Source organism: Cherax quadricarinatus, chromosome 22, assembly GCF_038502225.1.
Source record: "Cherax quadricarinatus isolate ZL_2023a chromosome 22, ASM3850222v1, whole genome shotgun sequence".
NCBI classification, from domain to species: domain Eukaryota; kingdom Metazoa; phylum Arthropoda; class Malacostraca; order Decapoda; family Parastacidae; genus Cherax; species Cherax quadricarinatus.
The window spans coordinates 36,994,336-37,066,424 of NC_091313.1; the positions used below are offsets into that span (position 1 = coordinate 36,994,336).

Genomic DNA, 72,089 nt, shown 5'->3' on the forward strand with positions numbered 1-72,089 from the left:
CCTCTGAGTTTCTTTCTCAATGAACATCCGATCCTCATAAGAACAGCGGCGTGACTTAGCTGATATAGGATGGCAATCCGCGGTAAGATTTGCAAACAGCTTTGGTGGGAGGCAGTTCACCTCCATATGTTAAGGTGACACTACCATGCAGCTTCTTAAAGTCCTGACCAAGGATAACATCAGAGCACAGTTGTGGCAGAATAGCTAAATGTACATCTTGATAATCCTTTCCATTAACTCTGAGATTTACCTTACAAAACCCTAAGGTCTGAATAGAGAGAGATGTTGATGCTATGGAAACGGTACCTGATGAGTGATGTACAGTCAAGGAGTGGCGTTTAACTAAGTCAAGGTTGATGAAACTCTCTGAGCTGCCACTATCAATAAGACCATCTACTTCCGTTCCTTTGATGAATACTTTCACAACTGCCTTTGACAGTGAATTTGGAGTAGCCGCAGAAGTCACTGTTGCTAGTGTCGCATGATCACTGGAATGTGTGGCAGCACTAGCTCTTGTTGATGCATTAGCACGACATACTTTAGCAAAGTGACCTTTCTTGTGGCATTTATGGCACATTGCTTCACGAGCAGGACACTTTGGACGTGGATGTCTTGAAAAACCACAAAAGAAACACACCGTACCTGCTGCTGCTCTCACTGAGGCAGGTTCCACAGTAACTTCATTACAAGAGTCTTGGTCAGGAATTGCAGCACTTACCACTCGAGAAGGCTGAGTGGTACTGTATACTTCAGAATTCTTCTGGGCTGAATCTAGAGCTCTTGCCTGGTCAAAGGCAGCGGCTAAGTCGAGAGTTTTATTCTCCAATAAACGCTGCCTTATTGTTGGTGATTGCAGGCCACTGATAAAAGCATCCCTGATGGACTCTTCACAATACTGAGCAGCTGTCACTGCTTGGAAGTGACAGTCCTTACCTAAAATTTTCAGTGCTTGAAGGTATTCCTCTAAGGATTCATCAATCTGCTGGCGGCGAGTTGCAAGGCGATAGTGTGCAAAGATATCATTTGTAGGTTTAATATACTGAGACTTCAGGGTTTTGATAGCATCTTCGTAGGTATTACACTCAGAAATAGCCTCATATATCTTAGGTGACACAAAATTGATGAGCAGACTTAGTTTATCTAGATCTTCTTTAGGAAGGACTCCCAAGAAGTTTTCGAAAGTCTTAAACCAGTGCTTCCATTCCTGAGCAGCCGTTGATAAGCTGGGGTCACAGTCTAGCCTCTCAGGTTTCAGTAAACGCTCCATGTTGTGATGCAGTCTAGCGCAGGATCACCACCAGGTAGCCCAGGATTCTATGTTCAATAAATTGTTGTGATAGAAACACAGGCCTTATCTCTAGGCTTTATTGAACATAGAATCTTCATAGTACTTCTGCAACAACAAAATATAATGACTAGTACATCTAATAACGGCTTCTACAGGGATGGTGATGTCTTGCATATGTCAAGAGAAAAGTTATAACTACAGGCCACATATTTAAACTCACCATGTAATCTGCATCACTAATATAGGGATAGAAGAGAAGAGAATCACACACCATGTGTTGGCGCCCATGACACACGCCAAACTGTTGTTGTTGTTAAGGGCTCCGAGAGGTGATGCAGTATTATCCTGCTGCTGCTCCCCACAGGAGCAGTATCACTACAGGACCTACGCAGATGACAGCAAAAAAATGAGTGAGATACTAAAGTCCCAATACGACTCAGTGTTCAGTGAGCTGTTAACCAGACTATGGGTTGACAATCTAAATGAATTCTTTATGTCCGAAACCCAAAATTTGGTCATCTCAAAAATCTCTGATATTATCCTAACCCCACAAAACTTTGAAAAGGCAATAAATGACATGCCCATGCACTCTGCCCTAGGCCCAGACTCATGGAACTCCGTGTTCATCAAGAACTGCAAGAAGCCCATGTCTCGTGCCTTCAGCATTCTATGGAGAGGAAGCATGGACACATGGGTCATCCCACACTCGCTAAAAACAACAGTCATAGTCCCACTCTACAAAGGTTGCAGTAAAGCAATTGCAAAGAAATACAGACCGATAGCACTAACATCCCATATCATTTAAATCTTTGAAAGAGTTCTGTGAATCCAGATCGCCAACAACCTAGATACCCATTAATTACACAACCCAGGGCAACATGGGTTTAGAACAGCTTACTTCTGCCTGTCCCAGCTACTGGACCACTGTGACAAGGTCCTGGATGGTATAGAGGATAAACAAAATGCAGATGTAGTATACACAGACTTTATGAAAGCCTTCAGCAAGTGCGACCACGGTGTAATAGAGCACAAAATGCACGATAAAGGAATATCAGGAAAGGTTGGTAAATGGATCTATAACTTCCTAACAAGTAGAACACAGAGTAAAATCTGAGGAAGATACAGTGAAAATTTTTGTTCACTAAGGCACAGTACTCGCTCCCATCCTATTCCCCATCCTTATATCTCACATAGCCACATCTCAAAACATCGTCGTAAGCTTCTCTCTTTTATGTGCGGGTTGTTTGTGTACTGTGTCTTCCTTTGCAGATGACACCCGAACTGCCATGACAGTGTCATCCATCGAAGACACCACAAGACTCCAAGTGAACATCAACCAAATCTTCAAATGGGCCACTCAAAACAATATGAAGTTCAATGGAGAAATTTCAACTACTCAGATATGGAAAACTTGGGGAAATTAAAACTGAAACAGAGTTTACAACAGTAATGTGAAGGACCTGAGAGTGATAATGTCAGAGGATATCACCTTCAAAGTCCACAACAATGTATCTACCACATCTGCTAGAAAAATAATAGGACGGATAAGAACCTTCAAAAATAAGGACCAAAGCCCATGATGATTCTCTTCAAATGGCTTGTTCTCTCTAGGCTGGAATACTGCTGTACACTATCTGCCCCCTTCAAAGCAGGCGAAGCTGCTGACCTGGAGAGTGTACAAAGAACTTTCACGGCATGCATAAGTATCATAAAGCACCTAAATTACTGGGAACGATTGAAGTTTCTTGATTTGTATTCCCTGGAATGCAGGCAAGGAAGATACATGATAATATACACTTGGAAAATCCTAGAGGGATTGGTACCAAACTTGCACATGAAAATTACTCCCTATGAAAGCAAGATTCGGCAGGAGATGCAACATTCTCTCAATGAAAAGCAGAGGTGCAACGAGTACACTGAAGTGTACCAACTTCTGATCTAGCCAGTATCATAGTACTCAGCCTTCCGTCAATACTGGTCCTACATGGACGCGATGTTCGAGTCGCTTGCAATCTTCACGTCGAACATGAAAGCCTTTCTGTTTTCCAGATCACAAATCAGCAAGTCAGGCTTACGCGTTCCAAGTACCATTGGTATCTGCGGCTCTTTAGCCACAACATGTTTCTTTACCACACAGTCTGCGGTGATGGCATCCACAACGTTATCATGTTGTTGGACCCGTTATCATGTCCTCAGACCTGCAGGTGTTCCAGAAACTCATGTTGATCACAACCTTCACAGGTCGTATTTACTGGTCTTCATCCTCTTGCTCGCCTTGTTTTTGTTGGCATCAAGTTATGTTTTATCTTCAAGGCATCTATATACATGGCCCCCTTCATGAGGCTCGTTCCATTCGTCATCCATCTATGAACATGTGGGACAAAATGATGTTCTTTCAGTCCCAAGTGCAGCCATCTTCCTTCCAGTACCATCTTTGCACACTTGGACTTATCCTTGTTATACAACTTCTGCTATACAACATTTCTTCCTTGGTTTCCTTCTCTTTCCTTTTTAGTAACATAAGTAACCATAATTAGTGCCATTTCATCCAATACATTCCACTCAACAATCAATATTTGCACCAATAACTCACTACAGTTGTGACCAGGTGTGGAAGTGTGAATTGCTCATTACTCTAAAATTTGTTCATGATTGTAGCCATGTATAAACGTAAGTAACTATTCTTACAGTATTCATTACCTTTGTAACTTGTGAGTTCATTACCTTGTACCTAGTTCAGCCATCAAAACTTTGGGGCTCAGTCCCTGGACCCATTATGTACCTCTGTAATCTGTAAATACCTTTGTAACTTGTCATGATTGTGACTAGACCTACCTGGAGTTCATTACCTTTGTAAATTGTGAGTTCATTACCTTTGTAAATTGTGAATTCATTACCTCTGTAACTTGCTCAGCTATCAAAACTTTGAGGCACAGTCACTGGACCCATTATGTACCTCTGTAATCTTTTGACTACCGCCCACAGGATGGATATGGGGTGCATAATAAACATATTAAACTATTAAACTAACTAACATTCCAGACAGAGGCAACACATTCATTGTTAAAGCCAAAGTCCCCAAAACAATCCCTCATTTTCTCCCCGCATAAAGTAACAAAGTGTAACATGTTCTGTGGTTTCTGAGATGTGTTCGCGTATGCACATGTATTCAATGTATCAAGTAGGTGCTGTGTTAGTGCATGTACTGTTGGAACACATAAATTGTGGGAGATCTCAATTCCAAACTGCCCCTCCCTACCCCCAATTTACTTGTTCTCAGCCTCCTGGCAAGGAACATTTTGCATCCTTTGAAAACCACAATCATCAGCAACTTCAGACATTAATCTATCCACTAAAGCTCTGTAGGACGCCACCTTCCGGTGACTCTTGATTGCTTCCACCGATCTCTTGGTATGGACTTGCACCAACATCAGGTTCATCCCAACAGGGACACCTTGACCGATATTCCTGGCCTCTCTCAGGATCTTCACCTCAGCCATAGCCAACACATACTCCTCCTCCTTAGACCATCTGATCTTTACATGGGCAACCGCCCCCTCCACATCCCTATGATATTCATTGGGATGCTTACTTCTCTTATGGATGGACAACCCACTCTTGGTTCTGCAAATCATACCACACTCAAGACATTGAAAAGGAGCTCCATTACTGACAGCCGCCATCACTAGACAAGGACCACTCAACAAACGTGGGGTCAGGCCACGCACAGAACTAGAGTGAGTCTCGCTCACTCATATAAAACCCGCAAAAGCTAAATTCAAAAAATAAGGCTCTGTGTGCGGCAGGTTGTGCAGCTTTAGCCGCAGACTGACTGATCACCAAAGCTCTCAGCCAACACCTGCATTACCGACTCCCATCTGGAATATATCCGGAGGTACTGCACGAGGATCTTAATCACTCGAACTGAGGGAATAGAAAGTGGTGCACCAAATGCTATTAACCGAGAACAAGTGACTTCAGGTCATTAAGAGAGTTTGACTAATACCCACTTTCTGCCAAGTGATTGAATTTTATTTTCTTTCCTCTAAGCATATTTCTTCCAGTTTTTCTGTTTCTTGTTTTCCTGCTATGGACTTGTCTTCCTCTCTTTCCTTCTTCTTTATGTATTTGCACTTGCATATAGTATAAAGTTTTGCCTTACTGACAGACAGCAATACGTCTCTAATAAGGACACAACCTCTACAACAAGACCCATGGTCACTGGAATTCCACAGGGGAGCACTTTTGGCCCTCTGCTTTTCCTCTTACACATCAACGCTCTTCCAATTATTATAATCATGGGGAAGCACTAAACCCATAGGATTATACAGCGCCTGTGGGGGAGGATGGAAGGTATTCAGGCTTAATTCAGGGAACTGGAGCACAGATCCAATTCCCTAGATCAAGAACCCCTCACCAGCGTCAAGGAACCTCCCTTGAGGGGGAACGATCTTCCAAATGTATCACAACAACTCAGACCTGTTCTCTTTACCGATGACTTTTGTGATTTCCCATCTAAAGCCAGCATCACTCAACAACATTGTTAATGCACAAATAACCCGCACAAAGGATAGAGGAGGTTACGACGACGTTTCGATTTGACTTGGACCATTTACAGTCACAGTATGACTGTAAATGGCCCAAGTCGGACTAAAACATCGTCGTAAGCTCCTCTATCCTATGTGCGGGTTATTTGTGTATTGTTCCAGTCATGGTATTGTGCTGTGTTGTTAACATTGTTAATAAACTGCTCTTAAAAATATCAACCTGGATGACTACCAATAAACTCACACTTAACATTGACAAAACCTTCTACAATATGTCTGAGAGCAGACCAAGTAATGTCCAAAACGTTATGATTAAGACTATTCCTATTGCTAAACATTATAAGGGAAAATTTCTGGGTCTGTTCCTTGACAGTGACTTGAAATTTAACACCCACATCCAACACATTACATAAAAAGTGTTCGAACAGTTGGCATCCACTCCATGAAATGTTATTATGTGCAAGACAGGAATACAATACCGACAAGATGAAAGTTAAGACACTTGTGCAACATCTGGTTATCTTTATTGTAGACGTTTCGCCATCCAGTGACTTTATCAATACAGATTCTAGGACATAATTAGAAAACAGAAGACCTATATACAAAAGATAAGGTAATCAGTCCCTCAATCTTGGTTCAGAGGACATCTACAAGACCTTCTTCATGGCTACTACTACTAACCCATCAATTTGGGTAGGACCTACTTCCACTGGGGAATCCTGCCTACCAGTGACTATGCCCTCGTCTGCTACACGTCCCTATTCACTGACACCTATATAAGCGCCAGTCTCCTTGCCAGTGCTTCAGAGTCTCTACAACTACGGTGCTCTCAACACTCCAAGGCTGAGGGACTGATTACCTCATCATTTTTATATAATTCTTCTGTTTTCTAATTATGTCCTAAAATCTATATTGATAAAGCCACTGGATGGTGAAATGTCTACAGTAAAGATAACCAGATGTTGCACAAGTGTCTTAACTTTCAAATGTTATTATGTACCACAAACAGCACTACTTACATAGGTGAATGGTTCAGAGAACCGACAAGTTTTCTCATTAAAGATACCCAAGTGTTGCACATGTGTCTAATTTATCAATTTGTCGGTTCTCTGAACCATTCATCTATATTCCTGTCTGACACAGCAACATCTTGAGATCTTAATACAGGGAATTCTTCACTTGCCTAACCCTTGGGCATAACCTACTTTCACACTGGACAAATGTGATACCACCTATGACTGCTGCACCTCTCCTGCCTACAGTATATAAGCTACTTCTTCGCACATATGCTGTATTCTTTTCAAGATTGGTGGACCGACCACATCGACTCAAGGCTGAGGGACTGATTACCTCAAACTACTCCTGTTCTTCACTATTCTCCTTTGTATGAACTGAAGAAGCCACTGTGTGGCGAAACGATTTCTCATTAAAGATGGTATAAACCTTGGTAATAAATACCAACAAGTTGGTTTAGAAAGACACCTAAGGAAACACAATGACATATTTATTAGAAAACGTTTCGGTCCTGGGACCTTGATCACTTCTAACATACAGAGGTAGAAAGACATTATATATAGGTAGAGAGTGAGGTGTGAGTGATGCATGGCGACCTGAAGAATGCCATGTTGGGATGAGGACGGGTAAACGATGAGATCATGTGACTCCTGTGTTGTTGGGTTGGTGGTGCTTAGCCTGCCTAAGTATCGTGTAATGCTAATGTTTTTGAAATTTTGTGGTTTCCAGTGTTACGTTCTATTCTGGTGGTGACGGCGATTAGTGAAGCTTCTAGGCACTGTCGGCATCTGAGGTCTGGTTCGGTGAGAATGAGTTGTGCCTCGTTCCAGTTCATCAAATGCCCCTTGGAGTCTCTGTGGAGGATACAGACGTACCTTAAATTGTCTCTGTTACAGGCACTTCGATGCCTGTTCAGGCGGACCGCCTGAACAAGCATCCAAGAATCCACGGAATGGTGTAGCTGTCTACACTTGTAATTCTTAAATTATTGTTATATCCATTTAAGAGACCATTTATATAAGAAATCAATAAGGTATTGTCTATTAGTCTTAAGACAAGCTTAAGTTTGCCAGAATTGCTCTACATACGAAGGTCTTTCTGCATGCACACCTAAATGTCACCCACCTCTGTAGAAACACTGTATTATGAGGAACTAAATAAATAAATAAATGAAAATAATAAAAACATAGCTTGGAGATTAGGAAGTGCAGGGATATTATAAGTATTATCCAGGTGGCTGAAGAAAGGTTGCTGAGGTGGTTCAGACATTTAGAAAGAATGAAACAGAATAGGATGACCTGGAAGGTGTATAAATCTACTGTGGAGGGAAGGTGGGGAAGAGACTGTCTTAGAAAAGGTTGAGGAGAGAGGGTAATTGAGATTTTGTGTGTGAGGGGCTTAAACATCCAGCAAGCATGCCTGAGTGTGTTAGATAGGAGAGAGAGTGGAGGCATGTGGTTTTTATGGCTTGACATGCTGTTGGAGTGTGAGCAAGGTAATATTTATGAAGGGATTCAAGGAAACTGGTTAGCCGGACTTGAATCCTGGAGGTGAGAAGTGCAGTGCCTGCACTCTGAAGAAGGGGTGGGAATATTTTCAGTTTTGAACTGTAGTATCAGTATGTCTCTAGCAAAACAGTTATGAAGTGAGTGGTGATTCACCTTGTCTTTCCAAGACCCAGCTGCTGACAAGTCCACTCCCAAATATTTGAATACATTCACTTCCTCCATACTCCCAACTTCCAATCTGATATCCAGTCTTTCATAACCTAAATTTTTTGTTATCCTCATCACCTTGCTCTTTCCTATGTTCATGTTTTATTTCCATCTTTTATATACCCTTCCAAACTCTTTCACCAACCTCTGCAACTTCTCTTCAGAATCTTCCAAAAGCATAGTGTCATCAGCAAAAAAGCAACTGTGACAACTCCCACTTTGTCAGATTCTTTATCTTTCAATCCCTCAATCCCACACCTCTTGCCAACAACCAAGCATTTTCATTTCTGTTACAACCCCATCTATGAATATACTGACCCACCATGGTGACATCACACATCCCTGTCCAAGGCCTACTTTTACTAGGAAATAATCTCCCTCTCTCTTACACAGAGTAGATCCTCATATTACACGGTAGTTACGTTCCTGAAAATGCCATGTTAGATAAATCCGTGTTATATAAACTGAAGAACTTACAGGAAAAATAAGGTTATGTTCCTGAAAAAAAAAAGGTAAACAACTTTTTTTAGACATCCATATCTTACAAAACTAAAAATGATGATGCTGTTTTTGTTAAGATTATAAATGCAACACAAATAAAATTATTTACCTTAAATTGTGGTTGCTGATGTATGTCAGTGATTGTGAAGAGAGCAGAGATGCATGGTGTGACCCAACTGGGCTGAGGTGGATGGTTATTGGTTGTCAGCAGAAGTGGATGGTTGACATTCTAGTACTAAAGTCAATGATGTGCATAAATTCTGTAATGGATCTCTGGCTTCTTTTATCCTGCAGAACATTGTACATTATTCCAGAAGCTTGGTGCTGACTGGTTGGAGTCAGAGTCCATTGATGCAACTAGTTCTTTCATCACTTTTCTTGTGTAGTTACACTAGAATGACTTAATAACTCCCCAATCCAGTGGTTGTATTAAAGATGTATTTGGAGGTAAAAATACAACTTTTACATGTGGGGTCACATCCAGTGAAGCCTCTGGATGAATACGAGAACTATCAAGGATGAAGAGAGCCTTGAATGCAAAGTTCTTGCTGTGCAGGTAAAACTTGACTTCAGGAATAAAGTGATGCTTAAACCAGTCAATAAGTATTTACTCTGTCATCCATGCTGACTGGTTTGACCTCCAAATTACTGGTAAGGAGTCTTTATCTACACCTTTCAGATTGCGAGGATTCTTAGTGGTAAATAACCATGGGCTTACATATGAAATCACCTGACACATTACTGCAAAGGAGTAAAGTGAAGCAATCCTTTGCTGCCTCAAAGCCCGGTGCAGCCCTGCAGAGACAGTGGTCTCACCCACAGCCAGGCGGCGGCCTAAGCTAGGGAAATATCCCACAAGCGATGATCCAAATTTTTTCCCCTTCTCACAAACCGAACTGTGCTAACTTAATTTTACGAAGTGTTGTACAAAATTATGCAGCAATTTTTTTCAATAGTGTAATAACTAAAACATGCCAAATAAATCTGTGTAATAGGAGGGTCTGCTGTACTTCAACCTGAGCCTCACTATCCTTGTAAAAACTAAACTGTTTTCAGTATCTTACCACCTATTCCATATATGTGCAACATCTGCAACATTGCTTGTCTATCCATCCTATCATATGCCTTTTCCAAATCCATAAATGCAACGAAAATCTCTATACCCTTATCTAAATACCGTTCACCTATATGCTTCACTGTAACCCCCCCTCCCCTTGTTACCTTTCCTTAAGCTTCCTTGTTCATCTGCAATCCTGCTCTCCATCTTACTCTTAATTCTTTTAATAATTCTACTATACACTTTACCAGGTATACTCAACAGGCTTATTCCCCTATAATTTTTACACTCTCTTTTGTCCAGTTTGCCTTTATACAAATGGATTATGCATGCTCTCTGCCAATGTCTAGGTACCTTCCCCTCTTCCATACATTTATTATTATTATAGTTATGGAAGGCGGGGTAGGAGTTATCCTTGAAAAGGTTGGAAGGAAGGGGTAAGGGAGGTTTTGTGGGCGAGGGGCTTGGACTTACAGCAGGCATGCATGAGCATGTTCGATAGGAGTGAATGGAGACGAATGGTATTTGGGACCTGACGATCTGTTGCAGTGTGAGCAGGGTAATATTTAGTGAAGGGATTAAGGGAAACCGGTTATTTTTATATAGCCGGACTTGAGTCCTGGAAATGTGAAGTACAATGCCTGCACTCTAAAGGAGGGGTTCAGGATATTGGCATTTTAGAGGGATATGTTGTGTATCTTGATACGTATATGCTTCTTAACTGTTGTGTTCTGAGCACCTCTGCAAAAACATTATGTGTGAGTGTGGTGAAAGAGTTGAATGATGATGAAAGTATTTTCTTTTTTGGGGATTTTCTTTCTTTTTGGGTCACCCTGCCTCGGTGGGAGACGGCCGACTTGTTAAAAAAAAAAAATAGTTATGAAAATTTGTTAAAGCCATTATAGTCCTAAAGAACCCGGAGAATGGAAAGCAATCAGATTTGTTCCAAGGAATGGGAGGTTACTGGCCATTCCTTGGATCAAGAGCCCTTCACCAAGATCCAGACACCATCCTTAAAAGGATTACTTTACAATAGCCCTTGCAGCCCATAATAAACAGATCCATCTCATATACAACTATTCCACCTGCAAGGGCGAGCAATGGGCAGTGAATTATAAGACAGCATAAATTTTCATATACTTTTTCCTTAAATTTTGCGCTGAGCATTTTTAATTCTCTAAACACATTGTATTATTTGGGCATCTGGGAATGAATTTGACCATCTGTTTATAATATATATATTTAAAGATGTAATTACAATATTAATAAATCTAAAAATTGTAAATGTGTGCATGTAAAGTTCTCACCAAAATTTGTAGCAATAAATAAGTTCCTCATATTACTTAAGATAATACAAATAATAGACCATCTGTTCCCTAAAATATCTTATTACTGGCAGACATGTGAGAGGCAATAAAGTTATCTCCACATAATAATGACCCACGTGCCCTATTCTAGTATATAATATTGAATGCAGTGGCCACTTCTTGACCTCCACCTAACACACTAACCTTCTCCCTGCTATATGTACAAGCGTGTCTTTTGTTTCCTAAATTCACTTGAGACAGTTCACTACATGTGAATGAAATGTCATGTACCTATATAAATAAAGAATATGATTTCTTGAGTCATTTTTATCACTACTTGTCAACAGTAAAACAACTTCACATGAAGTACTGTACAAATATTACCTATATACAGAAATAAGGACAGGCTATCTCACTCTTATCACAGTTAGTAAAAATCAAATTGAAACTGTTTAAAAATTTTAAAGGAATGAAGAAAAGATCTCTTTCATTAAGTTACAATATGATCACATTGTTTTTTAAATTATAAACTCGTAATTGATAATTTTATGCATTTAGTGAAGAGATTAGAATAAAAGCTTTTAAATACCAACTACATTATTAAGCCATTGAGCATGTTTTTCACCAAGAGTTTTTTGGTATGAACTGGTCTGCAGACATCTGTTTATAAGGTCTCTCTCACCAAGGAGAACAGCACTCCATGCACTGTTGACTGTTTCAACACACGATCTTTTCATGGCAGGAGAGGGAGGGGAACAGGTTCGTTGGGGTGAAGAACAAAGATCTCTCAGACGAGTCAACAAGAATCTCCGATGACAGAAGAGTGCCTCGTGATCTCTGTATTCTTCAATCAGGTCACGGTTAAACTCCAACTCCTTTTCATACAGCCTTTCCAAACTATCTACACATGGAACGATTTCCATAATCTCAACCTTTGCTTCAGTCACAAAAGAGACAATTGAGTCAAGTAGATACTGGAGGTAGTGGAGGCCACTGTGCTCACTTACATGAATACTAATCCAGCTATGGCTTGTTTCATATTCTGATCTGCAGACATCTGCAAATCCAACAAGGCTGCCAAATTGCTGTAGTACCCATAATCTGTGATTCCATGAGTGATAGTTGTTTTGATGTTTATCAGCTGTCCATGCACAGATATTTAGTTCAGAAAAAAGAAACTGTTTAACATACACTGAGTTCCCAAGATCAACATTACCATTACGGTTGTCCTCATTGAAATCATGGGTTCCATTTGCTTGTCGAGGCAAATCTTTCATTAAAATATTGCTAAACATCCATTTTCGATGCTGAAACACCTGCATGCACTTTGGTTTTCTAGACAGTATGAGTTTTGTAAGATGCAGATCAGCATCCACCCCAAGATGACCCTGGCGGAGAAACATCTTCCGTACATTCCAGAATGTTGCAACCTCTGGAGCAATAAGCAAACAGAACTGTGTCCAACGGAGAAACAAAGCAACATCTGAAAAAAATACATAAAATTTTCAATCTTATTTTAAAGAGTAGAAATAACAGTAAAAATAAGAAGAAAATAAAGTAAGACAGTACCTACAGATGTGGTCGACCACTGCTTACTGACACCAATGGGAATTGGACAAAAGGTTCATAAACAAAAAATACATTGAGCAAATTGCATTTTCTCATGGAAGCCCACAAGATATTTACTGAAATGATAATATCCCACACCTTAGTTACTGCTATTGATTATGAATGTTCTTAGATAACTGAAAAAAAAATCTGAATATGGTACATCCCTAGACAGGTCCTGAACTGCAGAATGTGTAAAGGACAGCAGAATGACCAGAGACCCAGCAGACGATATTGTTTTTATGATTGCTGAAGAGTTGACTCAAGAAGCAGTTAATTAATACATGTACAAACAATAGGATGCATGGCATCAAAGCTCAAAAAAGCTTGCAATGCACTCTGAAAGTCAAAGACTACAACAAAAGATAAAGGAGGAAGAGAAGCAGTGTGGATGATAACTGAAAGGAATCTGTTTAACTCGCCAAAATCTGGAATGCATTCCTGTATCTCACAATCTGGAAAAACAATTGCATATCCTACACCATCAAAAGATGTAGAACTATCAGTGTACAAAGCAAGAGCAAACGAGTGAAGGAATGCATGCCCATAAATGACATATGAGACTTTGAAAAGGAAAGGAAGGAGGGATGTACTCAAACTACAGTGGACCCTCACTTAACGATATTAATCCGTTCCTGAGAGCTCAACGTTAGGCAAAATTATCGTTAGCCGAATTAATTTTCCCCATAAGAAATAATGGAAATCAAATTAATCCGTTCCTGACACCCCAAAATATGAAAAAAAAAAAAATTTTACCACATGAAATATTAATTTTAATACACACAAACTGAAGAAGACATGTACAATTACATGACACTTACCTTTATTGAAGATCTGGTGATGATTGATGGGATGGGAGGAGGGGAGAGTGTGGATGGTATTAATGTTTAGAAGGGGAATCCCCTTCCATTAGGACTTGAGGTGTCAAGTCCTTTTCCGGGGTTACTTCCCTTCTTCTTTTAATGCCACTAGGACCAGCTTGAGAGTCACTGGACCTCTGTCACACAGCATATCTGTCCATAGAGGCCTGTACCTCCCGTTCCTTTATGACATTCCTAAAGTGTTTCACAACATTGTCAGTGTAATAGTCACCAGCACGCCTTGCAATAGCTGTGTGAGGGTGATTTTCATCAAAAAGGGTTTGCACTTTAAGCCACATTGCACACATTTCCTTAATCTCTGAAGTAGGCAACTTCCTCAATTTCTCTATCCCCTCCTCCGGAGCAGTTTCCTCAGGTCTGGCCTCTTGCTGTTGAAGATGATCTTGCAGCTCATCAGTGGTTAGTTCTTCATTGTCCTCCTCCACCAACTCTTCCACATCCTCCCCACTAACCTCCAACCCCAAGGACTTCCCAATGCCACAAGTGATTCCAAAACTGGCATAGGCTTCTCAGGGTTAGCCTCAAATCCTTCAAAATCCCTTTTGTCTACACATTCTGGCTACAGCTTCTTCCAAGCAGAGTTCAAGGTCCTCTTAGTCACTTCCTCCCAAGCCTTACCTATAATGTTTACACAATTGAGGATGCTAAAGTGATCTCTCCAAAACTCTCTTAGAGTCAATTGAGTTTCTGTGGTCACTACAAAGCACCTTTCAAGCATAGCTTTTGTGTAAATTTTTTTGAAGTTTGCAATGACCTGCTGGTCCATGGGCTGCAGGAGAGGAGTGGTATTAGGAGGCAAAAACTTGACTTAATGAAGCTCATGTCCCCAGAAAGTCGCTCTGCCACGTCTGAAGGATGACCAGGAGCATTGTCTAACACCAGGAGGCACTTAACCCGTAAACGGTCCAAGCAGATCTACGTTCACGTGTGTAGTGCTACAAAAGTAGATCTACGTTTTTTTACATATTTTCAAATATAACAAGTTTTTTTTACACACTTTCAAATGTAAAAAACAAAAAGATCTACTTTTTTTACATACTTTCAAACGTTGAAAAAACGTATATATACGTTTGGACCGTTTACGGGTTAAGGTCCAATTTATTTTCCAGGAGGTAATTTTTCACAGTGGGGGCAAATGCATGGTATAACCAGTCATAGAAAAGGTCTCTAGTGACCCATGCCTTACTGTTTGCCCTCCACATCACACACAAATTAGCCTTGAGGACATTGTTTTTCCTGAACACTCTGGGAGTTTCAGTGATACACCAATAAAGGCTTCACTTTGCAATCACCACTAGCATTAGCACACATCAACAGAGTAAGCCTGTCTTTCATAGGCTTATGTCCTGGGAGTGCCTTTTCCTCCTGAGTAATGTAGGTCCTGCTTGGCATTTTCTTCCAAAACAGGCCTGTTTCGTCACAATTAAACACTTGTTCAGGTTTCAATTCTTCACTGTCTATGTACTCCTTGAATTCCTTCACATATTTTTCAGCTGCTTTTTGGTCTGAACTGGCAGCCTCACCATGCCTTATCACACTATGTATGCCACTGCGATTCTTAAATCTCTCAAACCAGCCTTTGCTGGCCTTAAATTCACTCACATCACCACTAGTTGCAGGCATTTTTCTAATTAAATCGTCATGCACCTTCCTAACCTTTTCACATATGATCGCTTGAGAAATGCTATCTCCTGCTATCTGTTTTTAATTTATCCACACCAATAACAGTCTCTCAACATCTTCTATCACTTGCGATCTCTGTTTCGAAAACAAAGTTGCACCTTTGGCAAGAACAGCTTCCTTGATTGCTGTTTTCTTGGCCACAATAATAGCGATGGTTGATTGGGGTTTTGTGTACAGCCTGGCCAGCTCGGTGACATGCACTCCACATTCATACTTAGCAATGATCTCTTTCTTCATATCCATAGTAATTCTCACCCTTTTTGCTGTAGGGTTGGCACTAGAAGCTTTCTTGGGGCCCATGGTGACTTATTTTTCAGGTGCAATCACCAAAAAACTCTGTGATAATATGAAATGTTCCGACTGTATGTTTGGATGCAACCGCGGTGGCTGGCTTGTAAACACTGGCACCCACGGGACAAGTGAGGCGCGCTCAGGCAACACGTGGACACGTATCGAGTGGAACGAATCGCGTTGGACGAGTTTTTTAGCACTAGCCGAGGCAAAATTTTTGCGTTAAAATGTATCGCTAGGCGGATTTAACGTTATGCGATGCGTTCGATAGGCAAGGGTCCACTGTATTGGTACCTCTTAAAATGGAGTAGAAAAAAATGAACAGGATGAACAGAAAAGGATGGGATGCAGGCAAAGATTTAAAGGCCATAATAAAGAAGGACATTAAAAATGTCAGCTTGCTAAAGTCTGTGATTATTCTAGAGGTCGTAAATAAGCAAAGACCATGAAAAAGAACCAAACAACATATACAATAAGGATCTTGACGGTTTTGCAATGAAGAAACATTAGGTTCTCAACTTAGGTTTACAACTAGAGACTAGATTAAGGTACCAAGTCACAGATGCAATCCTTGATGATGGACAATATTAACCCTTTCAGGGTCCGTCCCGTAGATCTACGGCTTCACGTTGAGTGTCCAAACCGTAGATCTATGCCAAAATTCTAGCGCCATCAAATTTAGCACGAAAGCGCTCATAGGCCTACATGTGAGAGAACGGGTCTGCATGGTGGGTGTGCGCCATAAACAAAAAATCTAGGCGCCCGCATAGCATTGTGGGAACGCCGGCTCAGTTACCCTTGTTCACCATGCCTCGTCGCAAGTCAGCTCTCACTCCCCGGAAAATTGGGACTCTCCTCTTCCTATCTGATAGTTCTGACACTGATGGAAGTGGAAATGAAGACGAATTCTACGGCTTTGATAAGTTAGTGACCGAAAAGAATGACCAGGATATCGATAATAGTGCAGAAAACCCTGACGATCCTCAACCTTCTACCTCTGGTGTGGGCACTCATGACTCACGGTCGGTTGTTCCTCAACGCAAGAGAAAACTAATATTTTCGCGTGGCCAGGCCTCTGACTTCAGTAATGATGATGATAGTGACGTGGATTGTGATTTTATTGCGCTCGACGATCATTCGAGTAGTGATAGTGAGGAATCATATTCACCAGTGAAGCTTTGGTATGTTCGCCGCCGCATGCGCTCGGGTAGCGTACCCTATGCTGTGCCCAGGGGACGGAGTACATCCCGGAGTACATCCCGTGGCCTTACACCAGTTTTCGGTAGTGATAGTGAGGATGATGTGGCTACACTTGGCATGGATAGACCACAGGCATCAGTGGATGGTGTTAGTGATGATGGTAGTGGCACCGCCATGCGTGACTCACCAGCCCAGGGTGGGACCCACGCTGCTGACTCGTCAGTTCAAGGACAAAGTGGAGCATCAGCCACCAGCCCACCACAACCACAACCACCTGCACAACCAGCCTATGATGTCCAGTATCCACCAGCAAACCGTATGTGGGATTGGCAGCAAAATCCCAATTTTGTTCCCAAGCCTCACCACTTTGATGACTCTCAAAGTGGAATTCTACCTACTTGTCCCCTTGGAACCACGGCCAATGAACTGGAATTCTTTTAATTATTCTTTGACCAGCCATTGATGGAAACTATTGTCAGGGAAAGTAATAAGTATTTTGAGTACACCATGGCAAATACGATCATATCACCACAGTCAAGACTACACAGGTGGAAAGAGACGACTGTTGCAGAAATGTATTTGCTTTTTGCAACAATAATGCTTATGCCTCATGTCTATAAGCATAATATAAAAGCATACTGGTCCACAGATCGGCTAATTTCTACCCCGGTCTTCAGTGAAATCATACCAGTGAACAGGTTTATCTTACTCTTACGTATGTTGCACTTCTCTGACAAAACCAGGCCTGACAGAAGTGACAGGTTATACAAGATTAGAAATGTTTTCATGTATCTCAAACAAAAGTTCAGCATATACTTTTATCCATTCAAGAATCTTGTAATTGACGAGTCTTTGATTTTGTTCAAAGGTAGACTGTCATTCAAGCAGTATATACCGAGCAAGAGGAAACGCTTTGGTATAAAACTGTTTGTACTCTGTGATTGTGACAGTGGCCTGGTGTTGGATATTGTTGTATACACGGGTAGTAAAACATTGAAAGATACCAAGATGTTATTGGGTATCTCAGGTGACATAGTGAGAAACATGATGGCACCTTATCTTGGTAAGGGGCATACATTATATACCGATAACTGGTACACAATATAGGTAGTAGGTTGGTAGACAGCAACCGCCCAGGGAGGTACTACCGTCCTGCCAAGTGAGTGTAAAACGAAAGCCTGTAATTGTTTTACATGATGGTAGGATTGCTGGTGTCCTTTTTTCTGTCTCATGAACATGCAAGATTTCAGGTACGTCTTGCTACTTCTACTTACACTTAGGTCACACTACACATACATGTTATTTTTTATTATTATCACACTGGGCGATTCCCACCAAGGCAGGGTGGCCCGAAAAAGAAAAACTTTCACCATCATTCACTCCATCACTGTCTTGCCAGAAGGGTGCTTTACACTACAGTTTTTAAACTGCAACATTAACACCCCTCCTTCAGAGTGCAGGCACTGTACTTCCCATCTCCAGGACTCAAGTCCGGCCTGCCGGTTTCCCTGAATCCCTTCATAAATGTTACTTTGCTCACACTCCAACAGCACGTCAAGTATTAAAAACCATTTGTCTCCATTCACTCCTATCAAACACGCTCACGCATGCCTGCTGGAAGTCCAAGCCCCTCGCACACAAAACCTCCTTTACCCCCTCCCTCCAACCCTTCCTAGGCCGACCCCTACCCCGCCTTCCTTCCACTACAGACTGATACACTCTTGAAGTTATTCTGTTTCGCTCCATTCTCTCTACATGTCCGAACCACCTCAACAACCCTTCCTCAGCCCTCTGGACAACAGTTTTGGTAATCCCGCACCTCCTCCTAACTTCCAAACTACGAATTCTCTGCATTATATTCACACCACACATTGCCCTCAGACATGACATCTCCACTGCCTCCAGCCTTCTCCTCGCTGCAACATTCATCACCCATGCTTCACACCCATATAAGAGCGTTGGTAAAACTATACTCTCATACATTCCCCTCTTTGCCTCCAAGGACAAAGTTCTCTGTCTCCACAGACTCCTAAGTGCACCACTCACTCTTTTTCCCTCATCAATTCTATGATTCACCTCATCTTTCATAGACCCATCCGCTGACACGTCCACTCCCAAATATCTGAATACGTTCACCTCCTCCATACTCTCTCCCTCCAATCTGATATTCAATCTTTCATCACCTAATCTTTTTGTTATCCTCATAACCTTACTCTTTCCTGTATTCACCTTTAATTTTCTTCTTTTGCACACCCTACCAAATTCATCCACCAATCTCTGCAGCTTCTCTTCAGAATCTCCCAAGAGCACAGTGTCATCAGCAAAGAGCAGCTGTGACAACTCCCACCCTGTGTGTGATTCTTTATCTTTTAACTCCACGCCTCTTGCCAAGACCCTCGCATTTACTTCTCTTACAACCCCATCTATAAATATATTAAACAACCACGGTGACATCACACATCCTTGTCTAAGGCCTACTTTTACTCGGAAAAAATTTCCCTCTTTTCTACATACTCTAACTTGAGCCTCACTATCCTCGTAAAAACTCTTCACTGCTTTCAGTAACCTACCTCCTACACCATACACTTGCAACATCTGCCACATTGCCCCCCTATCCACCCTGTCATACGCCTTTTCCAAATCCATAAATGCCACAAAGACCTCTTTAGCCTTATCTAAATACTGTTCACTTATATGTTTCACTGTAAACACCTGGTCCACACACCCCCTACCTTTCCTAAAGCCTCCTTGTTCATCTGCTATCCTATTCTCCGTCTTACTCTTAATTCTTTCAATTATAACTCTACCATACACTTTACCAGGTACACTCAACAGACTTATCCCCCTATAATTTTTGCACTCTCTTTTATCCCCTTTGCCTTTATACAAAGGAACTATGCATGCTCTCTGCCAATCCCTAGGTACCCTACCCTCTTCCATACATTTATTAAATAATTGCACCAACCACTCCAAAACTATATCCCCACCTGCTTTTAACATTTCTATCTTTATCCCATCAATCCCGGCTGCCTTACCCCCTTTCATTTTACCTACTGCCTCACGAACTTCCCCCACACTCACAACTGGCTCTTCCTCACTCCTACAAGATGTTATTCCTCCTTGCCCTATACATGAAATCACAGCTTCCCTATCTTCATCAACATTTAACAATTCCTCAAAATATTCCCTCCATCTTCCCAATACCTCTAACTCTCCATTTAATAACTCTCCTCTCCTATTTTTAACTGACAAATCCATTTGTTCTCTAGGCTTCCTTAACTTGTTAATCTCACTCCAAAACTTTTTCTTATTTTCAACAAAATTTGTTGATAACAGCTCACCCACTCTCTCATTTGCTCTCTTTTTACATTGCTTCACCACTCTCTTAACCTCTCTCTTTTTCTCCATATACTCTTCCCTCCTTGCATCACTTCTACTTTGTAAAAACTTCTCATATGCTAACTTTTTCTCCCTTACTACTCTCTTTACATCATCATTCCACCAATCGCTCCTCTTCCCTCCTGCACCCACTTTCCTGTAACCACAAACTTCTGCTGAACACTCTAACACTACATTTTTAAACCTACCCCATTCCTCTTCGACCCCATTGCCTATGCTCTCATTAGCCCATCTATCCTCCAATAGCTGTTTATATCTTACCCTAACTGCCTCCTCTTTTAGTTTATAAACCTTCACCTCTCTCTTCCCTGATGCTTCTATTCTCCTTGTATCCCATCTACCTTTTACTCTCAGTGTAGCTACAACTAGAAAGTGATCTGATATATCTGTGGCCCCTCGATAAACATGTACATCCTGAAGTCTACTCAACAGTCTTTTATCTACTAATACATAATCCAACAAACTACTGTCATTTCGCCCTACATCATATCGTGTATACTTATTTATCCTCTTTTTCTTAAAATATGTATTACCTATAACTAAACCCCTTTCTATACAAAGTTCAATCAAAGGGCTCCCATTATCATTTACACCTGGCACCCCAAACTTACCTACCACACCCTCTCTAAAAGTTTCTCCTACTTTAGCATTCAGGTCCCCTACCACAATTACTCTCTCACTTGGTTGAAAGGCTCCTATACATTCACTTAACATCTCCCAAAATCTCTCTCTCTCCTCTGCATTCCTCTCTTCTCCAGGTGCATACACGCTTATTATGACCCACTTCTCGCATCCAACCTTTACTTTAATCCACATAATTCTCGAATTTACACATTCATATTCTCTTTTCTCCTTCCATAACTGATCATTTAACATTACTGCTACCCCTTCCTTTGCTCTAACTCTCTCAGATACTCCAGATTTAATCCCATTTATTTCCCCCCACTGAAACTCTCCTACCCCCTTCAGCTTTGTTTCGCTTAGAGCCAGGACATCCAACTTCTTTTCATTCATAACATCAGCAATCATCTGTTTCTTGTCATCCGCACTACATCCACGCACATTTAAACAACCCAGTTTTATAAAGTTTTTCTTCTTCTCTTTTTTAGTAAATGTATACAGGAGAAGGGGTTACTAGCCCATTGCTCCCGGCATTTTAGTCGCCTCATACGACACGCATGGCTTACGGAGGAAAGATTCTTTTCCACTTCCCCATGGACAATAGAAGAAATAAAAAAGAACAAGAGCTATTTAGAATAAGGAGAAAAACCTAGATGTATGTATATATATATATGCATGTGCGTGTCTGTGAAGTGTGACCAAAGTGTAAGTAGGAGTAGCAAGATATCCCTGTTATCTAGCGTGTTTATGAGACATGTACAAGCACATATATACACACCCCTCTGGGTTTTCTTCTATTTTCTTTCTAGTTCTTATTCTTGTTTATTTCCTCTTATCTCCATGGGGAAGTGGAACAGAATTCTTCCTCCGTAAGCCATGCGTGTTGTAAGAGGCGACTAAAATGCCGGGAGCAAGGGGCTAGTAACCTCTTCTCCTGTACATATTACTAAATGTAAAAGGAGAAACTTTCGTTTTTCCTTTTGGGCCACCCCGCCTTGGTGGGATACAGCTGGTGTGTTGAAAGAAAGAAAGAACTGGTACACAAGCCCATTACTCAGTGATTTCATGCGAGTGAACAAGACAGATGTGTGTGGTACAGTGCGTTCTAATCGTAAACATATGCCCAGGCTCAACGCAGGTGCTCGTGGTGATGACGTGCAGGTGTTTACTGCCAATGATATCATGGCATTACGGTGGCATGACAAACGAGATGTCACATTGTTGACAACCATTCACTGTAATGAAATGCAAGACAGTGGCAAAGTTGATCGAGTGACTAATGAACGTATTCGAAAACCAGTGACAGTGATTGATTATACACAAAACATGCGCTTGGTTGACAAATGTGACATGCAGATTGGTTTTGTTGACTGTGTTCGTAAGAGTTACAAGTGGTACATGAAACTTTTCTTCCATCTCATGGACATTTCAATGCTCAATGCATATAATATGTACCAAATAAAGACTGGCAACAGACCACCGTATGGTGAATTTTGTTTGTCTGTTGTCAGACAACTCATAATGAAGTACCAGGTAAGAACACCTGCTATACAACAAGGTCCTCGAATTACTTAGGATATACCCAAGCGTTTGAGGAGGGAAGGTGATCATTTCACAATACAACTTCCTTCAACTCAGAAGAAATTTGCTCAGAAGAGATGCATCGTCTGTGCACAAACAAAACGACGGCAACAAAGACGCAAAGACACTCGGTTTATGTGTGAGGGATGTAAGGTGCCTCTGTGCATGGTGCCTTGTTTCAAGGAGTTCCACAAGCTCCAGCAGTTCTAAAACCATGTCCAGTGATTGTAAATATGTAAATATATGATAGAACATTAGTATTATACAAGATTTGTGCATGTTTATTGTAATAAACAACAGTGGTAAACAATAATATGATAATAACTTTAGTGCGGTTATTGTGTTCAATACAGTGAGTTTATATATATACATTATATACAGTATTGGTCTCTCAGGCCCCAAATGTAAGTAGGAATAGATAAAAATTGGAAAAGAAAAGAAAAAAACTATAAAAACCGCAAAATAATGTAATGCGCGTATGTGGAATTCGTCGATGTTGCCGCCACCACATCATTTTTGATAAACTTCTTGGCACTGTATCTCGGTAAGTACTGATCAGAATTTTTTTTTTGTCTTATTACCTTCACAAAAATATGCTCTTTAATTCTGTAAGAAAAAATAATTTTTTTTTTTTTTTTTCAAAATTTCTTGGACACTGGAGCACCACTTCAGATTTTGGCCTTGGACCCTGAAGGGGTTAAAGAACAGCTGTTAAACCAAGCAAGTTTAGATGAAAATTGAATTAGGGCTATACCCCCACCCCTCCCCAAGTAACATGCAACAGAATTTAAAATAAATTCAGTCTAATACACACAGCTTTTAGAACTGGCATGTGTAATTTCCATAACACTCTTCACAGTGGACAGCAAGAAATTTAACAGCTTTGCAAAATGGGAAACAGAAACCGCACAGGGAAATAGTACATATCAGGAAATAGTACAGCCCACAGGATGGGGTATGGGGTGCATAATAAAGATATTAAACTAACTAACAGGGAATAATGAAATGCAAAACAAATGTAACTGAGTTCCTTTTTGATATTGAGAACTTGAAGTAGCTGATTACACTCTGCAAGAAAGTGGATACTTGTGTTAGTACAAGCAATGGCAAGATCATTCACAGACTAAATTCCTTAGGTAATACCGAGGCTAGACCAACAATAGCTAAGAGAAACAAGGCTGTGCTAAGAATGCACCCTTGTAGAAGACCATCCCCTTTAACAAAGCCCACAGAGAAGCTGCTATTAATCTAGACACTAAAGTGTTAATTTATTATGAAAATGATAAAGTGGAAATTGACTAAAAGAACATAAGAAAGAAGGAGCACTGTCGCAGGCCTACTGGCCCATCCATGCTAGTCAGTCCCAAGTAACACCCACTCAAGAAGGAAGGAGCACTGCAGCAGGCCTACTGGCCCAAGTTATTCAGGTCCAACTCACACCCATCCACTCCCACTCATGTACATTTCTACCCTGTTTTTAAAATTACACAATGTTTTAGCTTCAATGACATTACTCGGGCGTTCCACTCATCCACAACTCTATTACCAAACCAATGCTTTCCTTTCTAAATTTAGATTTTTTTAACTTGAACCCATTGCTGCGAGTCCTGTCTTGGTTAGATAATTTTATCATGTTATTTACATTGCCAACATTTATTCCTGTTTTCTATTCATACACTTTAATCATCTTCTTTCTTTCTTTCAACACACCGGCTGTATCCCACTGAGGCAGGGTGGCCCAAAAGGAAAAACGAAAGTCTCTCCTTTTACATTTAGTAATATATACAGGAGAAGGGGTTACTAGCCCCTTGCTCCTGGCATTTTAGTCGCCTCTTACAGCACGCATGGCTTACGGAGGAAGAATTCTGTTCCACTTTCCCATGGAGGAAAGAGGAAATAAACAAGAACAAGAACTAGTAAGAAAATAGAAGAAAACCCAGCGGGGTTTGTTTATATATATGCTTGTACATGTATGTGTAGTGTGACCTAAGTGTAAGTAGAAGTAGCAAGACGTACCTGAAACCTTGCATGTTTATGAGACAGAAAAATGGACACCAGCAATCCTACCATCATGTAAAACAATTACAGGCTTTCGTTTTACACTCACTTGGTAGGACGGTAGTACCTCCCAGGGCGGTTGCTGTTTACCAACCTACTACCTAGGACACTTTAATCATATCCTCCTTAATTCTATGCCTTTCTAGGGAGTGCAGATTCAGAGCCCTCAGTCTGATACATGGGATCAATTTTGTCATCCTTCTTTGTACGTTTTCCAGTGCATTTATATCCAATCTATAATACAATGACCAGAACTGTGCAGCATAATCTAAATGAGGCCCAAATAGTGATGTACAGTCATGTGTCACTTAACAAAGGGGGATACACTCTGAGAAATGCATCGTTAGGCGTTTCATCATTGTGCAAAGGTCATGGTGTACCTAGATGGTATGCCTACTATGCACCTAGGTTACACTTGTTTGTTTTTTCATTATAGATTTGTCTGTAAGCAGATAATGCACCATGAACATTCCTCTCTATTAATAAAAATATTTCAGTGTTGGGGTCCATGTTTTCAAACTTTTAAGGAACTTGTTGACATCTACAAAAGCTTTTGTTAAACCCTTCACTGTAAATTTTCTTTGGGTTTTCTTTTTCTTCTGCAGGGGCCACATACAAAATAACAAGAGATTAAATCAAACATAAGGGAAAATGATGCAATCAAGAGATTCAGTACATATGAGATGTATGAGGCTGCTGTCAGTGTAACATGGCATACTGTTTTATAGCAAGCATTTTTTATAAGTAGAAAGAGTACACTCTAAAATAATGATAAAAAAAGTACAGTATTGTAAATACATAAACTAGTAACATAGACGTCAATTCTCATTATCAAGTATTATGTACTGTATATATCTGTATGTGCTATACTTTCATATGACTGGCAATCCAGTAGGCTTGTTTACACCACTGTCATATATGCAATCCGTTGTTGACCGAAACATCATTATGTGGCTCATGACTGTATAGAGTTGCAGAATAACCTGAGGACTCCTGTTACTTATACTTCTTGATATGAAGCAAAGAATTCTACTCACTTTATTGCAAACACTTATGCACTGTCGTATTGGTTTTAGATTACCCCTAACCGGAACTCCTAAATCTCTTTTGCACTCAGAATGACTAAGATCTACATTATTTAGTTTATAAGTGCCATGGATATTTTCCTTCCCAACGCTTGGAAATTTGCATTTGTCTATGCTAAACTGCATCTGCATCAGTCTTGAAAAGACTGATGGACTGACCACATTGACTCAAGGCTGAGGGACTGGTTACTTCAAATTCCTCCTGTTTTTTGCTATTCTTCTTTATATGGACTGATGAAGCCACTGTGTAGCAGAACGTTTCCTCATTAACACTTAAACTGTCCAAGCAGATCTACGTTCACATGCGTAGTGCTCCAAAAGTAATCTACTTTTTTTTACATATTTTCAAATATAACAAAAAAAAAAAGTAGATCAAAGTTTTTTTTACACATTTTCAAATGTAAAAAAAAAAAAAAAGATCTACTTTTTTACATTCAAATGTTGAAAAGACGTAGATCTACGTTTGGACAGTTTAAGGGTTAAAGATACCCAAGTGTTGCACATGTGTCTAATTTACCAGGTTAACATGAGTTTGTGTGACTGACTTACTGAGTGACCGAGTGACTTGACTGACTGAATGACTTGACTGACTGACTTACTGAATGACTTGACTGACTTACTGAGTGACTTGACTGACTGACTTACTGAATGACTTGACTGACTTACTGAATGACTTGACTGATTACTGAGTGACTTGACTGAGTGACTTGACTGAATGACTTACTGAGTGACCTGACTGACTTACTGAGTGACTTGACTGACTGACTGACTTGATTGACTGAATGACTTGACTGACTTACTGAATGACTTGACTGACTTACTGAGTGACCTGACTGACTTACTGAATGACTTGACTGACTGACTGACTGACTGACTGACTGAATGACTTGACTGACTTACTGAATGACTTGACTGACTGACTTACTGAATGACTTGACTGACTTACTGAATGACTTGACTGATTACTGAGTGACTTGACTGAGTGACTTGACTGAATGACTTACTGAGTGACCTGACTGACTTACTGAGTGACTTGACTGTAATAATAATAATAATAATAATAATAATAATAATAATAATAATAATAATAATAATATCATTATTACTATCATTAATTTAGGGAACCAAAGCTCTATCATTATTATTATTATTATTTTTTTTTTTTTTTTTCAACAAGTTGGTCGTCTCCCACCGAGGCAGGGTGACCCAAAAAAAAGAAAGAAAATCCCCAAAAAGAAAATACTTTCATCATCATTCAACACTTTCACCACACTCACACATTATCACTGCTTTTGCAGAGGTGCTCAGAATACAACAGTTTAGAAGCATATACATATAAAGATACACAACATATCCCTCCAAACTGCCAATATCCCAAACCACTCCTTTAAAGTGCAGGCATTGTACTTCCCATTTCCAGGACTCAAGTCCGACTATAAGAAAATAACCGGTTTCCCTGAATCCCTTCACTAAATATTACCCTGCTCACACTCCAACAGATCGTCAGGTCCCAAGTATCATTCGTCTCCATTCACTCCTATCTAACACGCTCATGCACGCTTGCTGGAAGTCCAAGCCCCTCACCCACAAAACCTCCTTTACCCCCTCTTTCCAGCCCTTTCGAGGACGACCCCTACCCCTCTTTCCTTCCCCTATAGATTTATATGCTTTCCATGTCATTCTACTTTGATCCATTCTCTCTAAATGACCAAACCACCTCAACAACCCCTCTTCTGCCCTCTGACTAATGCTTTTATTAACTCCACACCTTCTCCTAATTTCCACACTCCGAATTTTCTGCATAATATTTACACCACACATTGCCCTTAGACAGGACATCTCCACTGCCTCCAACCGTCTCCTAGCTGCTGCATTTACCACCCAAGCTTCACATCCATATAAGAGTGTTGGTACTACTATACTTTCATACATTCCCTTCTTTGCCTCCATAGATAACGTTTTTTGACTCCACATATACCTCAACGCACCACTCACCTTTTTTCCCTCATCAATTCTATGATTAACCTCATCCTTCATAAATCCATCCGCCGACACGTCAACTCCCAAGTATCTGAAAATATTCACTTCTTCCATACTCCTCCTCCCCAATTTGATATCCAATTTTTCTTTATCTAAATCATTTGATACCCTCATCACCTTACTCTTATTATTATTATTATTATTATTATTATTATTATTAATTTAAGGAACTGGAGCACAGATCCAATTCCTTAGATCAAGAGCCCTTCACCAGCATCAAGGAACCTTGACACTGGTGAGAGGCTCTTGATCTAGGGAATTGGATCTGTGCTCTAGTTAATAATAATAATAACACAAATAATAATTATTATTATTTTATTATAATAACGAATGCCAGCAACTCATTGCACTGTTTACCTAGCTGTGGGAGTAGTTCTCTCCTGCTTTGCTTACATTTCTAAGTCGTTTGGCCAAATTTCGTTTTTCTAAGCATGGGTCCTAAGAAAATAAGTGTGAAGGACAGTGCTGAGAAGAAAAATAGAAAGATTTCCATGGAATTAAAGCATGAAACCATATATAAACAAGCGAGGTGTCCAGGTTTTGGGTTGAGGGGGAAGGGGGGGGGGAGCTGGCTCATAACTCAAATGCTGGCTCGTAACTCAGAGCAAAAAATTGACCCAGGGATGGCTCGTATCTCAAAAAACTCATACGTCGGGACACTCGTAAGTCAAGGTTCCACTGTACTCAATAATAATCACTGAGTGTCATTAAATGTCGTATATTATGTTAATACAGTGGATCCCCGCCTTACGATATTAATCTGTTCCTGAGAGCTCATCGTATGCTGAAATTATTGTAAGGCGAATTAATTTTCCCCATAAGAAATAATGGAAACCAAATTAATCCGTGCAAGACACCCAAAAATATGAAAAAAAAAAAAATTTTACCACATGAAATATTAATTTTAATACACACAAACTGAAGAAGACATGCACAATTACAGCACTACTAAGAATAGAATACATGACATTTACCTTTATTGAAGATCTGATGATGAGTGATGGGATGGGAGGAGGGGAGACTGTGGAAGTTATTGTTTAGAAGGGGAATCCCCTTCCATTAGGACTTGAAGTAGTAAGTCCTTTTCCGGGGTTACTTCCCTTCTTTTAATGCCACTAGGACCAGCTTGAGAGTCACTGGACCTCTGTCGCACAACAAATCTGTCCACAGAGGTCTGTACCTCCCGTTCCTTTAAGATTTGCCTAAAATGGACCACAACATTGCCACTGTAATAGTCACCAGCACGCCTTGCAATAGCTGTGTTAGGGTGCTTTTCATCCATAAAGGTTTGCAGGTCAACCCCCTTTGCACACATTTCCTTAATCTTTGAAGTAGGCACAATGGATTCCACAATTGGCATAGGCTTCTCAGGGTTAGCCCCAAACCCTTCAAAATCTTTCTTAATTTCCATATTAATTCTCACCCTTTTTACCAGAGGGTTGGCACTAGAAGCTTTCTTGGGGCCCATGGTGACTTATTTTGCAGTTACAGGCACAAAAAACACTGGGATAATGTGAAATGTACTGAATGTATGCATGGATGCGACAGCACTGGCTGGCTTGTAAACACTGGCGCTGAGGCCACACGTGGGACACGTCCCGGACGAATCGCGTGAGGCGAGTTTTTAGCGTGAGGTGAGGCAAAATTTTTGCGTTCAAATGTATCGTATGGCGGATTTAACATAAAGAGATGCCATCGTAAGGCGGGGGTCCACTGTATATACATTTTCATTAACCCTCTCAGGGTTTCCGACGTACTAGTACGGCTTATGCGCCAGGGTTTTTGATGTGCTAGTACGCATAAATTCTAGCGCCCTCAAATGTAGCAAGAGAAAGCTGGTAGGCCTTCATATGAAAGAATGGGTCTATGTGGTCAGTGTGCACAGTATAAAAAAAATCCTGCAACACACAGTGCGTAATGAGAAAAAAAAACTTTGACCGTGTTTTTGGTTTAAAACAGTGACTTTGCACTGTATTTTCGTATGGTATTTAAGATGGTATTCTAGCTTTCCTGGTCTTATTTTATAGAATGGAAGACATATTACAGAAATTGAGATGATTTTGATTGGTTTCACAATGAAAAGTACCTTGACCTTGAGCTCAAAGTAGCAGAAATGTTAAATTTTTGCCAAAGTTCAAAAGTAAACAAATCATGCCATGTATCCAATACACGTCAACTGGTGAATCTAATATTCTTTCACAAGTGCGTTGATATTATTTATACCATTTCTACACTAATGCAGTAGTCTGCATAACAGCAAATCTTCTATTTTTTTGTGAGAATAAAAATTCAAAGTGGAAAGCAAAAGAAATGTAAGAGGGGCCTGGGGATGTGACTAATGAACAGAGGAAATGTTATTTTAGTGGCAGGAATGTCTTTCTTGTTTATTCTGGACCCTATTTGAAAATTGGCATCTTTTGAAATTTGTGTAAAATTGGCAAAATTGCTAAATTCTGATCACTTTATTGGGCAGTTGAAATCGGCAAATGAGTGGTTTCTTGTACTCATTCGATAGAAAAAATGGAGTTCTAGCGAAATAATTATGATTTTTGTCGACTAGTACACTGGAATTGGCCGAAAATAGGGCTCAAAGTGGGCAAAAATCGCCGATGCGTAAACATCGGAGAGAGCATAATTCCGTAAGTTTTCCATCAAATTTCATACTTCTGGTGTCATTATGATCGTGAAAAGATTCTCTATCTTTTCATAAGAAAAAAGATTTTTTTTTTTTTGAAAATTTGGCGACCCTGAGAACAAGTCTGGGAGAGGGCCTATCGACCCTGAAAGGATTAATCCATCTATGATATTTTTTCAAAATTATATAATAAACAATAAACACGATATGTAACATATAACGATGATAAATACACCCCACAGTAGAATAAATAAACACAAATATGAGATGTGGTAGCCAGACGACTTGTACGAGTGACGGCAAGAATAATGTTTTCTCTAGTCGAACATAAAAGAAAATGTGTTACTGGGCATAACTGTAGAAAATTATTCCTTTCATATGGCTTCCCTCAGGGCGTCATTTCTTCTAAAAATGGTGTTACAGGAGAATGGGAATGTTCCCCTTTATTTATTCTACCGTATCAATGTAGAGACAACTTGTACACAAACCAGACGTGTTCACCTGGTTTGTTTACAAAACTGCCATTCACCTGGTTTGTTTACATAACTCTGTGCCTACCCTCTCTCATGTACTCATTCTCTCTCTTTCTCATTTATTCGTTTTATCTCGTTTACTCACCTCTGACCCTACATTAAAACTATAAATATTTTTAACGTAAGTAATGAGTGAACTGCATATGCATTTTGTCATTCTGGGACGCTTAAATGTCATAGGATATTATGTGTGGATGGGTTGGCCTGGTATGGTAGCCTGGCTGACTACCATAAATAACGCACTTGATTTTTTACAATAAATACTACTCATCTAACCTTAGATTAAGACTACAAATATTTTAAGGTAAGTAATGAGTGTACTATATGTGTATTTTACATTTTTATTGTTTTTTATTGCTTAGCTCTATTGCCAACTTAATATATGTTAGTGTAAACTTGTTATCTAGTATTTATATGCATTTATAAGTGGAAAAAAGGTGTTCCACTTTACGGCGATTTCCGCTTTACGGCGGTAGCCTGGAACCTAACCTGCCGTATAAGTGGGGCCCTCCTGTACTACATTTGATTAAAGTTCCCCAGAGTGATAAAATACATATACAGTACATTCATTAATTACCTTAAAATATTTGTAGCTTTAATGTAGGGTGAGAGGTGAGTTTTATTTGTAGGAAGTCAGGTTTGGGAAGTATGGTAGCCAGCCAGGGCAGCCCTCCCCATCCCACCCACACATAATGTAAACAAACCAGGCGAATGCGCCTGGTTTTCGTCACTTTTTGTCGTGTACAAGTTGTCTCCACATCGATACAGTAGAATAAATAAAGAGAAACACTCCCATTCTCATATAACACCATTTTCAGAAGAAATGACACCCTGAGTGAAGGCACACTTAGGTACTGGTACACATATGTATAATTATCAGTTATAATAATAATGTAGATATGTAGTCCACCTGGGCTACATACCTACACTTACCTACATAGCTACATGATATTTAATGTGGCCCAGAGCCATATTATTACCATCGACATACCATGTTCACTGAGTTTAATTATTTCTAACAACTACCTTTAAATGAATAATTCATGCCGAGAAGTGCAAACAAAAGTGTTACGTATTATGGGGAGTGACGTAATGTTTTCCCTCCTCCCGGCTACCACACCTCCATAGTATATAAACATAAAATGTTTATATGCTATGTAATGTGTTTCTTATATAATTTTGAAGAAAATATAGATGGGTTAATGAAAATGTCTATATTGATGTAAAATAAGACATTTAATGTGCCCAAGAGTGATTATTATTAGTATTACATAATGTTTTCCCTCCACCAGGCAACCACCCTTCCACAGCATATAAACAGCATGTTTATATGCTATGTAATGTGTTTCTTATATAATTTTGAAGAAAATATCATAGATGGATTAATGAAAATGTCTACAGTGATGTAAAATTAGACATTTAACATGCCCAAGAGTGATTATTATTACATAATAGAGAGATGTGCTTATGGAGAATGGAAACAGATCGAGTGGCACGAGCCATATTTGAAAGACCATTTGCCGTATAGAAAGTTCTGGTCATAATTTGAGATCGCTGTATTAGCGGAATGCCATAAGGTGAAACGCCAAAAAGCGGGACCCTGCTGCACCTGAAAGAAACCTTTTGGGTTAATCCTCAAATCCCCTGCAGGCGACTTTACTTTCATAATCTATTTTTGCTTTTCTTATTCCTTTTTTTAATTGAATATGTTAATTTCTTAACCGCTCTTCTTCCCTTTTGATTCGCCTGTAAATGCCTCTCTTTTGACCTATGAGATGCTTTAATCCACTGTTTATCAATTTAGGTTGGTTTACTTTTCTTCGATCTAATTTTGCCATTTGGAACATAAGTAGTCTGGGCGGCTAGAACTATGCTTGTGACCTGACCCATAGTCAGGTCATACCAGTTCAACCCACCCAGATAATTTCTCAGTTCTATGAAATCGGCCAAATATAAATCAGGAATATTGCCTTGATCGGAAAGGCGGGCCCCACTTATGCAGCAGGTTAGTTTCCGGGCTACTGCTGTAAAGCAAAAATCGCAGTAAAGTGAAACAGCTTTTTTTTTTTTAACTTTCAAAGGCATATAAAAGGCTGCTAACAACATGCTTACACTATCATATATTAAGTGAGCAATATAGCCAAGCCTAAAAAATGCATGTACAGTACACACATTACTTACTTAAAATGTTTTCATATTTAGCTTATTCTCCATGGGGAAGTGGAACAGAATTCTTCCTCCATAAGCCATGCGTGTTGTAAGAGGTGACTAAAATGCCGGGAGCAAGGGGCTAGTAACCCCTTCTCCCGTATAAATTACTAAATTTAAAAAAGAAACTTTCATTTTTCTTTTTGGGCCACCCTGCCTTGGTGGGATACGGCCGGTGTGTTGAAAGAAAGAAAGATTTAGCTTATAGTGAGTGGTTAATATATTTATTGTTGGAAGCCTGAATAAGTGAAGAATGGGTATAATAAAAAACTGCTATATTAGTGAAATGCTGTAAAGCAAAGCACTGTAAACCAGGGCCCTGGCCTGGTGGCTAAAGCTCCCGCTTCACACATGGAGGGCCCGGGTTCGATTCCCGGCGGGTGGAAACATTTCGACACGTTTCCTTACACCTGTTGTCCTGTTCACCTAGCAGCAAATAGGTACCTGGGTGTTAGTCGACTGGTGTGGGTCGCATCCTGGGGGACAAGATTAAGGACCCCAATGGAAATAAGTTAGACAGTCCTCGATGACGCACTGACTTTCTTGGGTTATCCTGGGTGGCTAACCCTCCGGGGTTAAAAATCTGAACGAAATCTTATCTTAAATCTTATCTTACTGAAACTGAGTGATTTGTGATTGCTTTTCTCAACCTCATCATTAACCTCAAGATCATTAATTTGTGATATATTTTTGGCAAGAACCAAGTGAAGCAGGGTATTTCTTCTAATTGGTTTTGCCAAAAACTATTTTAAAAAACAATACTGGATCATATAAAGAAAGTTGCTAGACTCACGATTTCTTATCAAATTACTCCAATCAATTTGTCTAAAGTTAAAATCTTCCTTTAACACAAAATTTCATAAGGCATCTATCAAGCCTTATGAATTTTGTCCATAGAAGTTTACTGCATTCCCTATTAAGGTTTCAGGGGGCCTGTAAATCACACCCAAGATTAGCTTTTCACATCCCACAATTAAGTGTAGCCAAACAGATCCAATGTCAGATGCTTCTAATTTTACATCTTATCTAATGCAACAATGTAATATCTTTTCACTGTATCAAAAACCTTTTCTAAGTCAAAAAAAGATTACCACCACAAACCGATCTTTGGCAAAGGCAATGCAAGTTACAAATCGAGCTGGAGCAAGGTATCATTAGTGGAACAGCCACATCTGTATCCAAATTGATGTAGGAATAAAGAACTATATGTCTCCAAATACCATATTAGTCTCCTATTAACCAAACATTCCACTATTTCTAAATAGAACTACTGATGGTAAGAGCAATGGTTCTATAATGGGAGGGATCATGGGCAAACGTACCTACTTTTCGGAAAGGAATGACCAGAGCAGACCTCCACAGCATGAGGAACACTTCTGTAGACCAACCATGATTGAAAAGGGGAAAATAACAGACAAAACACTTAAGAGATTGAGAAAATGAATATCATTGAGCCCACCTGTTGTAGATGGATACAAGTTCCAGAACAGAACAAGACACATTGTACAGTTCATCTATGTAAGAGGTGAGATTTAAAACAGTAGATTCTCCGAGGGATTTAGAATGAAGAGAGTAGGGAAGCAGGAGTGGCCCACAGGAAACCTGGGTAAATGATATCCGACTACACTACTGTATGTGCAACTTCAACTCCAGCTTCCAATTCCACAGCAGCAATGTCAAGGACCAGAACTGCTTATCTACTAATTTTTTACCCTTTTCCTTTAAACGAGTCTGAATGCCTTCCATTTCCCCACATGCTGTATGAGTCCTACAGATCTAGTCATCTCCCCATTAATGTAATACAGTGGACCCTCGCCTTACGATCAGCTTCCAATGCCGCCAATTATGTAAGTGTATTTATGTAAGTGCTTTTGTACGTGTATTTTTGGGGGTCTGAAATGGACTAATCTAATTCACAATATTCCTTATGGGAACAAATACGCTTGGTAACGGCACCTGAACATACTTCTGGAATGAAATTATATCGTAAGGCGGGGGTCCACTGTAATAATAATAATAATGAACTTTTTATATACTCATAAGAGCAACAGAAATTAAAATAAAATCCTAAGCATACCAAACAGATATCATCTTTGACTCCTTATTTGAGTATCAGGCAGATGCTTGTACTTGTTAACCCTCTAACTCTGGGAGATCCTGTAAAAAAAAAAAAATCCTTTGTGTGTAGGGAAGATTTTGAAAAGTGAAAAAAAAAAAATTTCTTATAGCTTGGCAAAGTTTGCTTTTCTGAACCGAGTAGGACTAAAATGACCAAAATCTGATTTAAACTTATGACATTATAGTGTGTTGAAGTTGATGAAGAATGATCACTAATCAGCAACAGCGGTGTTAAAGTGACAGCAATGGTTACATTTTACAATTAGTGACACTAATATATGATTGTTTTTCTATTTTTAATCTCTTGTAATGCTTAACATTATATATACTAGTGTTTCAGCACATTAAACATTGCTTCACTCAGAATAATCGGTGTATACGTAAACAGTATAGTATATGACTGGCTTTTATTTTGTCTATTTACTATTTTGGTCTTCTAAGGCTATGTATGATGAACACTTACATTATTACAATTATTTTGGAATACAGGTCGGCCATCACTAATCTGGCGTCATTGGGACCTGTAGTGTGCCGGATTAGTGAGTTCGCCAGATTACAGAGTGGTTAGGTTAGAATACACTTACTTAACCTATCAATAGAGACTCTGCTACATCTTCCTCATTTTCATCACTGCTTTCTCCTACATTGGCTTGCTGCTATAGATTTACAACCATCTGCACAATTTTTGAGTCAGTATAACGATGAATTTTGAGACAGTATAATGATTTGAGTCAGTATAATGATGAAATCTGAAATTATGCTAGCTGAAATTAGTGCCGGATTACTGATGGAACCGGATAATTGAATACCAGATTAGTGATGGCCGACCTGTACATTATTCATCAAAACATGGAAATTTTTCACACTGACTGTACTGGGTTATCCTGGGTTAAATATATGTACCTAATAATGTGCTTTGTGGCTAAATTCCACTGATATTATCATGAAATTTTAATAAATTTGTGCCACTTGTACACCCTGTATGCTGGTAGGGAAGCCGGTGGTGGAAAAATAGCTCCTGTTTCCTTTGTTTACTTTTGCTAGTGAGGCATATTAGTACGTTGGACATAGAGTCATCACTGAGTAGTTAACCATGATATATTGTGTGCACCCTGCTGGCCTTAAGATATTTTTTAAATGTATGATTAGATGAGTTGCCCTCAGGTAAAAAATATTGGCAGGTGGCAGATTTGTGGGTACAAACAATAGTGTGTGCTAGTACGGTCGGACACAGTAGCAGTACCTGAGTATTAGTATGTAGGACACAGTACCAGCACCTGTGTACTAGTACATTTTTAACAGCACCACCACCTGTTTATTAGTACATAGGACACTATACCATCACCAGCGTACTAATACGTTGGACACAGTACCACCACCTGCTTACTAGTACAGTGGTACTACGAGTTTCGGCCATAATTCGTTCCAGACAGCTGTTCGAGTGCCAGGATGTACATGTTTATAGAGGGGCCACAGATATATCAGATCACTTTCTAGTTGTAGCTACACTGAGAGTAAAAGGTAGATGGGATACAAGGAGAATAGAAGCATCAGGGAAGAGAGAGGTGAAGGTTTATAAACTAAAAGATGAGGCAGTTAGGGTAAGATATAAATAGCTATTGGAGGATAGATGGGCTAATGAGAGCACAGGCAATGGGGTCGAAGAGGTATGGGGTAGGTTTAAAAATGTAGTGTTAGAGTGCTCAGCAGAAGTTTGTGGTTACAGGAAAGTGGGTGCGGGAGGGAAGAGGAGCGATTGGTGGAATGATGATGTAAAGAGAGCAGTAAGGGAGAAAAAGTTAGCATATGAGAAGTTTTTACAAAGTAGAAGTGATGCAAGGAGGGAAGAGTGTATGGAGAAAAAGAGAGAGGTTAAGAGAGTGGTGAAACAATGTAAAAAGAGAGCAAATGAGAGAGTGGGTGAGATGTTATCAACAAATTTTGTTGAAAATAAGAAAAAGTTTTGGAGTTAAATTAACAAGTTAAGGAAGCCTAGAGAACAAATGTATTTGTCAGTTAAAAACAGGAGAGGAGAGTTATTAAATGGAGAGTTAGAGGTATTGGGAATATTTTGAGGAATTGTTAAATGTTGATGAAGATAGGGAAGCTGTGATTTCATGTATAGGGCAAGGAGGAATAACATCTTGTAGGAGTGAGGAAGAGCCAGTTGTGAGTGTGGGGGAAGTTCGTGAGGCAGTAGGTACAATGAAAGGGGGTAAGGCAGCCGGGATTGATGGGATAAAGATAGAAATGTTAAAAGCAGGTGGGGATATCGTTTTGGAGTGGTTGGTGCAATTATTTAATAAATGTATGGAAGAGGGTAAGGTACCTAGGGATTGGCAGAGAGCATGCATAGTTCCTTTGTATAAAGGCAATGGGGACAAAAGAGAGTGCAAAAATTATAGGGGGATAAGTCTGTTGAGTATACCTAGTAAAATGTATGGTAGAGTTATTATTGAAAGAATTAAGAGTAAGACGGAGAATAGGATAGCAGATGAACAAGGAGGCTTTAGGAAAGGTAGGGGGGGTGTGGACCAGGTGTTTACAGTGAAACATATAAGTGAACAGTATTTAGATAAGGTTAAAGAGGTCTTTGTGGCATTTATGGATTTGGAAAAGGCGTATGACAGGGTGGATAGGGAGGCAATGTGGCAGATGTTGCAAGTGTATGGTGTAGGAGGTAGGTTACTGAAAGCAGTGAAGAGTTTTTACGAGGATAGTGAGGCTCAAGTTAGAGTATGTAGGAAAGAGGGAAATTATTTCCCAGTAAAAGTAGGCCTTAGACAAGGATGTGTGATGTCACCGTGGTTGTTTAATATATTTATAGATGGGGTTGTAAGAGAAGTAAATGCGAAGGTCTTGGCAAGAGGCGTGGAGTTAAAAGATAAAGAATCACACATAAAGTGGGAGTTGTCATAGTTGCTCTTTGCTGATGACACTGTGCTCTTGGGAGATTCTGAAGAGAAGCTGCAGAGATTGGTGGATGAATTTGGTAGGGTGTGCAAAAGAAGAAAATTAAAAGTGAATACAGGAAAGAGTAAGGCTATGAGGATAACAAAAAGATTAGGTGATGAAAGATTGGATATCAGATTGGAGGGAGAGAGTATTAAGGAGGTGAATGTATTCAGATATTTGGGAGTGGACGTGTCAGTGGATGGGTCTATGAAAGATGAGGTGAATCATAGAATTGATGAGGGGAAAAGGGTGAGTGGTGCACTTAGGAGTCTGTGGAGACAAAGAACTTTGTCCTTGGAGGCAAAGAGGGGAATGTATGAGAGTATAGTTTTACCAACGCTCTTATATGGGTGTGAAGCATGGGTGATGAATGTTGCAGCGAGGAGAAGGCTGGAGGCAGTGGAGATGTCATGTCCGAGGGCAATGTGTGGTGTGAATATAATGCAGAGAATTCGTAGTTTGGAAGTTAGGAGGAGGTGCAGGATTACCAAAACTGTTGTCCAGAGGGCTGAGGAAGGGTTGTTGAGGTGGTTCGAACATGTAGAGAGAATGGAGCGAAACAGAGTGACTTGAAGAGTGTATCAATTTGTAGTGGAAGGAAGGCGGGGTAGGGGTCGGCCTAGGAAAGGTTGGAGGGAGGGGGTGAAGGAGGTTTTGTGTGCGAGGGGCTTGGACTTCCAGCAGGCATGCGTGAGCATGTTTGATAGGAGTGAATGGAGACAAATGGTTTTTAATACTTGACGTGCTGTTGGAGTGTGAGCAAAGTAACATTTATGAAGGGGTTCAGGGAAACCGGCAGGCCGGACTTGAGTCCTGGAGATGGGAAGTACAGTGCCTGCACTCTGAAGGAGGGGTGTTAATGTTGCAGTTTAAAAACTGTAGTGTAAAGCACCCTTCTGGCAAGACAGTGATGGAGTGAATGATGGTGGAAATTTTTCTTTTTCGGGCCACCCTGCCTTGGTGGGAATCGGCCAGTGTGATAATAAATAAAAAAAGGTATAATGTAAATTAGATTAGTGCATTTCAGACCCCCACATATACACTTACAAAAGTACTTACAATAATACACTTACATAACCCTTAAACAGTCCAAACGTGTAGCACCACGAATTGTTTGAAAAAAAAAAAAATTTAATAGGAAAAAAGAGCATATAGTACCCAGGCGTCCCATATTTTTTTCATTTGGCGCAGAGTGATTGTGCACACCCATTCTCTCATGTCTAGGCGACTCAGGCTTATCGTGCCAATGTTGAATGAATGACAAAGGAAATGTATATATACGTTTGAGGCGCTACGTGAGAGAACGTATATATACGTTTGGATCGTTTAAAGGTTAATTGTTCAAGTTGGGAGCTGTACAAAACTCAGGGTACCACTGTACAGTGGACCCTTGGTTTTCGTGTTTAATCTGTTGCAGAGTGATCGGCAAAAACGGAAATCGGCAAAAATGGAAACAGATTTACATGCAGAAAAGAATGACAAATAAATATAAAGCACTAATAAAATGTATAAATGAACATTTAACATCACACTTAGCTTTATTAAAGACTCTTGTTGGTGTATGGCAGACTGGGAGGAGGGGAGAGGGAGGCAAGTTTATTGTTGGAGACAGGACATTATGCATCAATATGACACTAATATTAACTCCACAGTTTATTTATCTATCAGAATTCATCTAATATGACATAATAAACAATATTCATAACATAGAATCATGACATATATGTACTCTAGAATGAAGAAAATATGTCATTATGTATGTCACGAAAGGCATTGTGTTGTTGTAATAAAGTTGGTAGAATTACCGACAATATGTAAAGTAAAAGGACACAAGTGCAACTAATGTGACATTTTATTGTGGCAACGTTTCGCTCTCCAGGAGCTTTATCAAGCCATTACAAACAATACATGGACACAGAGGGTATATAAAGGCTCAGAGTGAGGTGCAATACTAGTGAGGTACCATTTCAATGTTCACTAGTGGTAGTAGTAGTAGTAGTAGTGACAAAAATAATACAATATGGTAGAGCAATTAATTCGTACATGAGTAAAAGGATATAAAAGCTATTACTTGGGTAACATAAAAATAGGTTGGACAAATATCTTTCTTTCAACACACCGGCCGTATCCCACCAAGGCGGGGTGGCCCAAAAGGAAAAACGAAAGTTTCTCCTTTTACATTTAGTAATATATACAGGAGAAGAGGTTACTAGCCCCTTGCTCCCGGCATTTTAGTCGCCTCTTACAACACGCATGGCTTACGGAGGAAGAATTCTGTTCCACTTCCCCATGGAGATAAGAGGAAATAAACAAGAATAAGAACTAGAAAGAAAATAGAAGAAAACCCAGAGGGGTGTGTATATATGTGCTTGTACATGTATGTGTAGTGTGACCTAAGTGTAAGTAGAAGTAGCAAGACATACCTGAAATCTTGCATGTTCATGAGACAGAAAAAAGGACACCAGCAATCCTACCATCATGTAAAACAATTACAGGCTTTCGTTTTACACTCACTTGGCAGGACGGTAGTACCTCCCTGGGCGGTTGCTGTCTACCAACCTACTACCTATGTTGGACAAATATATAGACTGTAAAGAGGCAGGTTGTTTCAGTGTTCACTCTCTGTAATGTGCTTTGTGTAGTATAACAGGAGAGACTATGTAATGGCAGGGTTTACTGTTTTCAGGAGGATTCTTGCTAATACTTCGGAGATGGTGAAGCTGCCTTTGTTTTGTTTAATTGTATTCGAAACAGCGATCAGTGCTGATTCGAGGCACTTGCGTCTGCGGAAATTAGTTTCTTTGATCACTAATTGGGCGTCTCTGAATTTCATGAGATGATTGGTGGAATTTCGGTGTTGTACACAGGCGTTGTTCAAGTTATCGTTCCTACATGCGTAAATGTGTTCATTGAGGCGGGTGTCGAGGTTTCTTGCAGTTTCACCTACGTAGATCTTGTCACAGCCTCCACAGGGTATAGTGTAAACTCCTGCATTGACTGGTTCGTGGTGCTTGGATTTTGTCCTGGTTAGATCCTTTATTGAAGTGCTAGAAGCAATGGCGACTCTGGTGTTAGCTTGTGAAAGTACTTTTGAGACGTTTAGTGCAACCTGGCTGTTGGGAAGAATTATAACTTTGTTGGGAGTGGTGTTGATGCGTGGAGAATTAATGATCTGAAGAGCTTCCTTTCCTCGACATCCTCATTCACAAAGTAGACAACAACCTAAGATTTCAAGTTTATTGGAAACCCACCAATAAAAATGATCTCACACACTTCTATTCCAGTCAAGATACCAAGACCAAAAGAGGCATCATCATCGGGTTTTTCCTAAGAGCATACCGAATTTGTAGTCCTGAGTTTCTTGACGAGGAATGTACATACATTCACCAAACATTCACTGAGTTACATTTTCCTCCTTTTTTCATCAAAGACTGCAAGAAAAGAGCTCTTCAGATCATTAATTCTCCACGCATCAACACCACTCCCAACAAAGTTATAATTCTTCCCAACAGCCAGGTTGCACTAAACGTCTCAAAAGTACTTTCACAAGCTAACACCAGAGTCGCCATCGCTTCTAGCACTTCAATAAAGGATCTAACCAGGACAAAATCCAAGCACCACGAACCAGTCAATGCAGAAGTTTACACTATACCCTGTGGAGGCTGTGACAAGATCTACGTAGGTGAAACAGCAAGAAACCTCGACACACGCCTCAATGAACACATTTACGCATGTAAGAAAGATAACTTGAACAACGCCTGTGTACAACACTGAAATTCCACCAATCATCTCATGAAATTCAGAGACGCCCAATTAGTGATCAAAGAAACTAATTTCCGCAGACGCAAGTGCCTCGAATCAGCACTGATCGCTGTTTCGAATACAATTAAACAAAACAACTGCAGCTTCACCATCTCCGAAGTATTAGCAAGAATCCTCCTGAAAACAGTAAACCCTGCCATTACATAGTCTCTCCTGTTATACTACACAAAGCACATTACAGAGAGTGAACACTGAAACAACCTGCCTCTTTACAGTCTATATATTTGTCCAACCTATTTTTATGTTACCCAAGTAATAGCTTTTATATCCTTTTACTCATGTATGAATTAATTACTCTACCATATTGTATTAATTTTGTCACTACTACTACTACTACTACTACCACTAGTGAACATCGAAATGGTACCTCACTAGTATTGCACCCCACTCTGAGCCTTTACATACCCTCTGTGTCCATGTATTGTTTGTAATGGCTTGATAAAGCTCCTGGAGAGTGAAACGTTGCCACAATAAAATGTCACATTAGTTGCACTTGTGTCCTTTTACTTTACACATTGTGTTGTTGTTGTTGGGTGTATAAGGGCCACTGAGAGCATAAGCCATACATAGTTGTGGTGAAGGCAGCAGCAAAGACAGTGGTGTTCTCAGTAGCCCTATATAACTTCAGCAACAATGGAGGAGTTAGGTTCATGCTGTCATTTTTCAATCAATTAATCACTTAACTTACTTGCTACACTGTTAATGCTACACTTTATCGCTGGCTGGTGCTATAGAATTTATCAACTCGTGCTGCTTTAGTATCGTACATATCGCAGAATCACTGAATCACTGAAGAAGGCACATTCTCCCCTCTCTCTTCCTCCTCCACTTTGGTACTTTTCTATGATTTCTTTCTTTAATTCTATCGTGTTCCTCACTTGCTTTACCAAAGGACTGGCACTAGGAGCTTTCTTTGGGCCCATGGTCACTCGTCACAAAATTAGAGAAAGTGCAAAGGTGTGCGACAAGGTTAGTTCCAGATCTAAGGGGAATGTCCTACGAAGAAAGGTTAAGGGAAATTGGCCTGACGACACTGGACGACAGGAGGGTTAGGGGAGACATGATAATGACATACAAAATACTATGTGGAATAGACAAGGTGGACAGAGACAGGATGTTCCAGAGAAGGGACACAGAAACAAGGGGTCACAATTGGAAGTTGAAGACTCAGATGAGTCAAAAGGATGTTAGGAAGTATTTCTTCAGTCATAGAGAAGTCAGGAAGTGGAGTGGCCTAGCAAGTGTAGTGGAGGCAGGAATCATACATAGCTTTAAGATGAGGTATGATAAAGCTCATGGAGCAGGGAGAGAGAGGACCTAGCAGCACTCAATGAAGAGGCAGGGCCAGGAGCTGTTTCGACCCCTGCAACCACAAATAGGTGAGTACACACACACACACACACACACACACACACACACACACACACACACACACACACATGCACAAACATGTACACATGCACAGACACACACACAGCTAATACATGTATACCATTATGTAAAACAGAAGTGTGCAAAGGAGCTCCAACCTTCTTGTCTTTTAGAGTGCTTAGCTTCAAGGATCTTGGAATATGCATAAGCATAAACATGCTTGACACACCATGACTCTAGACCAAGCTTGTGTTCCACGTGGATGACAGGTGAACGATTCACTTCTCCAGGTGAAAATACTATATCAAATTCATCTCTGAAAATAGGAAATTCATAGCATTACAAATATTATTTATTCGTACATTCAGTGGCCACTTTATTAGGGGTTGGTCAAAAAAATAGTTCAAAACATTCTAGTTCACTGGCAATGCTCCTAGGGGTAAAAGACTGCCGGATCCCACTTTTTCATCAAATTGATGGGGATTGGGAAAATTAACACCCTGCTGCCAATCCCAGATGCAGTCTACTGGTGGGTACTGGATATTGATAGCTGGTTGTGATTGTGCAAGTTGTTGTGGTGTGTGGGTGATTGAGGGGTGGCCTTTGTTGTGGATGTGCCGAGTTAGTGTGGGTCCCAGCCTGGGGTACTGCTGGTACTGTATCCCGCTTGGCACCACCACAACATAAGCTGTATGTGGTCGATTATCCATCCCAACTGTAGCCGCATCATTGTCACTCTCACTGTCTATCCCTGGTGTAGGACCATAGTATGTACTCCATCCCCTTGGAATAGCATAGGGCAAACTACCAGAATGCATGTGGTGTTGAATGAATCAGTGCTACACTGGTGAATATTCCTCTTCACTACTGCTACTTGAATAGTCATCAAAATAACAAAAAAAAGCACAATACCTTGACTGGAATGATACACAAATAACCCGCACATAAAAGAGAGAAGCTTACGACGGCGTTTTGGTCCGACTTGGACCATTTACAAAGTCACACTGTGTATAGTCATCAAAAGCTAGGAAATCACAAGGTCAATATCATCGCCACTGCTCACATCTGAGTCCTGGCCATGAGAAAATATGAGCTTATGCTTACGCAGTGGTACAAACGATTGTGAACGAGATGGACCAGTCCCAGAGGTGGATGGCTGAGGGTCACAGACTCCTCACAACCATAAAATTCACCTTCACTTCCACCTCCATTCATGTCAGAACTCATTTGAGAAAAGAAGATTCCTAATATGGCAAGGAGTGAGGGTTTTGCTTACCAAGAGGCATAGTGAACAAATTTGGCACACAGATGGCATTCCTACAATGCAATGCAAGCGTCCCAATTTTTTGTATACTGCACACAATAACCATGTAGACCCATTCTCTCATATGTAAGCGTACAAGCTTTCTCCCACTAAATTTGAAGCTGCTAGAATTTTGGCATAGTACTATGGGACCGACTCGGGCTTTGAAGCCCAGGTCGGTCCCCACCCCTAAAGGATTAAGCACTACAATACAAATTCTCTTTAAAACAGTAAGCACTCAATTTCATGGCCTTTGGAAATGTGGAAAAAAAATGCTGGGTCAATAGATTTGGAAACAATGGACAAAGTCCACTGGGCCCAGAATTGTTCATTACTGTTACAATTACGGCAAAACAATCTCTTCTCTTATCTAGTGGGGGAAATAGGCGGCCATTACTAGACACCTATTTACCTCAATTAGCCCATAATATAGAGGGTTTACTGTACTGATTTCTCTATGTACGTACTTTTCCACAAAAAGATTTGAAAACATGAACATTAACAGGAAAATGAAACAACACTAATAAAGTTAAGCCTTGTTAGACTACCAAGACTATTCAATAAATATTCTCTGGTTCTCTAAAAACACAAATATCAGGCATTTGATTGTTGGCAATCCTGCCTATGGAACAAAATATCTGCAGTCAATTTTCAATTGAGAACTGGAATACATATCTTAAACCTTATTAAAGAAAATGATACAATTAGATTTAAAATGTTGTATACATGCATGTGACAGATGACATACTATATATCTTTTTTGCAATATTTCTAGTAGTTAAACCCAAACAGCCACAGTAAAAACAATGAATAAATTAAACTAACAAAATGCAGATTACTGAAATTGAAAACTTGTAAAAAGAGCCTCTATATTAGAGTGAGATAAATATAATAGTAAATCTTAAAAAGTGAGTAGTGTTAACTTACAAGAGCGAGTCCTGGCTTATCACCATATCCAGTTTCTTCATGATTCTTTCACATGTTGCTTCCTCCATAATTATAAAACCTTCACTTGTTTAATCAAAACCCAGACCTGTGGAACATGAAAAGATGTACATATACAGGTTGGAGGGAGAGAGTATTGAGGAGGTGAATGTATTCAGATATTTAGGAGTGGATGTGTCAGCAGATGGGTCTATGAAAGATGAGGTGAATCACAGAACTGATGAAGGGAAAAAGGTGAGTGGTGCACTGAGGAGTCTTTGGCGACAAAGAACTTTGTCCATGGAAGCAAAGAGGGGAATGTATAAGAGTATAGTTATACCAACGCTCTTATATGGGTGTGAAGCATGGGTGTTGAATGTTGCAACAAGCAGAAAGCTGGAGGCAGTGGAGATGTCGTGTCTGAGGGCAATATGTGGTGTGAATATAATGTAGAGAATTCGTAGTTTGAAAATTAGGAGGTGTGGGATTACCAAAACTATTATCCAGAGAGCTGAGGAGGGGTTGTTGAGGTGGTTCAGACATATAAAGAGGGTAGAACAAAATAGAATGACTTCGAAAGTGTATAAATCTGTAGTGGAGGGAAGGCGGGGTAAAGGTTAGCCTAGGAAAAGTTGGAGGGAGGAGGTAAAGGAGATTTTGTGTGCGAGAGGCTTGGACTTCAAGAAAGCATGAGTGAGCATATTAGATTGGAGTGAATGGAGACAAATTGTTTTTAGGAGTTGATGTGCTGTTAGTGTGTGAGCAGGGTAATATTTATGAAGGGATTCAGGGAAACGAGCAGGCCAGACTTGAGTCCTGGAGATGGGAAGTACAGTGTCTACACTCTGAAGGAGGGGTGTTAATGTTGCAGTTTTATAACTGTAGTGTAAGTGCACCTCTGGCAAGACAGTGATGGAGTGAATGAAGGTGAAAGTTTTTCTTTTTTGGGCCACCCTACCTTAGTGGGAAATGGCCAATGTGTTAATAAAAAAGTAATAATTATATATACAGTACAGAAGGGCCCCACTTATACGGCAGGTTAGGTTCTGTAAAGTGGAAAACTCCATAAAACGGAACACACTTCTTTTTCCACTTATAGCAAATGCATATAAATAACAGAGAATAAGTTTATACTAATATATATTAAGTTAGCAACAGAACTAGGCATTAAAAAACTATAAAAGTAAAATACACACACACAGTACACTCATTACTTACCTTAAAATATTTGTAGTCTAAATGTAGGGTGAGAGGTGAGTAGTTATTGTAGAAGTCAGGTGTGGTAGGTCACCACCTACCAAACCTACACCAAATATATGACTAAAATTTAAAATTGCCCCAGAGCGAATATTATTATTATTATTATTATTGTTATTATTATTATTATTACTATTATTATTATTATTATTATTATTATTATTATTATTACTATTGCCATCGACATACCTTGTTCACTGAGTTTATTAATCATTTCCAACAACTACCCTTAGCTGTCAATGGAAAAAAGTCACTGACTTTTTTGGGTTATCCTAGGTAATCTAATAATTGTTTACGGAAATCCCTGCAAATTCGCAAATTTTTTTTTTTGGCTTTTTTCATGGCAATATATAATTTTTTATGTATTTTAATGCAAAATATTAACCCTTTCGGGTTTCCAACGTACTAGTACAGCTTACGCACCAGGGTTATTGATGTACTAGTACGCTTAAATTCTAGTCCCTTCAAATCTAGCAAGAGAAAGCTGGTAGGCCTACATATGAAAGAATGGGTCTATGTGGTCAGTGTGCACAGTATAAAAAAAAATCCTGCAGCACATAGTGCGTAATGAGAAAAAAAAACTTTGATCGTGTTTTTGGTTTAAAACAGCGACTTTGCACTGTATTGTCATATGGTATTTATGGTTGTATTCTAGTTTTCCTGGTTTCATTTTACAGAATGGAAGACATATTACAGAAATTGAGATGATTTTGATTGGTTTCACAATGAAAAGTAGCTTGAAATTGAGCTCAAATTAGCAAGAATATTCGATTTTTGCCAAAGTTCAAAAGTAAACAAATCATGCCACGCATCCAATACACGTCAACTGGTGAGTCTAATATTCTTTCACAAGTGCGCTGATATTATTTATACCATTTCTACACTAATGCAGTAGTCTGCATAACAGTAAATCTTCTATTTTTTGTGAGAACAAAAATTCAAAGTGGAAAGCAAAAGAAATGTAAGAGGGGCATGGGGATGTGACTAATGAACAGAGGAAATGTTATTTTAGTACCAGGAATGTCTGTCTTGTTTATTCTGGACCCTATTTGGAAATTGGCATCTTTTGAAATTTGTCTGAAATTGGCAAAATTGCTAATTTCTGACCACTTTATTGGATAGTTGAAATGGGTAAATGGGTGGTTTCTTGTACTCATTCGATAGAAAAAGTGGAGTTCTAGCAAAATAGTTATGACTTTTTCGACTAGTACATAGGAATTGGCTGAAAATAGGGCTCAAAGTGGGCGAAATTTCCGATGCGTAAACATCGTCGAGACCGCTAACTTCGCGAGAGCATAATTCCGTAAGTTTTCCATCAAATTTCATGTTTTTAGTGTCATTATGATCGGGAAAAGATTCTATATATTTTCATAAGAAAAAATAATTTTTTTTTCCCAAAAAATTTTCGACACTGAGAACAAGTTTAGGAGAGGGCTTCTCGACCCTGAAAGGGCTAAGAAAAGTATAATTTAATAATTTTGTAAAATAAATATTGATGTAAATTCAGCAAAATTTCCACATAAAGTATAATACTAATTCATCATCATCATCTTCAATCGGTATCATTCATTATTGGTGAGTAACCGTACATTTAACTTTACTAAATCATTACTGCATATTTACCGTACGTATACCAAAGATAACGATGTTGCATGAATCATAGTATACCAAAGAAAATGGGCTTGCATGAATTACACTACATATGGGGGTAACATCGGTATTTTACATTCTAGCACTGCGGGAGACGGGTTATCTTGATATTCTTTTTTTTTTTAAGGGTGATGTATGAAGTTGAGTTTGAAATTAAATTAAAATGTTTTGAGTTTAAACTATAAAAATAGGTATTTATAGGCTTTTTTTTTTAACCGCGTCCAGAATTCACGGTTTTTCCAAATTCGCGGGTGGTCTTGGAACATAACCCCTGCAAATTTGGGGAGACTACTGTATACCCATTCTTCATTCATTCAGACTTTCTAAAATAAATATATTCACCACTCACTATAGGCTAAGGATAAAAATATTTTAAGGTAAGTAATGGGTGTACTGTATATGCATTTTAAAGGCATAGCTATATTTCTCACTTAATATATGCTAGTGTAAATATGTTATCAGGCTTTTATATGCATTTGAAGTGAAAAAAGGCTATGTTTCAGTTTACAGCAGTAGCCCGCAACCTAACATGCTGAATAAGTGGGGCCTAACAGTACTGCAAACAACATTTAATTATTCAGCACTACCCTGTACTCGATCCTTACTGAAGGAGTGCCAAAGTATTAGTATAGGTATCATTGGGTATCAGTATCAGGGGAAAAAACTGCCAATACACTTAAAATACTAAAATTACACATGTACAGTGGACCCCCGGTTAACGATATTTTTTCACTCCAGAAGTATGTTCAGGTGCCAGTACTGACCGAATTTGTTCCCATAAGAAATATTGTGAAGTAGATTAGTCCATTTCAGACCCCCAAACATATACGTACAAGCGCACTTACATAAATACACTTACATAATTGGTCACATTCGGAGGTAATCATTATGCGGGGTTCCACTGTACTTAAAAACAATAAAATTAAAACTACCTCACAGTTGTGAAGGTTATTAATATACACTCAAACACACACACACACAGAATTTTACAGTGTTGTCCCTTACATTCACTTGTCAGTTATGAAAGAAAAAGTAAGGAACACAGTGAAAGAAGCCGAACATATTAGTTCCGTCACAGATATGTGGACAAGTGTACAGAGTGAAGCCTTTATAAGCGTAACTGATCATTCCCTCAGCAAAGACTGTTCAGAAACTGTTGTCCTTAGGGCGATGCCAAAACCTGCATACCACAAAGCAATGAACATCACTGAGATTATTCAAGAACCTAATATAACCCAAATTAACCAGACTTAAGAGCATTTCTAAGTTAGAGTAAGATAGGATTTAAAAAAAAAATTCCCACTTGCATAAAATATAGCAAGCTCCACTGCACACTTAAGTCTTTACATACCAAAACTCACCAGAATATTGACTGCAACATCTGCATGCAAGATCTGCAGGCAGCATGCTACACATGCATTCTGCTTGCTACACCTGCATTCTGCTTGCTACACCTGCATCCTGTTTGCTACACCTGCATTCTGCTTGCTATATCTGCATCCTGCTTGCTACACCTGCATTCTGCTTGCTACACCTGCATCCTTCTTGCTACACCTGCTGCCTGCTTGCTACACCTGCATCCTGCTTGCTACACCTGCATCCTGCTTGCTACACCTACATTCTGCTTGCTACATCTGCATCCTTCTTGCTACACCTGCTGCCTGCTTGCTACACCTGCATTATGCTTGCTACACCTGCATCCTGCTTGCTACACCTGCATCCTGCTTGCTACACCTGCATTCTGCTTGCTACACCTGCATCCTTCTTGCTACACCTGCTGCCTGCTTGCTACACCTGTATTCTGCTTGCTACACCTGCATTCTGCATGCTACACCTGCATCCTGCTTGCTACACCTGCATTCTGCTTGCTACACCTGCATCCCTCTTGCTACACCTGCTGCCTGCTTGCTACACCTGTAGCCTTCTTGCTACACCTGCATCCTGCTTGCTACACCTGCAGCCTTCCTGCTACACCTGCAGCATTCCTGCTACACCTGCAGCCTTCTTGCTACACCTGCAGCCTTCTTGCTACACCTGCATATTGCTTGCTACACCTGCAGCCTTCCTGCTACACATGCAGCCTTCCTGCTACACCTGCAGCCTTCTTGCTACACTGCATCCTGCTTCCTGCTTACTACACCTGCATCCTGCTTGCTACACCTATAGCCTTCCTGCTACACCTGCTTCCTACTTGCTACACCTGCAGCCTTCCTGCTACACCTGCAGCCTTCCTTCTATACCTGCAGCCTTCCTGCTACACCTGCAGCATTCCTGCTATACCTGCAGCCTTCCTGCTATACCTGCAGCCTTTCTGCTAAACCTGCTGCCTTCCTGCTACACCTGCTGCCTTCCTGCTACACCTGCAGCCTTCCTGCTACACCTGCAGCCTTCCTGCTACACATGCATCCTTCCTGCTATACCTGCAGCCTTCCTGCTACACCTGCATCCTTCCTGCTATACCTGCAGCCTTCCTGCTACACCTGCAGCCTTCCTGCTATACCTGCATCCTTCCTGCTATACCTGCAGCCTTCCTGCTACACCTGCAGCCTTCCTGCTATACCTGCAGCCTTCCTGCTATACCTGCAGCCTTCCTGCTATACCTGCAGCCTTCCTGCTATACCTGCATCCTCCCTGCTATACCTGCAGCCTTCCTGCTATACCTGCAGCCTTCCTGCTATACCTGCAGCCTTCCTGCTATACCTGCAGCCTTCCTGCTATACCTGCAGCCTTCCTGCCATACCTGCAGCCTTCCTGCTATACCTGCAGCCTTCCTGCTATACCTGCAGCCTTCCTGCTATACCTGTAGCCTTCCTGCTATTCCTGCAGCCTTCCTGCTCTACCTGCAGCCTTCCTGCTATACCTGCAGCCTTCCTGCCATACCTGCAGCCTTCCTGCCATACCTGCAGCCTTCCTGCCATACCTGCAGCCTTCCTGCTATACCTGCAGCCTTCCTGCTACACCTGCAGCCTTCCTGCTACACCTGCAGCCTGCCTGCTATACCTGCAGCCTTCCTGCTATACCTGCAGCCTTCCTGCTATACCTGCAGCCTTCCTGCTACACCTGCAGCCTTCCTGCAGCCTGCCTGCTATACCTGCAGCCTTCCTGCTACACCTGCAGCCTTCCTGCTATATCTGCAGCCTTCCTGCTACACCTGCAGCCTTCCTGCTACACCTGCAGCCTTCCTGCTACACCTGCAGCCTTCCTGCTACACCTGCAGCCTTCCTGCTACACCTGCAGCCTGCCTGCTATACCTGCAGCCTTCCTGCTATACCTGCATCCTCCCTGCTATACCTGCAGCCTTCCTGCTATACCTGCATCCTCCCTGCTATACCTGCAGCCTTCCTGCTATACCTGCAGCCTTCCTGCTATACCTGCAGCCTTCCTGCTATACCTGCAGCCTTCCTGCTATACCTGCAGCCTTCCTGCTATACCTGCATCCTCCCTGCTATACCTGCAGCCTTCCTGCTATACCTGCATCCTCCCTGCTATACCTGAAGCCTTCCTGCTATACCTGCAGCCTTCCTGCTATACCTGCAGCCTTCCTGCTATACATGCATCCTTCCTGCTATACCTGCAGCCTTCCTGCCATACCTGCAGCCTTCCTGCTATACCTGCAGCCTTCCTGCTATACCTGCATCCTCCCTGCTATACCTGCAGCCTTCCTGCTATACCTGCAGCCTTCCTGCTATACCTGCAGCCTTCCTGCTATACCTGTAGCCTTCCTGCTATACCTGCAGCCTTCCTGCTATACCTGCAGCCTTCCTGCTATACCTGCAGCCTTCCTGCTATACCTGCAGCCTTCCTGCTACACCTGCAGCCTTCCTGCTACACCTGCAACCTTCCTGCTACACCTGCAGCCTGCCTGCTATACCTGCAGCCTTCCTGCTACACCTGCAGCCTTCCTGCTATACCTGCTGCCTTCCTGCTACACCTGCAGCCTGCCTGCTATACCTGCAGCCTTCCTGCTACACCTGCAACCTTCCTGCTATACCTGTAGCCTTCCTGCTACACCTGCAGCCTGCCTGCTATACCTGCAGCCTTCCTGCTATAACTGTAGCCTTCCTGCCATACCTGCAGCCTTCCTGCTATACCTGCAGCCTTCCTGCTATACCTGCAACCTGCTTGCTACATCTGCAAGGACAGGAACCAGGCTGTGTCCTGCCTGTAGGGAAACCTGCCTGCTACATATTCCCGCTTGTAACACCTGCAGGTCACAGGTGCACGAAACACCTGCAACACTAATGGGTAGGTAAACCACTAACCTGCAACTGTAAATGAATTGTTGTGACGGGCGAGAGACCGCAGCGTCAGCCATTACGTGTTGTTGTTGTTGTTGGTATTAAGGGTTCCCTCGGCCCGAGGACCGCCTGAACCCACCACCACAACACTGGGTTCCCTCGGCCCGAGGACCGCCTGAACCCACTACCACAACACTGGGGCTGAACCCACTACGGGTTCCCTCGAGGACCGCCTGAACCCACCACCACAACACTGAACCGCCTGAACCCACTACCACAACACTGGGTTCCCTCGGCCCGAGGACCGCCTGAACTCACCACCACAACACTGGGTTCCCTCGGCCCGAGGACCGCCTGAACCCACCACCACAACACTGGGCTCCCTCGGCCCGAGGACCGCCTGAACCCACTACCACAACACTGGGTTCCCTCGGCCCGAGGACCGCCTGAACCCACCACCACAACACTGGGTTCCCTCGGCCCGAGGACCGCCTGAACCCACCACCACAACACTGGGCTCCCTCGGCCCGAGGACCGCCTGAACCCACCACCACAACACTGGGTTCCCTCGGCCCGAGGACCGCCTGAACCCACCACCACAACACTGGGCTCCCTCGGCCCGAGGACCGCCTGAACCCACCACCACAACACTGGGCTCCCTCCCTCGGCCCGAGGACCGCCTGAACCCACCACCACAACACTGGGTTCCCTCGGCCCGAGGACCGCCTGAACCCACCACCACAACACTGGGTTCCCTCGGCCGGAGGACTGCCTGAACCCACCACCACAACACTGGGCTCCCTCGGCCCGAGGACCGCCTGAACCCACCACCACAACACTGGGTTCCCTCGGCCCGAGGACCGCCTGAACCCACCACCACAACACTGGGTTCCCTCGGCCGGAGGACCGCCTGAACACACCACCACAACACTGGGCTCCCTCGGCCCGAGGACCGCCTGAACCCACCACCACAACACTGGGTTCCCTCGGCCCGAGGACCGCCTGAACCCACCACTACAACACTGGGTTCCCTCGGCCCGAGGACCGCCTGAACCCACCACCACAACATTGGGCTCCCTCGGCCCGAGGACCGCCTGAACCCACCACCCGAGCACTGGGCTCCCTCGGCCAGAGGACCGCCTGAACCCACCACCAGAACACGGGGTTCCCTCGGCCCGAGGACCGCCTGAACCCACCACCACAACACTGGGTTCCCTCGGCCCGAGGACCGCCTGAACCCACCACCACAACACTGGGCTCCCTCGGCCCGAGGACCGCCTGAACCCACCACCCGAGCACTGGGCTCCCTCGGCCCGAGGACCGCCTGAACCCACCACCACAACACTGGGCTCCCTCGGCCCGAGGACCGCCTGAACCCACCACCACAACACTGGGCTCCCTCGGCCCGAGGACCGCCTGAACCCACCACCACAACACTGGGCTCCCTCGGCCCGAGGACCGCCTGAACCCACCACCCGAGCAATGGGCTCCCTCGGCCCGAGGACCGCCTGAACCCACCACCCGAGCACTGGGCTCCCTCGGCCCGAGGACCGCCTGAACCCACCACCACAACACTGGGTTCCCTCGGCCCGAGGACCGCCTGAGTCCACCACCACAACACTGGGCTCCCTCGGCCCGAGGACCGCCTGATTCCACCACCACAACACTGGGCTCCCTCGGCCCAAGGACCGCCTGAACCCACCACCCGAGCACTGGGCTCCCTCGGCCCGAGGAACGCCTGAACCCACCACCACAACACTGGGTTCCCTCGGCCCGAGAACCGCCTGAACCCACCACCACAACACTGGGTTCCCTCGGCCCGAGGACCGCCTGAACCCACCACCAAAACACTGGGTTCCCTCGGCCCGAGGACCGCCTGAACCCACCACCACAACACTTGGTTCCTTCGGCCCGAGGACAGCCTGAACCCACCACCACAACACTGGGTTCCCTCGGCCCGAGGACCGCCTGAACCCACCACCACAACACTGGGTTCCCTCGGCCACAGGACCGCCTGAACCCACCACCACAACACTGGGTTCCCTCGGCCCGAGGACCGCCTGAACCCACCACCACAACACTGAGTTCCCTCGGCCCGAGGACCGCCTGAGCCCACCACCACAACACTGGATTCCCTCGGCCCGAGGACCGCCTGAACCCACCACCACAACACGGGGTTCCTTCGGCCCGAGGACCGCCTGAGCCCACCACCACAACACTGGGTTCCCTCGGCCCGAGGACCGCCTGAACCCACCTCCACAACACTGGGTTCCCTCGGCCCGAGGACCGCCTGAACCCACCACCACAACACTGGGTTCCCTCGGCCCGAGGACCGCCTGAGCCCACCACCACAACACTGGGTTCCCTCGGCCCGAGGACCGCCTGAACCCACAACGAAAACACTGGGTTTCCTCGGCCCGAGGACCGCCTGAACCCACCACCCGAACACTGGGTTCCCTTGGCCCGGGGACCGCCTGAACCCACCACCCGAACACTGGGTTCCCTCGGCCCGAGGACTGCCTGAGCCCACCACCCGAACACTGGGTTCCCTCGGCCCGAGGACCACCTGAACCCACCATCCGAACACTGGGTTCCCTCTGCCCGAGGACCGTCTGAACCCACCACCCAAACACTGGGTTCCCTTGGCCCGGGGACCGTCTGAACCCACCTCCCGAACACTGGGCTCCCTCGGCCCGAGGACAGCCTGAACCCACCACCCGAACACTGGGTTCCCTCGGCCCGAGGACCACCTGAACCCACCACCCTGAACACTGGGTTCTCTCGGCTCGAGGACCGCCTGAACCCTCCACCCGAACACTGGGTTCCCTCGGCCCGAGGACCGTCTGAACCCACCACTCGAACACTTGATTCCTCTCGGCCCGAGGACAGTCTGAACCCGCCACCCGAACACTGGGTTAACTCGGCCCGAGGACCGTCTGAACCTACCACCCGAACACTGGGTTCCCTCGGCCCGAGGACCGCCTGAACCCATCACCCTGAACACTTGGTTCTCTCGGCTCGAGGACCGCCTGAACCCACCACCCGAACACTGGGTTCCCTCGGCCCGAGGACAGTCTGAACCCACCACTCGAACACTTGATCCCTCTCGGCCCGAGGACAGTCTGAACCCACCACCGGAACACTGGGTTAACTCTGCCCGAGGACCGTCTGAACCTACCACCCGAACACTGGGTTCCCTCGGCCGAACGACCATCTGAACCCACCACCCAAACATTGGGTTCTCTCGGCAGGAAGACCATCTGACAGTGTCCTCCTTTTGCAGATGACACCCGAATTTACATGACAGTGTCCTCCATTGAAGACACTGCAAGACTCCAGGCGGACATCAACCAAATCTTGAAATGGGCAGCAGAAAACAATATGAATTTCAATGACGAGAAATTTCAATTACTTAGATATGGAAAACGTGAGGAAATTAAAACTATATCGGAGAATAAAACAAATTCCAAAGACACAATAGAACGAAAAACTAATGTGAAAGATCTGTGAGTGTTAATGTCAGAGGATCTCACTTTCAAAGATCACAACATGTTATCAATTGCATCTGCCAGAAAAAATGACAGGATGGATAATGAGAACCTTCAAAACTAGGGAAGCCAAGCCCTTGATGACACTCTTCAGGTCGCTTGTTCTATCTTGGCTGGAATATTGCTGCACACTAAAAGCACCTTTCAAGGCAGGTGAAATTGCTGACCTAGAAAATGTACAGAGAACCTTCACAGTGCGCATAACGGAGATAAAACACCTCAATTACTGGGAGCGCTGTACTTCCTAGAATGCAGGCGGGAGAAAAACAAGATTATATACACCTGGGAAATCCTAGAGGGATTAGTACCAAACTTGCACACGAGAATTACTCCCTATGAAAGCAAAAGACTCGGTAGACGATGCAACATCCCCCCAATGAAAAGCAGGGGTGCCACTAGCACGATAAAAGACAATACAATAAGTGTCAGGGGCCCAAGACTGTTCAAATTCCTCCCAGCATACATATGGAGGATTACCAATAGACCCCTGGCTGTCTTCAAGCAGGCACTGGACAAGCACCTAAAGTAATACCTGACCAGCCGGGCTGTGGCTCGGGGGTCGGGTTGGGTGCGTCCAGCAGTAACAGCCTGGTTGATCAGGCCCTGATCCACCATGTGGTCTGGTCACAGACCAGGCTGCGGGAGCGCTGACCCCTGAAACACCCTCCAGGTATTCTCCAGGAATAAGGTAAACTGAGTTATTGACATTAACACTAAAGAGAAGATCAGCTTACAATAACAGGTATACCTGAAGGATGTTCCGGGGTCAATGCCGCCCGCGGCCCGGTCCATGACGAGGCCGTGTGGTGGATCAGGGGCTGATCAACTAGATTATTACTACTGGCAGCATATAAACCAGCATACAAATCACAGCCTGGCAAGTTGGAAACTGACTTTAGATGCCAGTTTAGCTCCTTTACCCTTATGTATGCTGGGAGGCAGTTGAACAGTCTTGGGCCCCTGACACTTATAGTGTTGTCTCTCAGTGTACTCGTGTGTGTGTGTGTGTGTGTGTGTGTGTGTGTGTGTGTGTGTGTGTGTGTGTGTGTGTGTGTGTGTGTGTGTGTGTGTGTGACTCAACAATCAATATTTGCACCAATAACTCATTACAGTTGTGACCGGGTGTGGAAGTGTGAATTGCTCATTACTCTATAATTTGTTCATGATTGTAGCCATGTATAAACGTAAGTAACCATTCTTACAGTATTCATTACCTTTGTAACTTGTGAGTTCATTACCTTTGTACCTAGTTCAGCTATCAAAACTTTCGGGGCCCAGTCCCTGGACCCATTACGTACCTCTGTAATCTGTAAATGCCTTTGTAACTTGTCATGATTGTGACCAGACCTACCTGGAGTTCATTACCTTCGTAAATTGTGAGTTCATTACCTCTGTAACTTGCTCAGCTATCAAAACTTTGGAGTCCAGTCCCCGGAACCAATTATGTACCTCTGTAATCTTTTGACTACCGCCCACAAACTTATCCAATCTCCTTTTCAAGCTACCCAAGCTTTTAGACTCTGTAACCCCACTCGGTACATCATCAGATGCAGCATTCTCCACCTGACCTCAGCATTCTGAACTGGACTATAAATACTCGCGTTCCTTCCACCCCAGGTAGTTCTGTGTATGACTTGAAAAAGCCCACTGTGTGGGTGAAACGTAGTCAATAAAGGATCACATTATACTGCATATGTGTTTATATTTCCAGATCATCAGATGCAGCATTCTCCACCTGACCTCAACATTCTGAACATGACTATAAATACTCCCGTACCTTCAACCCCAGGTAGATCTGTGTATGACTTGAAAAAGCCCACTGTGTGGGTGAAACGTTGTCAATAAAGGATCACATTATACTGCATATGTGTTTATATTTCCGGAAACGTTGATGTTACTCATAGCAAGTGCCCGGCGAGTATTCATGGCAACATCACCACATGGGAGCACTATGAACTGCTTAGGGGGCTGTTCCATGGGCGGTTTGTTGAGGATAGCTTGTGCCTTGAGTCTTCAATCTCGGAGGAAGAAAGATGGGAACTGAAGACGCGTAAAGGCTTGTGTTATGTAAGTACATTCTTCTTCAAGAAAACAAGGGCTGGAGACGCGAAGAGCTCTCAAGAAGCCAATGAGGACTCCTCTTTCAGTGCGTGTGTCTTGGTGTGAATAAAAGTGTATAAGATCGTCCATGTTGGTAGGTTTTCTATTCACTTTGAAGAGAAGTTTGTCACTGTCGGGAGATCTGCACAGGAGAACGTCCAGGAAAGGAAGTTTGCCATCGTTTTCGAGTTCAAGTATAAAATTTATTGATGGTTCGGCTGCATTAAGATAAGATAAGATAAGATTTCGTTCGGATTTTTAACCCCGGAGGGTTAGCCACCCAGGATAACCCAAGAAAGTCAGTGCGTCATCGAGGACTGTCTAACTTATTTCCATTGGGGTCCTTAATCTTGTCCCCCAGGATGCGACCCACACCCAGGTACCTATTTGCTGCTAGGTGAACAGGACAACAGGTGTAAGGAAACGTGTCAAATGTTTCCACCCGCCGGGAATCGAACCCGGGCCCTCCGTGTGTGAAGCGGGAGCTTTAGCCACCAGACCACCGGATATTGGGCCTGGATATTGAGACGTCTCGGATAGAAAACCAATATATCATCAACGTATCTTAGCCAGGTAACGGTGTTGGGAATGAGGCTGCTGAATTTCTCTGTCTCCAGGTTTTCCATGAAGAGGTTGGCAAGCGCAGCAATGGGCAGCCCGCTTACGTGTCTTTCTAAACCAACTTGTCGGTATTTATTACCAAGGTTTATACCATTGCTATTTTTAACGTGTTTCTGTTGTTACTGTGTTAATACTTTTACTGTGTTGTTGCTGCATCTGTATTTCTCCTGCTACTGTATCGTTGTGTTGTTGTTATTGCTTTTGTGCCTTTGCTACTCTGTTGTTGTTGTTGCTGCTGCTAGAGTACCTTTTTCTAATGAATTGCTAAATCTATTGTATTTCTTCTTTTACTGTGCTATTAATACAATGATGCTGATATTATTGCTGTTCAAGTTCTGTGCTGTTGTTGTTGCTGATGGGCTGCTGCTGTTAGAGTTGTGTTGTTTACATTAGTGCTGTTTTGCTGTTTACACTTCGTCTGTTGCTGCTACTGCCGTGCTGTTGTTGCTGCTGCTGTATTTCTGTTGCTCGGGTGATGTTATTTCTCTTTCCTGCTTTTATGCTGCTGTTACTATACTGCTGAAACTGCTACTGCTTCTGTTCCGGTGCTACTGAAACTTATTCTAGGTATCTGACAATGGTAGCTGCTCTACCGAGAACAATGGGACACAAGTGGTGCTCGGGGTATTATTGAAGTCTGTAACATCCTCTAATTTATTATAGCCGATGAATCACACTCATTTTCGCTTTCCTGTTATTTATTACTAAACGTTTAGGTGGAGATTAATCGAACCGTAGGTTTGTATAATATTGAATTTGCTTGTTGCAGTGGTATAAGTATGAAGAGAAATTTCAATTACTCCAATTTGAAAACGTTAAGGACATTAAAACTGTATCGCAATATAAAGCAAATTCCAACGACACAATAGAGCGAAAAACTAGTGTGAAAGACCTGGGAGTGATAATGTCAGAGGATCTTGCTTTCAAAGATCACAACAATGTAGCTACTACATTTTAGAAAAGTGATAGGATGGATAATGAGAACCTTCAACACTAGGGATGGTAAGCCCATGATGATTCACTTCAAATTGCTTGTTCTCTCTAGGCCTCTCAAACGGCCCCTCTCAAGGCAGGTGAAATTGCTGACCTGGAGAATGCACAGAGAACCTTCATGGCACGCAGAAGTACGATAAAACACCTAAATTACTGAGAACGGCTGAGGTCCCTTGATTTGTATGTCCTGGAAGGTAGGCGAGAAAGATACATGGTAATATACACTTGGAACATCCTAGAGGGATTAGTACCAAATTTGCACACAAACATGACTCCCTACGAAATCAAAAGACACGGCAGGTGGTGCAACATCCATCCAATGAAAAGCAGGGCCGCCACGAGTAAGCTAAGAAACGACACAATAAGTATCAGGGGCTCCCCAGCATACATAAGGGGGATTACCAATAGACCCCTGGCTGTCTTCAAGAAGGCACTGGACAGGCACCTAATATCAATACAGCCGGGCTGTGGCTCGTACGTATGTTTGCGTGCAGCCAACAGTAACAGTCTGGTTGATCAGGCTCTGATCCACCGCAAGGACTGGTCACAGACTGGGCCTCAGGTACGTTCACCCCCGAAAACCTCTAGTGAGTGTACTCCAGGTACTGACTATATGTATAGATCATCATGTACATTGAGTAATATAGGTACAGAGTTTATCGTTACCGACCAGCTGTAGAAAGAGGCAAATAAATATGAAACACTAAGCTTTGCACACCTGTCTGTATACACATTGTTCAGGTAAATGTGGTTCAGCATACATGAGGCTTGGAACAATGGCTATTGTTCCATCATTTAAACAATGTATACGATTACTGGTTTATGTGCAGTAAACCAGGTGTTGCATACGTTGCCTTCCTATTCAGGTGTCAGAAACATTAACAATTCCATATAAAGAGAGAAGTATCCCTAATCTTATTGTTAGTTGCTTCGCCAGTGAACGTAGTGGCGCTACAACATCACGTGACTCTTTGTCGTCGCCTAAAACACGACTAAGGTTGTGTTGCCTGCAAGTGGGTAGCGAGGTCTGTAGTGGCTACAACGACTGTTGGAAGGTGTGTTGAGGAGCAGCACCGTCAACATGAGGAGAATGTTGTGCCTGACTCTCGTCTGCTTCATAGTTGTCATGGCTCATGACAAACACCACGGGGTAGGTATTGTACATAAACTCAATAAAATACTATTTCCAAATATACCGTAGGAAATTTCGTGGTATAAACAACGTAAATATGATAGAATTGTATGATGCAAACCTTGATGTAAAAGAAATTTTAAAATGGTAAAAACTGTATGCTAATGTCAAACAGAAATTATTTAACGAGGATAAGAGACAACAAAGTTGGTGGGGTTTACAACGTCCCAGTGTCTTCTCTCATATATTTCAAGCAGGTAAACTTCTGGAAACCAGAATATCGCAACATAAATACTCAGGACAGGGCAGGAGTCGAACGCTATCTTAACCACGTTGCTTCCTGTAATCACCCACCAGTGTGAGCTGCTGTCCAGATTATTGCACCCAACAGTTCTGTCACAGAAAGAAACATAACTGAATCTTCTCTCTTGAAACATGACAGGAATACCATATGTAACTCAAATTATGGGTTATACAAGCTCGATAGCTATCTAGTAGAGTCTATTCTACACAACCTTAAACAACAATGCTTCACAAAATCACAGGATTGCTCATTACGCCAGATGGTTTCATAATGGATTGGTGATGCTCGACAAGTGTCTACGCACCAAAACATCGTGCTGCGTCAGTTGTGAATGGTTATATAATGCGTTTAGCTGTTACTGTACCATACATTGACAGGTACACAAGGGTATGTGATAACATTGATAATGGGGTTAAAGGATATTAAGGATATTAGAAATAGAAATTTGGATCATAGAAATATTATCAGAATGGTATAGAAGATTCCCAAATAAGAAGACTGGTAGACAATATTTAGGAAAATATGAAGAGATACTTCTTCAGGCCACTTGTTCTATCTAGGCTGGAATATTGCTGCACACTAACAGCACCTTTCAAGGCAGGTGAAATTGCTGACCTAGAAAATGTACAGAGAACCTTCACGGCGCGCATAACGGAGATAAAACACCTCAATTATTGGGAGCGCTTGAGGTTCCTAAACCTGTATTCCCTGGAACGCAGGAGGGAGAGATACTTGATTATATACACCTGGAAAATCCTAGAGGGACTAGTACCGAACTTGCACACGAAAATCACTCACTACGAAAGCAAAAGACTTGGCAGACGATGCACCATCCCCCCAATGAACAGCAGGGGTGTCACTTGCACGTTAAGAGACCATACAATAAGTGTCAGGGGCCCGATACTGTTCAACTGCCTCCCAGCACACATAAGGGGGATTACCAACAGACCCCTGGCAGTCTTCAAGCTGGCACTGGACAAGCACCTAAAGTCAGTTCCGGATCAGCCGGGCTGTGGCTCGTACGTTGGTTTGCGTGCAGCCAGCAGCAACAGCCTGGTTGATCAGGCTCTGATCCACCAGGAGGCCTGGTCACAGACCGGGCCGCGGGGGCGTTGACCCCCGGAACTCTCTCCAGGTAAACTCCAGGTAAACTCCAGTACTCCTGGGGACACCTGAGTACCGCAGACCACGACATTTAAAAGGACAAAAGAGCACATTCCTTTCCTTTATTTTATTAAATTGAAAAGTTACACAGAATAATAGCAATCCATATGTATAGTATCCACTGAGAAACGTATTTTCTCAAGTCACACGACCTGTTCTAAGCGACTAGAAAAAAACCTTAGGGCTGTCTATTGTATCTTCTAATTTCATAATTCCTGACTTTTCAAAACCCTCCTACCCCATATGGAGGGATGGGGAGTATGTAGCTCGGGGGCGCTATAAAGTGGTATATTTACTCTATTATTGACATTTTAATTATTTTAGGCATCACATGTATTTCAGAATTATAGAAGAGAGATGGTACATATAAAAATCGAATAGAAACAGCTATAAGGGATGAAATTGAGCTAAGCGAACATGGAGAGTTACACCGATACGTGTCCTCCATCCTGACTTAACCTGGTACTTCCCCACGACAGCGTGTCAGCGTGCCTCGTTGTGCTCCGGGTTTTCTCGTGTTTTCATGGTCGCTCTTACGTACTAGAACTTTAATTTGTGTCATCAATCCTATACGATACATCTCTCTAGCGCCTGGAACCAATCTTGGGCGGAAAACATTATATACTGAGTCAAAAAAGGAGAATTAGTGTGCACTACCTAGCAGAGTTTACTGCCAGAGGGGAATCATAGGCCTAGTGTGCCTTGTGCAAAATAATAATAATAATAGAACTTTTCGTTGTCAGAGGAAAGAAAGTCTCCCTGATAACATTGTGTATACATAGTGTATAGTGTATACTACAGTGGCTCCTTAGTATATAGATGATAAAGGCTAAAGTGTCATATGAAAACAGGTGAATTTGTAAATGAAGTGATAAGCCTATAGAGGCAGGTGCCAGAAGTCCCAGAAACTTACCACAGGTCAGCTGTTTTAATAATCTTCCTGGCCTGCTAGTGTACTCGCATATAATCTAGTGATACCAGTGAATAGCAGAATACAGTGTTGTAGTAGCAACTAACCAGTATTATAATGGTACTTAGTGGAGTGGAGTGACTTTCATTAGTTTCTTTTCTTGAAATACCAGACGTTACTGTGAATTTCATATAACCTGTAGTTACCAGCGGTCGCAATATACACAACGAGAAGCAATTATTACTACAGAAAAAGCGTCCTTCCTCCAAAATTTCCACCAGTCAACTATAGTGATAATATTTTATTTATTGTGGTGGAGACAAAAAAAAAAACTAGAAAAGCTAGATACAGCGATTGATAAACAAGCGTTGAGGCTCGACCGTTCATAACTGTAGGAGCTGCCAGCAATCACCGGTTCTTCAACACGCAAGTTATACTTTTGTATCAATCAAATCACATATTACTCGGTTAAATAATTTCCAGTAGATCCTTCATGTGTTAGCCCAAATCACTGACCAGTATGTTTTAAATAAGTGACCCACTGATTAGATCAGACTGGCTCCGAACCCTCGGCTGGTCCGAACCCTTGACTGGTCCGAACCCTTGACTGGTCCGAACCCTCGACTGGTCCGAACCCTTGACCGGTTTCAAACAGATTCGTTGGACAATAAAGCAGACTATAAACGGATGGGGTTGTAGGCGCCCTTATCAAACACAAACAATAAATATAAAACAGGAACGTACTCCGGTAAGCTGTCCTAATATACAAGTACAGTTAGAAATAGAAATACAAATAGCTAGAGCTTCATTTAAGGAGGTTATTAATAGAGTATTCAAGAGGTTGCTAGTAGAATTACAGTAAATCAACCATTCAAATCATAATGAAGCTCTGTGTAGTCTGCAATCAATCAAACAAACGGGCTTCCACATGGATAAATTGTCATTTTTGCGGAAATTGGTGTCATGCCCCTTGTGCGGATATCCAAGAACTAGCTACAAGCAGTATTAAAACAGGGAAGTGTTTTTGGGTATGCCCAAATGAGATAAATCTGTGGATTAAAATCACAAGGGTATTAAAAGAGGATAACATCAAAGCTGCTTTCAAAGACAACCTGGAAGCTTTCTACAACAGATGGGAACATAAAAAGTCTGGGCTGAATGGTACTGCCCTTGATACTGGCCATGTAGTCAGAAACTGTAAGGCTGGAGGTGATGTCCTGGTAGTCAGTAAATGTGGGGCTGATAGTGCTGTCCTGGGAGACAGTAATGGTGAAGCTGGAGGTGCTGTCCTGGGAGACAGTAATGGTGAAGCTGGAGGTGCTGTCCTGGGAGACAGTAATGGTGAAGCTGGAGGTGCTGTCCTGGGAGACAGTAATGGTGAAGCTGGAGGTGCTGTCCTGGGAGACAGTAATTGAAGCTGGAGGTGCCCTGGGAGACAGTAATGTCTGGAGATTTTGTCCAGGTAGTCGCAGGAAGGAATACATATAAATGACCTCACAGGGGACAGGAGCCGTAGTGGGGAAACAAGTGTAGTCAAAGATAAGATAAAACCAATATTGCAAACTAGAAATACCACAGGAAATAGCAAACAAGAGGACTCCACTAGCAATAGTGAGGATATATTACCAAAAACAACTGGTGGGAGCTCCATTGTTGGTGCTAGGGAGGATAGGAATAAGACAGGGAAACATGCACCAACAGGGAATACAGTCACAGAAACCCAAGGCAAACGGAAACCAAGCCTGTGCACATACTATGCACTTGGTATCTGCAGACATGGGAAATCTGGAAAAACAGACGGGACGTGCAACTATGACCACCCTAGAAAATGCCGAGCCCATATGACAACAGGAAAATACAAACTCCCTTCCTGTAAGCTTTTTCACCCTGAAATGTGTACCTCTTCAGTACAGGAAAGACTGTGCTATAACTTAAATTGCCAGGCACACCATCTAAAGGGGACAAAAAGATACAAAACATTCAGGCCATGGGAAAACCTGGGTAGCCACAGCCACTCAAGAGGGAGAGGTTTTTTAGTGCCAGGAAGGAAAAAAAACGCAGGAAATGGCAGAAATCGTACACCAAATCCAGTCATTCCTGGAGTGGAACCACAGTCGATGGCCTCCACTCCAAACCAACAGATACAGATACTAATGCCGGAAAAAAAAAAAAATCCCCCCCCAGTACCAACAATACCACCAGTCCGATGACATTCTTCTTTGCAAATATACAGGGTCTAAAGCCAGCAATAAACAACAAAATACCTTTCATCCGTGGACTGCTTGCAGAGGCAAAGGCAATGTTCGCGGCTTTCACTGAGACCCACATAAAGGATCACTTGGACAACGAAATATGGATCCCAGGTTACAACCTATACAGATGTGACAGAGTGAACAGGCAAAAGGGGAGGGGGGGTTGGCCTGTACATTGCAGAGTCACTTGTTTGCACAGAACTGCTTAATGCCTCAAATTATGTAGTGGAAGTTTTAGCAGTAAAGATTGAGAACCAAAACCTAGTCATTGTGGTAGTCTACAAGCCTCCGGATGCAACATCCCAGCAATTCCAGGAACAGCTGTTAAAAATTGACCACTGTCTGGAAAATCTTCCAGCTCCTGCACCCAACATCTTGCTCCTGGGGGATTTCAACTTAAGGCACCTAAAATGGAGGAATATAGCAAATAATATTGTTGCAGTAATAACACCAGGAGGCAGCTCTGATGAAAACTCACACTCACACGAGCTTTTAAATCTGCACAAAATTCAATTTAAACCAGCAAATAATAGAGCCTACTAGACTGGAGAATACACTAGACCTCATCTTCACTAACAATGATGATCTGATAAGAAATGTCACCATATCAAAAACAATATACTCAGATCACAACATAATTGAGGTTCAGACATGTATGCGCGGAGCCCCAGACCGACATAATGAGATTAGTCACGAGGGAGCATTCACCAAATTCAACTTCAATAACAAAAACATAAAGTGGGACCAAGTAAACCAAGTCCTAACCGATATAAGCTAGGAAGATATACTAAGCAACACAGACCCCAACTTATGCCTAGAACAGATTAACTTGGTGGCACTCGATGTATGCACAAGGCTTATTCCTCTAAGAAAAAGGAGGAGTAGATGTAAAATAGAAAGAGACAGGCGCTCCCTTTACAGGCGACGGAAAAGAATAACAGAGCGGCTAAAAGAGGTCAATGTATCTGAAATGCGTAGGGAGACACTGGTCAGAGAAATAGCAAACATCGAACTTAAGCTAAAGGAATCTAATAGGAGTCAGAAATCGTGGGAAGAACTAAAAGCCATAAATGAAATCGAAAGAAACCCAAAGTATTTCTTCTCCTATGCCAAATCAAAGTCGAGAACAACGTCCAGTATTGGGCCCTTACTTAAACAAGATGGGTCCTACACAGATGACAGCAAGGAAATGAGTGAGCTACTCAAGTCCCAATATGACTCAGTTTTTAGCAAGCCGCTAACCAGACTGAGAGTCGAAGATCAAAATGACTCAAGCAAGCCGCTAACCAGACTGAGAGTCGAATTTTTTATGAGAGAGCCACAGAATTTGGTTAACACAAGCCTATCTGATGTTATCCTGACGCCAAATGACTTCGAACAGGCGATAAATGACATGCCCATGCACTCTGCCCCAGGGCCAGACTCATGGAACTCCGTGTTCATCAAGAACTGCAAGAAGCCCCTATCACGAGCCTTTACCATCCTATGGAGAGGGAGCATGGACACGGGGGTCGTCCCACAGTTACTAAAAACAACAGACATAGCCCCACTTCACAAATGGGGGCAGTAAAGCAACAGCAGAGAACTACAGACCGATAGCACTAACATCCCATATCATAAAAATCTTTGAAAGGGTCCTAAGAAGCAAGATCACCACCCATCTAGAAACCCATCAGTTACACAACCCAGGGCAACATGGGTTTAGAACAGGTCGCTCCTGTCTGTCTCAACTATTGGATCACTACGACAAGGTCCTAGATGCACTAGAAGACAAAAAGAATGCAGATGTAATATATACAGACTTTGCAAAAGCCTTCGACAAGTGTGACCATGGCGTAATAGCGCACAAAATGCGTGCTAAAGGAATAAGAGGAAAAGTCGGTCGATGGATCTATAATTTCCTCACTAACAGAACACAGAGAGTAGTCGTCAACAGAGTAAAGTCCGAGGCAGCTACGGTGAAAAGCTCTGTTCCACAAAGCACAGTACTCGCTCCCATCTTGTTCCTCATCCTCATATCTGACATAGACAAGGATGTCAGCCACAGCACCGTGTCTTCCTTTGCAGATGACACCCGAATCTGCATGACAGTGTCTTCCATTGCAGACACTGCAAGGCTCCAGGCGGACATCAACCAAATCTTTCAGTGGGCTGCAGAAAACAATATGAAGTTCAACGATGAGAAATTTCAATTACTCAGATATGGTAAACACGAGGAAATTAAATCTTCATCAGAGTACAAAACAAATTCTGGCCACAAAATAGAGCGAAACACCAACGTCAAAGACCTGGGAGTGATCATGTCGGAGGATCTCACCTTCAAGGACCATAACATTGTATCAATCGCATCTGCTAGAAAAATGACAGGAAGGATAATGAGAACCTTCAAAACTAGGGATGCCAAGCCCATGATGACACTCTTCAGGTCACTTGTTCTATCTAGGCTGGAATATTGCTGCACACTAACAGCACCTTTCAAGGCAGGTGAAATTGCTGACCTAGAAAATGTACAGAGAACCTTCACGGCGCGCATAACGGAGATAAAACACCTCAATTACTGGGAGCGCTTGAAGTTCCTGAACCTGTACTCCCTGGAACGCAGGCGGGAGAGATACTTGATTATATACACCTGAAAAATCCTTGAGGCACTAGTACCGAATTTGCACACGAAAATCACTCACTACGAAAGCAAAAGACTTGGCAGACGATGCAACATCCTTCCAATGAAAAGCAGTGGTGTCACTAGCACGTTAAGAGACCATACAATAAGTGTCAGGGGCCCGAGACTGTTCAACTGCCTCCCAGCATACATAAGGGGGATTACCAACAGACCCCTGGCAGTCTTCAAGCTGGCACTGGACAAGCACCTAAAGTCGGTTCCTGATCAGCCGGGCTGTGGCTCGTACGTTGGTTTGCGTGCAGCCAGCAGTAACAGCCTGGTTGATCAGGCTCTGATCCACCAGGAGGCCTGGTCACAGACCGAGCCGCGGGGGCGTTGACCCCCGGAACTCTCTCCAGGTAAACTCCAGGTAAACTCCAGCAGCCATCCTAATACCTACAACACTCAGCTACTGATGCAATAATACGTTAGGTAGCTTGCTGGATTGCAAGCTTTGTTTCGTCTACCTTCCTGGAGGTTGTTCTGGGGGTCAATGCCCCCGCGGCCTTGTCCATGACCAGGCCTTCTGGTGGATCAGGACCTGGTCATCCAAGCTGTTACTGCTAGCACTGCTGGCACTGGACAAGCACCTAAAGTCAGTTCCTGATCAGCCGGGCTGTGGCTCGTACGTTGGTTTGCGTGCAGCCAGCAGCAACAGCCTGGTTGATCAGGCGCTGATCCACCAGGAGGCCTGGTCACAGACCGGGCCGCGGGGGCGTTGACCCCCGAAACTCTCTCCAGGTAAACTCCAGGTAGCCACACGCAATCCAATAATAACCCAGCAAAAAGCCGCAGTAAAAATAATCACGGAATCCCATCCCAGGCAACACACCCCCACTCTTCATAGATCTAAACTTACTCACTGTTCAGAACACCCACACTTACTACTGTGAGTGTACAAAGAACTTTCACGGCACACATAAGTGCGATAAGGCGCCTAAACTACTGGGAACGGTTAACGGTCCTTGATCTGTATTCCCTGGAACCCAGGCGAGAGTGGTACATGATAATATATACTTGGATGGTCCTGGAGGGATTAGTACCAAACCTGCACACACGGAAATCACGCCATATGAAAGCAAAAGACTCGGCAGGAGATGCAACATTCCCCTGATGAAAAGCAGGGGTGCCACGAGTACACTGAGAGACAACACAATAAGTGTCCGGGGCCCAAGACTGTTCAATTGCCTCCCAACATACATAAGGGGGATTACCAATAGACCCCTGACTGTCTTCAAGAAGGTACTGGACAGGCATCTAAAGTCAGTATCTGACCAACCGGGCTGTGGTTCGTACGTCAGCTTGCGTGCGGCCAGCAGTAACAGCCTGGTTGATCAGACCCTGATCCACCATGAGGCCTGGTCTCAGACCGGGCCGCGGGGGCCTTGACCCCCGAAACCCTCTCCAGGTAACTCCAGGTGCAATCTACATTTACAGAACCTTAAATTCCAATATCAACCCTGACCTAAAACACTTTCTTGATAGTTGTGACAGGACCCACAGGCACAACACCAGACACAAACATCTCTATGACATTCCCCGTGTCCGGCTAAACCTATACAAAAATTCAATGTACATAAAAGGGCCTAAAACCTGGAACACCGTACCTGGAAACTCTAGAACTGCAGACACAATCATCACTTCCAAAACTACCGTTAGAAAACATCTTATCTCCCTGACACATCCCACCGTCAGCTAACTACATGAAAACCGTCTATTCTCTTGTATCACACACATAAAAAACAACCTAGACCTCGTGTAACTTGTGAGTTCATTACCTTTGTACCTAGTTCAGCTATCAAAACTTTGGGGGCCCAGTCCCTGGACCCATTACGTACCTCTGCAATCTGTAAATACCTTTGTAACTTGTCATGATTGTGACCAGACTTACCTGGAGTTCATTACCTTTGTAAATTGTGAGTTCATTACCTTTGTAAATTGTGAGTTCATTACCTTTGTAAATTGTGAGTTCATTGCCTCTGTAACTTGCTCAGCTATCAAAACTTTGGAGTCCAGTCCCTGGACCAATTATGTACCTCTGTAATCTTTTGACTACCGCCCACAGGATGGGTATGGGGTGCATAATAAGCATATTAAACTAAACCTCCCCTCGATATCTGTGATTCCCCACAATTCTCACTTACACTCACCCAATTGACTATAAACATAGAAATACGTAATACAACTATTACCTAATGAATGTTAACTAGTCATAAGTTTGCCTGTGATACTCCAGTATAGAAACTATGTATTGTACCACAACAAAACCATTCACACTGCTAAATTTATGAACTGTAATGCAGTTACTTAGCCTTTGTACCAATATGCTCCATAATCTGTACCAATATGCTCCATAATCTGTAACAATATGCTCCATAATCTGTACCAATATAGAGTTTTGAACTAATCTTTGCCTGCCCGAAATGCCTAGTCATGCTAGGTGTGATAGTGGCCCTCTCTGTAATTAGTTTTTTTATAATATGTAAACCACACAATATCCTATAATATGTAAACCCCTCATTGTAATCTTTATAGAGAATAAATCTGATTTGATTTGATTTGATCATACTAACCACAGCCCAGTTGATCAGGCATTGACTTGCAGTATCTGTCCAGATCCCTTTAGAAGTCAGCCAGGGGTCTATTCATATCTCCCTCTATGTATGATGGGAGATTTTTGAACAGTCTTGGGTCTCGGACACTTATAATCTTTTCTTTTAGTGTACTCATGGCATCCTGCTTTCCACTGGGGGATGCTACGCCATCTGCTGAGTCTTTTGCTCTCGTAGGGAGTAATTTCTGTATGCAGATTTGAAACCAGTCCCCCAAGGATTATCCAGGTCTAGATTATAATGAATCGTTCTCACCTGTGTTCCAGGTAGTACAGGTCAATTGACTTGAAACGTTCCCAGTAATTAAGGTGCCTGGTTGAACTAAGTTTTTGCAACTAGGGTTCATTGTACATTCTTTAGGTACGCAATTTTACCTGGCTTGAATGAGGCTGTTAATGTATAGCAGTAGTCCAGTCTAGAGAGAACAAATGACTTGAAGAGGATCATCATTGGCATGGCATCCCTTGTTTTGAGTTATCAATATCAATCCTATCATTTACCACGCAGGTGATAGTAACACTGCTTTGATCCTTAAAGGCGAAATCCTCTGACATTATCACTCCCAAGTCGTCCTTCACAGTAGCTCTTCGCTCTATTGTGTGGTTAAAATTTACTGTATATTCTGTTATAGCTAATATTTATTCGAGTTTTCCATAAGAGTAACTGAAATTTGTCCTCAATGAATATCAAATTGTTTCCTCGATTAGATTTTCAGATTTTGCCTTCGAGTGGCTAGTTTATTGTGCGCCCCATATCCATCCTGTGGACATTAAAATGGTATAAAATACCGACAGGTTGTTAGGTAAGACACATATGCAACAGTTAGGTATCTTTATTATGAAACGTTTCGCCTACTGTGTAGGCGAAACGTTTCATAATAAAGATACCTAACTGTTGCATATGT

General features: G+C 42.3%; 1 protein-coding gene across 2 annotated transcripts; it reads right to left on the reverse strand.

The window, feature by feature from the left end:
* Positions 1–11,346: 11,346 nt before the first annotated feature.
* temp (protein prenyltransferase alpha subunit repeat-containing protein tempura) lies at positions 11,347–53,029 on the reverse strand. 2 transcript variants are annotated; one of them, XM_053778305.2, is made up of 4 exons: positions 52,915–53,029; positions 45,749–45,854; positions 43,677–43,834; positions 11,347–12,912 (listed from the first exon to the last, which is right to left on the reverse strand). In XM_053778305.2, the coding sequence occupies exons 2-4, from the start codon at positions 45,814–45,816 to the stop codon at positions 12,011–12,013; spliced, it is 1,128 nt and encodes a 375-aa protein (XP_053634280.1). In that variant the 5' UTR covers positions 45,817–45,854; positions 52,915–53,029; the 3' UTR covers positions 11,347–12,010. The 2 variants fall into 2 exon arrangements, with proteins under 2 accessions (XP_053634280.1, XP_053634282.1); XM_053778307.2 differs by lacking the exon at positions 52,915–53,029 and having other exon boundaries at positions 43,640–43,834.
* Between the last annotated feature and the right edge of the window lie 19,060 nt (positions 53,030–72,089).

Bases quoted from the DNA above. Each gene is read 5' to 3' on its own strand.
- temp (XM_053778305.2), bottom strand. From the start codon at position 45,816: ATGGAGGAAGCAACATGTGAAAGAATCATGAAGAAACTGGATATGGTG. The intron at 43,835-45,748 runs GTAAGTTAACAC...TCCTATTTTCAG, and splicing joins ATAAGCCAGGACTCGCTCTT to AGATGAATTTGATATAGTAT. The intron at 12,913-43,676 runs GTTGGAGCTCCT...TATTTTTTTCAG, and splicing joins GCACTCTAAAAGACAAGAAG to ATGTTGCTTTGTTTCTCCGT.